Raw genomic sequence first — 72,089 nt, forward strand, 5'->3', positions numbered from 1 at the left:
TTAAAATCCGGCCGTTTGAAGTTTAATTTGGCCATTAATAGATCGTTATTACATATTATTATGACCGATTATCATTAGTTGTTAGAGAAGAATGACGTTACGAACATTATTTGGTTTAAATTGGCATTTTGGGCAGTTAATTAGGGTCGCCGGAAAATTTGTGCGCCGCGGGAGCCGTTTTAATCAAAATCCGATTGGGTTTATATATTATTATAATATATTTTAAATGAAATTTTACACTATAGCTCCCTCCAGTTTCATGTTATTTTAAAAATAGAACTTAAAGTATAGTTTACAAATTAGTCCTTGAACTTAAGCAAATGACAATACTTGAAATATATTATATACCTAGGATGCTTTCGCATTAACCCATAAAGTTTGGAAATCATTTAGACATAAACTTTAAATCTCGGAGACTTGATTATAGAACAAGATGAAAAAGAAGCGTACAAACGATATTCTTAAATCATCGGAAACATATTATTAACGGTTAATGATGAACAAGAAACGTTGAAACGACAAAACGGGTCGGTTTAACAATTTCAAATGCAATTAAAAATTAACAATGTCATATAAAACAAACTTAAGAATATTATAATATATATATATATAAACAAACCCGAAAATTCGAAATGGGTCGTGTTTGAAAAGTAATGAATGTTACAGATATTAAAATAACATAACTATATATATATATATATATATAAACGAACCCAAAAGTTCGAAATGAGTTGGGTTTTCGGGTTTGAAAGTAATGAATGTAACATGTATTAAAACAACATAACTAGAAGTTGAAAAGAAACAAGAAAAACGAAATCAGTTTTTGACAAATTTCAATCACCGATTGCATAAATGTTTCAAGATATTAATAATTTCTTAAAAATTATAAAAATCCCCATTTAACTAAATTAATATGTAAGGAACAACTTTGCTTTATAAAGTTTTCCCATATTTGGACCCGAGATATGCTAAAATAATCGATCTTCACAGAGGGTGCAAATCTGCACACTAATTTTAAAATAACTATTGCGAAGACATACGAAATAATAATAATACAAATAAATAGTCGTTAGAACCGTAACTCAATAAAGTTAATTATAGGATTTGGCCTTGCATCTTTCCAGTTTGTTATGACCAATTTTATTGCTCAACCTTTGTCAAAAGATTATGTTGTCAAATCCGGAACATTGTAAAAAACAATGTTTTTGATGCTTTGGAATGGATTTTGATAAAGAAAATTATGAACCACTTTTGGTACGATAAATGCAATATGTTTGGTCATGTATAATCAAAATTCTTATGGTTCTTGAATCTAAATTAAACAAAACAAAACTTCAACAACGTAAGAACTTGTTAAGGTGTGATAATTAAAGATCATCTTGCAACCTTATGGTCTTTGTCTCATCCACCTAACACACCATAGTGTATTGACTAGGTGTATCATAGACATGATTATTTGATGGTTTTAAAATCATTATAAAAAAAAAGAAAAATAAAAGAAAATGAAGAACAAACACATAAAACATGACTAAGGACAAAAAAAAACGAAGGACATAAATTATAAACTTATTTGGAGAAATGTTTTAGGGAGAGAAGAAGAGATAAATGAGCAAAGGAAAAAAAGATGAAAATGAGGGGGGGGCATTTATAGTTGTGATTAGAAAAGGATTAAGTAGGTAAGTTTTGGAGAGAAAGTTGTGTTTGGAATATGCTATAAAGATGCTTTCCTTTTTAATAAAAGATGTCAAATAAAATACTTATGACAAAAATTAATTTAGGATGACCATAATTATTTATGTTACATGTTAAAATATTAATCTAGACATACTCGGTTCAACGTGTCAAATTAACGATTACACTTGTAAACAATGAAATGAACATAGATTCAAATATTTGCACATATGAAAATAATGTTAATAACTTGAAATTAATTATTTATGATTCAATAATAATAACAATAATAATAATAATAATATAGTGTTGAAATCGAGGTTGTAACTTAACAAAAAAATCAATCATAATAATAACAATAGTGATAACAAATAAATAAATAAATAATCTTTCATGAAAATCAAAAATTTAAAACGGGTCGGATTTTCGGGTTTAAAAAATAGCAAATGTTACACTGATCATCGGGGTCATTTTGACTGATATTTTATTTACCTTTGATTAGTTTATTATTTATGTTGGTTAATTTGGTATTCAATCTGCCACACGGTGACTTGATTTTGCCATGGGCGTAAGAGTGTCACATGTTGGTATCAGAAACCTAAGATTCAACGAATTAGGAATTTTAAGAATTATATAACTTTACCTAAGATATGTTTAGGGATTATGGTTGTTAGGCATGACAATAATCAAGCACTATTATGGATTATAGCTAAGATGTGTTTTTTGTTTATTTTCAAAATTGACTGTGTGTTTTTTCCTTAATATGGTGTTATATTACTCAACATTGTGTTATATTTTGCTCGACATTATGTTATATTTTGCGATATATTGTGTCTCTCTTTACTTATCATTGTGTTTTTGTTTGTTTTCGTCATTGTGTCTTTTTTCTCAATATTGTGTCTTTTTCGTCTTTTTTTATGAACGAGAAAGACACGGGAAACATTTTAGTTTTTTTTTCCGTTTTTTGATTTATATTTTGAGTTATGATTTTTTAATTATTTGTTTTTTTGAATTTTTAAGGGTTTTTTTTTCAACAAATCTTTCCCGCACTTCTCATTTTTGTCTCCCTTTGTATTTTAACATTTTCCATAATTAGTGTTTTTTCTTAACAACATCTCATAACCAATTTTCCAAAAACTAATATTTATCTCAAACTAGTAATTAATACCCGCTCGTTGCGCTGGGTTTGTGTCTAGAAATTTAGACCCCATATCAAAAACCATATTTCCATGTTTGTACGACTACATTGTATGATTACCTATATTGTGTTCGCGACGCGCGTGCTTACACTTTACATACACGAAAAGCCACTGATTTGGCAGCTGATATAACATGAAATATATATAAATTTCCGTGCATATTTTATATAGTATTTTATTAGTTTTGATCGGTTTTATGTAAGATTTGTATACTACTAACATATTTGTATATTTTAGGTTCCGGGATTTGATCGTGTTGAAAACAAGCAAAAACGAGCCAAATCGAAGAATCGGGGGATCAGGAAACGAACTGGAACGCATCTGAATTGAACCGGACTAGATCAGCCCAGCTCTCACCCCCCCTAGCACGCCGCAATGCTGAGGCCAAAGAGGCAAGAGCTGGTCACGCAGCACTATGGGCTCAATGCTTAGAAATTTTCCATGAAATTTAGGTTTTTAGGCCCAGAAAACCTATATAAATACCCCAAAACTTAACCTTAAGCATAACCTGAAAGAGCCATACGAATTTGGAGTTTCCCAAGGCTTAGGATTGCTACTTTTGGTGGCTTTGAAGGTTAAGAATCATTCGGTGAAGTCCTTATTGTTTGAAGACGAAGATCACAAGTTTTAGCTTCTATTTTCTTTCGTTTTCCATTATTCTCACCATGAATTCTTTCAAGTTTATTTTGTTTGATTTTGCGATGCTTGCCTAGACTTTATAAACTACCTAGGCATATGATGAACCGATGTTGACGTTGAGATTGATTTGGGAATTAATTTAATCGTTATGGTTTTATGAACTGGTAAAAGATTTAATCATGTTTAATTGATGCATATGAATACTTAGGATTGTTTGATAAGTTTAAATATTCCGTAGTTGCCTTGATTATTGTTTGTCATATGATAGGTCACTATTAGGTCATTTACTTTGTGTTTTTGACTATTTTATGATTGATTTGCAATAAGATCATAGAAATAATATTATCAAATAAACCTAAGTGTGCTGCTAACCTAAATAGCTGTAAGGTGCTAGTTATTGATAGATCTTTGTTGATCAAGCTTGCTAGATTTAGTTCTTCGTAAGGAGTCCATCTAGGTTTGATTGGTTAATTTTTTCTATCGATCCAATTCAATATATTAAATTGCCTTTGATTTCCACGCTGTAGGGTAGGATTTCATTATAAAGAAACTAATTCATAATTAATTAGGTGATCGTAAGAAAACTTGATTTTTACAACTGGTGTGCGTTAAAACTTATTAGAAACCTATAGGTGTCTTCTTGAGAAGGGTCATAGGTCTTGTTCGGGTTTTCTTTTAAGCGTCTATTTTACGATCCCAGTTCCATAACTAAATATTTTCCCGGTTAATTAACAACTGAAACTTAGGGGATTCTAGCCTATATAGTTTCTCATTGTCATTGAATTAAAATCAACAAACTTGTCTTTCATTTAAATTACTTATCTTCCTTAATTAGTTTTAATGATAGTTTAAATTTAGTATTTTTAATTAAAACCCCCTTTAAACAAATATAAAAAAATAAGTCTTGTCTGTAGTTTATTCTAATTAGCTAGTTAATGTAATTAGAAGAGTCTCGTGGGTTCGATATCTGGACTTACTTAGCTTTAATAGAGTCGATCGGTTCACTTCCGGTTAGTAGTTTAATCGAGTTTTAGAGAGTCTAGAGTATTACCTAGTGTCTAATTTAAGTTAAATTGGTTAATAATTATTAAACTACTTTTAACACATCAGCAGCCTTCGCAGCCGTGTAATAGCCCATGATCACAACTTTCACATTCCTAACTGACATCGTCACCTGCACACCTGTGGTTTGTACACCTTGACTAAAAAAAGGATTTTTCTAGTGAAGTAGCGTAGCAAAGAAGCCCCAAATCCTTTATTTGGCCAGGAAAGACTGCACTGCTTTGGGCCTGGAAGCGAAGGGGATGAGCTCGGCTGCTTCTCCTCCAAACTTCCTTTTCTCCGTGCCCGTTCCGCATGCGCTTCGCGCGCCATTGGCGCTTTGCTCTCCTCTTATTCTTCATTGGACGGGGCTACTAATAAAATCAGACTAGGAACCAAAAACCAGACGGAATAGTAGGTATAAAGTAAATTGCCCAATGTTTCCAAATTAGTCCAACTTCGTACCTTTCCGGCATAAACCATATATCTCAAAGAGGTCGTATTTCTTTGGGTTGGTAGTAAAGGAATGCTTTCATTATCTAAAATGAAGAACATTTCCCACCAAAAGATCAGTCCAATAATACCACTCACTGGTAAATAGCGCAATACTTCTTCGTGAATCTCCGCTATTTGAATATGGAACATCATAACAACAAATAGGAATGAAACGATTCAGCCCCGAAACCAAGCCTGAAACAATCACTTGCTATCCCATTTGTGGTACTGTGCTGGCAGTCACTATCTGAATGCAGATGTTTGACCCAAATTATTGTAGATTTTTACCTACTTCTTGTTTCAGGCCTTGATTTATTCCTTGAATTTATGAGGAAAATTAGACAATTTCAATAATAAGTGTTGGAAATTTTCAGCTAATAAAAATTCATTCTTGCATACCTTTTAGTTTATATATTCCTCATCGTCACCTGCAAGTGCTTCACTAATGACCTTAAGGCTTAAGAAGCACCCTTTGCACTTAACCGAAACTCCAGATGTGACATTTTCAATTAAACTAACTTAAAAGAGCAATTCATCAATAGTAAGCTCACCATTCTGGTATACCTAAAAGTTGCAGCCCAACTCTCCCATATATACTACAACATATATAAGCATTTATATTAGTTCATAAAAATCAACAAATTAAGTAAAGAAAGTGTGATGTACCTAACAAAGGTTGCAAGTGAAGTTGTATTGACATCATCATTCTTTTATGGTTAAAAGCGAACCATTTGATAAATGTTAAGTTAGGCTTCACATGTTCACTCATATCTCTTGTATGGTTGCAGCGTAGATTGCTTCGCCGAATGGCCGAGCAACGCAAGACATAGGAACAAACCAAGAACAATATAAACTACCAGTCACGACAACCGCCACGGCCATTGCCACAGGCGGAACTCCCACGATATAATAGGTTTGAAGCCTAAATATATGATCCGCAATATTAACAATAACAATCAATGCCCTGCCAAGATACAATATACTAAGGTAATGCAATCGCTTGAGGTTGCTTTATAGCATACAAAACGGTTATCATTATAGCCTCCAAATAGGGATGACATCAACAGACATGCTTGTGCCACAATTGCATAATCCAACATATTAAAGAGGAATGTGATTTGTAAATTCAAATCTGACTTTGGTTTTAACAGTAAGAACTATAACATATGAGCTCAAGACCTATGGCTGCAATGCCATAAGTCAATAATTATCATTCCCGCATATTTAACCAAATATGAAGTAAACAACATGATAATCGCATACACAACCAAAAGACACTACCAAATTGTATCGATGTGGCGAACACAACTCACATACTCATATACACATCATTGCCTCATAGATTCAAGTAACGAAGTTGCTAACAATGGATCCTCAAGTGACCATCATAGACTCTTAACTGTTAAAAAATAGTAATATCAAGGGATCTTTTTTTATCATTTCCAATTTTGATATGTCAACAACAAGAGGATACAGCTAAGAAGGACCGTTGGAGGCAAATCAAATGATATTTCATTCCTTTTTATTTTGTATTTCCAAGTTGAGACTTCCTCTATTTATTTGTAAGTCATTTATCAATGTAATAAGACTCGATACAAGTCATACAGAAACAACTCTCTATTTTTCAATTTTAAACATTAACCTCCTGCATCACCACGTGTAAATTTATACTTGAATTCTTCTGCCAATCATGAAGGAGCCGGTATGGATCTAGATCTCATAATGAGTGAATTTGGGCAGAGTAACGAGATGGTAAGAGGAATAATCAGAACTGTTACATTAATCGTTAAGTTACAAGGTATTTATAGGGGATGACCACATTCGTTAAGTTAATACTTAATGAATGTGTCATTCGTTACATTATCACTGCTTGCATCTTCAAACTTCTCAACTGGTTCAAAAACAGCAAGGTTGGCCTGATTTCCCAACAACCTTTGAGACCAGTCTAAACCATCTGCAAGGCCCCCGACCCGGGAACCCTACTTTCTCCATGGTTAGATTTACTCATTCACATAATTCGTAAAATCAGAGTTAATTAAAACATTTCACGGAAATAAAAGTCATTCATTCATACATAACATAAACATCTTGTCTTAAAATAACATATCGTAAGTCTTAAACATAAAACATAAATGACACGGGTGTCCTCTTCATAGCGATGCCAGTCTTCCTCTTATTGCCACGTGTCCTCATCAAGCAACTTGCCTCATTCTATTTGCCTGCATGCATACTAAAAGTCAGCTACGCTGAGTGAGTTTTAGTTAATTAACATACTTTGCATTCACTTACTTACTAATACGCGTCCGAAGATATGTATTAATACTTACATGTTCCTTTATTAATCAATCATACATACATACATTCATACTTCTTATTAATCACATACCTCGGATACTATAAAGATCCGGTCCTCACTTACCTTGGATATTATAAGGGTCCAGTGCCCTACATACCTCGGAATTTATAAGGATCCGGTGTCCTTCATACCTTAGATCTCCTCAGAGTCCAGTCCCTACTTACCTTGGATATTATAAGGGTGGGTCCAGTGCCCTACATACCTTGGTTATTATTAGGGCCCGGTGCCCTCTAACATACCATACCATTCTAACTTCATTGCATTTCCTTTCTAATTCCTTCAATCATAACTAATATAACATTACATGCATACTAATTAATCAATCCATGACATTCACATTCATACACAAACATATAACTAATATACACTTACCATTTAAGTTAAGTGTATAAATCTAAACATATCGTAGTATGCACACAGCCCCGAAAACATAACACAAAAAAGGGGCTAGAACTCACCTGGATCCTGTTGCGTTCACCGTTAATAGTAATTCCCTTCCTGAGCTGTGCGCGGCTAACTGTTTAATAACGTACACACATTAATTCTCTATAATCTTTTGTCATTCATCTCTTAATTTAACGGTGTTAACTTTTAAGCTTACGAAACCGACATGTAACCTTCTTAAATTGTTCTTGTTAATTTATACTTGGCATCATCTCATTATTGAACCATCTTTATTAATTTACATTCTTATGACATTTATTACTATTGTATTTATATTTGTTATTATATTAGTTCTTTATTATTCGTTCTTATTATTATTACATACTCATTTATTTTCGTACGTCCTCCTTCGTCTTCTAGCTCATTTTACTTTCTTTACTTACAACGGACCCTTTTCGTTTAAGTGTAACCAAACGGGTCCCATAACTATTGATTTGGCATGAGGCGGGTTACGGCTTCTAGACAAGTCGGGTTACGGGTTCGGGTTTCGTTCAAATCTTCACATTACTACAATCCTTTTATTATTATTAATAATAAAGTTTTATTATTATTTACTTATTAAATTTACTTTTATTATTGTTATTATTATTATTATTTAATAAATATATATATAACCACTCACCACATTCTCCCTTCCCCACTTCCCCATTACCGTACCCCCCCCCCCTCTCACCCTCATCTTCTTCTTTCTTCTTCCTATCTCACGGCAACCCTGCCACCACCAAGTCCCAAATTTCGGCGATCCCCAGCTTCCATGGAGTACACACAGTAGTTATAGGACGGCCGAGCCTCCTTAGTCCCTTAGCATCGCATCGGGAAACGAGTTGCGGACAAGAAATCGCACGACCGGACTTTTTGCACAGCCGGGTTTCGCTTCGCACAGATGGGTTTTCGCTTCGCACAGACGGGTTTCGCTTCGCACAGCCGGTTTTCGCTTGGCTATGCGAATTCCCTAATTTCGCATGCCGTGACAGTTGATTCGCACGGAGTGCAAATAGGATTGGGTGAACAAGTTACACGGGTCGCATATGGTTTAACGGGTCTAGATCTGGTTTGGTTTGGGTTGTGCCTCGGGTTTCGTGCTTGCCTTCAAGTTGTCGGAGGCGAGTTTACCCTTGCCGGAGCTCGATTCCAGGCTCGGTGCGCCTTTGGACCTCCGAGTCCGTCTGTTCCCGTGGCTGAAGATACATACGTGTATATATATATATATCCATATATATATATATATGTATGCATACTTTTGTATCTGTATATATATATGTGTGTAAAGATATCCATATATACATCTATATATATTTTTACATCCATTTATATATGTATATTTATTTATAATTCATTATCAATTATACTTATTTCACCAAGATTCATTTTCTTAATCGGTTTGGTTTGTTTCGTGTTAAATCTTTCGAGCTCGTTTATTATCTAGAATGAGACGAGATAAGAGAAGATAAATCTTTAGATATCTACATATACCTTGAAGGTTGGATGAATTTGATCTTGGATATAGATGGAATGTTTGGTACAGATGACTTTTTGTGTGTATGGGTGCAGTGACAATGATTGGAGAATGATGAGAGAATGATGAGGAATTAGGGTTTAGGGGTTTAAATAGGCAAGCCTAAAGGCTTTTAGGCCCATAATTGTGTTCAAGTCCAATAACCTCTCTTAATATCATCCACACTCTACATATTATTTAATTAATTTAACGACTTCTCATGGCACGGTAACTAAAATAAACCGAGATACTTTATTTATTTGTTTAGCGAAACGAGGACGTTACACCATCATTTGATACAAGAGCTTGAGTGTTGTTTGACTTATTCTTGTCAGCTTCTGATGAACCCTTTTACTTTGATCACTTCCCGATGAATTCTTACTTGGAGATCTCTCAGCATTGCGTGGACCTGAATACTCTTTTCTTGGTTTATCACATTCTTTGGCAAAGTGGCCAAAGTCCCCGCAATTATAACACTTGACCTTTAGTTTATCAAAACCAACTCGCTTGTTAAGAGTAAGGCGGTCTTTTCCGGTTCTTTGCATAAACCTTTTAACCTTTCTGACAATCATTGCCATATTCCATTTGAGATCCATCAGTTCAAGGTCATCGGGATCAATCTGGTCGTAGTCTTCATCGGTCAACTCACTTGTTGCAATCTTGCTACCAGCCAGTTGTTCATATGAAGTCATGAATGCACACACACAAAAGCAAATTGTTGTTCAGCTTCTTGAAGATTTACTTTTGACAACGAACTTGAAGCATTTGCAGTTGACTCAGACTTAGCACCCGTTGCCATAAAGCATACATTAGGTGAGCTGTTTACATTAGAGGTCTCATCTTGAGCTTGAGCGAAGAAAGCATTAATTGGAACAGAACTTGAAGAATTGTTTGCTGGCATTGCTCCCCCATGAAGTGAAGGATTATGGGTTTGATTATCCTTCAATGTGTTTTGGCACTTCAACTCAAATTCACTTTCTTCTATTTTGTTAATAAATTGCACGGCAGTAAGCTCTGTATTACGAAGGAAGCCGTTCTCTTTTAACACAAACAGGAAAGTAGAATATGATGAGGGCAATGCGTTCTTCAGTGTATCAATTTTATCGGCTTCAGTTGGCTCAAGATTTACACTTGCCATTTCCTTAACAAGATGACTAAAACGATTAATCATCTCTTCCACAGTTTCATTCTTCATCAAGATAAAGTATCTAAACTGAGACTTTACAAGAGTTTTCTTACTCTCAAGCGTATTACCTAAGCTTCTTCTTTTCAGAGTATCAGAAAGAGATGCACAAATCTTTATAGTGCCGTATTGATGAAAGATCTGCTCAGGCAAAGCTATTGTAAGAGTCGAATAAGCTTTTGTCTCATTCTCAAAATCTTTCAGCTCTTGTGCTTCATAATGTTTAAATTCCTTTGGAGTCCAACCCATATTATCACTACCATCAAGAGGTTCTGCATAAACAACATCAAGATACCGTACGCTGCTTGGATGAACCGACCCCAAATGAGCACGAAACCTCGGTTCCCACCAAGCAAAATCTGAAAGTTTCAGAAGTTTAGGACACTTGTTGTGACTACCAATCTCGTTGTCCATCGTCAGCATTTGTTGCATTAAAGCATTCTGGGATGCTAATGCATAAAACGAAGCATTCTGAGAAGCCATGAGATAGCAAGTTCTGAAATTCAGGGACCAGACTCGTCAAATTTTACAACTTTTGATTACTGTTCAAACGAATCAGATCAATAACGAATATGGAGTTTAATGAGTAACGAATGGGTTGATATTCGTTATCAATTCAAGCGATCGTGAGATAACGAATGGGAAGATTGTGAAAGAGTAGCGATTGAGATTTTAACGAATGATGATGTAATAACGATTGTGGTTTAAACGAATATGGTTTAGCGAATGTGGTTTGAATAATGAATGTGGTTTCAGCGAAAGTGAAGGATTAACGAATAAGCAGTTAACGATTAGCGAACGAGCAGTTAACGGTTAACGAATCAGTCTTCATCCATTAACGAAACAAAACTTATATCTTCATACGTTCAAAAACTCAGATCTCAGTTCAAACTTGTCCGAAATCCCTATACTCTATATCAATCGACTCGTAAACACAATTCCGAATTTGAATACACTCGTCCGTATTCACAAACCACACTAGAAACTATCAATTTTCCATTACATTAAACACAAGTCCATAACACTCAATCTCCTTCAATCAAACCTCAATTCCACTTAATTCAAACTTAATTCGAGCTAAAACCTTAGTTATCTAGCTTCAATTACTTTAATCTCAGTCCAAATCAACTAGAACAGTCCAATTTCTAGAATACATGAACCTATGTTTTTATCGAAATCAAATAAAACTCGATTAAGATCAATTCATCATGAAACTAAGCTAATACATGATGAATTATACATGTTAAACAACGAACAACATCGAAGATCAGATCACTTGCTCTGATACCACTTGAAGGAGCCGGTATGGATCTAGATCTTATGATGACATCGATGAATTCGTTGTGTATGTATACGATTAAGCTTGATTACTTTAACTGTGTGTAGTGTGTGTGTGTTGAGAGTGAATTTGGGCAGAGTAACGAGATGGTAAGAGGAATAATCAGAACTGTTACATTAATCGTTAAGTTACAAGGTATTTATAGGAGATGACCACATTCTCTAAGTTAATACTTAACGAATGTGTCATTCGTTACATTAAACCACACGAATGACTAACTCCTTCGTTAATACACTTAAACCTAACGAATAGTCCTCATTCGTTATCTTATTCGTTAAATAGGGTTAACGAATGAGCTTACGTTAACAATGAATGTGTTACATTCATTACGGGGTAACGAATGTAACTTACAATAGAGCGAATGGGCAATACAACTACCAAAATTCCCTTTACATTAAAATATAATATAATAATAAACATATAAAGACCGAGACGTACAAAACATGTATCAACAAGTCACGACTTAGATCATACAATTTAGATTATTTTAATACTCGCAATTATTTCAGGAATGTAAGGATATTTCGTGGCATCTGATATCTTCTTATGACATAAAGGCATCACATTTAGTTATCCAAAATCAAAGAAAACATCAAGAGATAATGTAAAGGTACACAATCTTTTCACCAAAGTTGTCTCAAAACTAATCACTGTTACACCCCAACGCGAACCTATATATATATCATCTGCTAATACACGGCCAATTAAAGTTTGGATAAAAATCCTGTCCGCCATCATTCCATTTCGAGCACCTAAGGTGGAAATGCCGAGGCGTGATCCGATTGCTCATAGCTCGAAGATACTATCATAATATAAATGTGACAATATCTATTTAATTATTTTGTTTCAAATGTGCACACAATATTCAAATACAACAATACAATTCAAATAAATGTATACAATCATTTAAATTCAAGTTTGTCTTCAATATAACCCTAAGGTCTTTCTAATCCATACTTCAACTTCAGGCAACCTGCATATACGTAGAAAATGGAGTGTTGTTAACAAACATGTTGAGTGAGTTTATCACCAATTTTTTGACACCAAAAATAATGTAAATATAACAAATAAGCAAAACGTAATAAATGCGGTAATGAAATCAAACCACAAGCAAGTAAGTTGTCGATTAAACCATTGCCAAGCGAATCGGGCACCGGTAAATCAACGAAGAGCAAATAATAAGAATAAGACCGTTGCCAAGCGAATGAGAACCCTCTCCAAGGGGATATGTCAAGCGATTGCATACAAAGACAAATAAACACATAACAAGTAGATTTGATTAATCACACCCAATTACACGTTTGCTATTTTTGATATGTATGTATATATAGATATGTATGTATAGTATGATATACGCATATGTCTCCAAAAAGTTTGTGAAAATTGAGTAAAATAGGGGAATGATAAAACTCACCTGATCGATTAAGCCAAACGGGAATGTTTACGTCAAGAAAGTGGAAATCACACTCTTCGAGAATTATCGACAAGAATCCTAATTAAATAATATAATATTATGAACGAATGATGTAATACGTATAACGAATTTAGGATTTCGATATGATTTGAGTTACAATTATGATTGGTATATTACGGATTGAACGATTGATCTCTACAGATTATTGTTATCGTTTAATTATAAAAATCATTGTTTAACGTATAATCGAACTTACAAATAATTAGTTTGAATAAATATAAGTTGAGACCTGTTATAATAATAACCGTTTAATTATATAATTAACACAAAATTTATATTTTGGAAATTTTAACAAAATTCAATGGTAAAAGTATATTTAACACTTATAAAACGTTAAATACGTTTATTATAGTTTTTGTTTTTGAGAAGCCTTAATATTAGTGTCGGGTTTTAATAAAATAATGATGGTTTATTATTAATAAAATATACATACATACATACATATATACACACACACACACATATACGAAATTTGTAACGAGACTTGATTGACACGAAACTTTTAGCTTTATATTGAATATTTAATATTAATTTTAATATATTATAAATAATTAAAAACAAGTTAAAAACTACAAAAATAAAGCAACCCAAAAAAAAAACGGACTGGCCGGGACTCGAACCTGCGCTAGTGGCCGGTATAAGACTTGAACACACACACACACCACCCATATGCGCTGGTGTGTCAGTTGATTAAACTCTGAAAACAGTTTACTATATACATAACTTGTTTAAAACCAAATTGATTATAAACCCTAATTCATAAATCGATCAATCCATTAAACATTCATTAAATTAATGTTAGGGCTTTTGATTGTTGATGATCGACGAGCAGTATATGTATTTCAATTACCTCCAACGATGATAGGAACAGGGAGAACGATTACCCCATAGCTGCGGCAAAGACGGTATCCAAACAGTAGGGTTACGACAATTATTAACGCAATTAGGGTTAGGGGTTTTGATCCTTGGATTATATAGAAGATGCAGATGAAAGCAATTGAATTATAAATAGTCCTAAGTTATACAATCGGCCTTAGGTTAAGACGGTTATGAAACATATCAATTCATATCATATAAAATCTTATTTCCTAATTGATCTAGTCGGTTAGGCCGAGTATGGTGAGAATAATCATAAACTTGATTCAATTCCAAGTTTATGACGAGAATTGTGGCTCAAGAAATATAAACGGGTCCACGGATATGGTTAAACGGGTTAATGGGTTTGGGTAAACGGGTTCAGAATCCAATTGATTATAAAAGTATTATGCAGCAATTGCAATTTAGTCCTTGAAGAGTTAAGGTGGAAACATTATTGGTTTGAAGTTTATTTTTGGGTCAAAAAATGCATATCTTCCAAATTTTAATGTATATTTAATATATATAACAAACAAATATAAATGTTAATAAAATTTCTTGATAAACGTGATTATTTTCAAATGACAAATTTCCCGAACATAGAACGGGTCGGGTAGTAGGTATAAGGTCGTATGTGGAAAACCCGAGTTGTTACAGTCTCCCCTACTTTAGGGAATTTCGTCTTGAAATTAAGGAAAACCATAACATCATCGTTTTGAAAACAATTAAGCTTTTAACGAAAATTTCATAACATAGAACTTATAATAACCGTAGCAACGCTTCAAATAACAATCCGATATGGGCACTTATATATAGGATGTACCAGCGGCATATCCACCATGTCCTTATCATCTCATCATTCGTACCGTTACCGAAGCTACCTTAGGTTCTAAATCATGACACATAATTGTACGTATTATGATTTCCATGCGATGACTTGGATAATTATGTATGCATCCATAATTATTCTTATCGTCGGATAGTCCACATAATCCATTCCATTTGTGGGTTATAAAACGTTTTAAATAAAACTTTTAAGAGAAAACAATTGTTTTGATAATTCTAAAGATAATTTCAATAATAATTAATAAATGTTCGAGTTGAGTTAATAAAACCATGAGATTTCGAAAACCTCTTTTGCTTTTGAAAGTAAAATTTTGAAAATTGAAGAAAATAGATTTGGTGAAACAGATGTTATTGTGATAATCGAGATTAAGGAAATGAGATGGAGATACAAGATCCTAATAGTTTAACTTTGATAAAGGAATTTTATCCATTAAACGATATGCCAAAGGTTTAATTTATAACAATTCTTAAGATCGAGAGTACAAATTTATTTGGTGATACGAGTTTAGTTAGTTGAGAACTTATGAGATTTAAAGAGAAGTTAATTATAAAGCTATAGCTTTTCAAGTTTGTGACTTTGGGATTAGATTAATTCGATTAAGATATTCTTAAAATATTATAATAGTTAGTAATTAATAATTTAAATGATGATGCGAAAATATACGTTCTTTGAATTAAATTATTAATAGATTAAATTGGAAAACGGATATTCCCGAACCACCGAGATAGTACTATTCCAATTAAACCTTTAGAATTAGATAAAATATAAAGTAGGTAATTTAATTATATTAAATTGGAAATTCGTGGATTTTTCCTTCTTCATAAAATCGTTATAAATATTAAGAAGTAAATAATTTAAATTATCAATAATGGAAATTTGAATAATTAATAAATTCTAAATTAAAATGAAGCATATAATAATTTGAGATAAATGCGAGGCTAGATATGCATGAACCACCATAACTATTCTAACTACGAATTTATCATTTAAAATGTTCAAAATTTTCAAAAAAATCAAAGTAGAGAGTTGAAATATTTACGATGAATGTTCAATCAAAAGGTCAATTTAATAATAAAAGTTAAATTAATTATTCGAAACTTTTTAATTTAAAAATGAAAATTAAATTTAGAGAATACATAATTTAGTTTAATAATAATAAAATTTACAATAATTGAATTTTAATAATAAATATTTATAAAGTGGAAAATAAGTTGTGAAAACCATCATGATATTAAGGAAAACAAGAGATGATAAAATATTTATAGTTTAAACTTGAGGATAAGGATTTAAATTTACTTAGAAATTTATAGTTCGAGGATATAGATATAATTAAGAAAGTATAATTTAAATAATATTTTAACGGATATGAGTTAGTATAAGATTTCTTGTTCGGGGTATATTAGTTTTGTTGAGGTTGACGGTTGGTCGGTTAATAGCATACAGCAGCACTCTTTGATGATTCTAGTAGTCGAATGGCAATTACGGGAAACAGGTGAACGACGTTGATTACGACAATGATTCTTAGGAAAGACATTCTATGATGACTAATAATGGAAGTGTGTAAGATGACATGTGAGTTGTAGGAATGAGTTGATATGAAATAATGGGGACACGTATGTGTATGTATATGAATTAGTACTAGTGAAGACTCGAGGACGAGTCAAGAATTAAAATAATATGTATGAGTTTGAAGCATTTAAGTAAAGGAACAATGTTTTTATAAGATTTTCCAAGAATAACATTATCAAGCATATTAAACTAGTTGACCTCCCATGAGCTTTCCATGACAATTTGAATGGCCTAACTTAATAAAGCAACATAAAGTTTGTGAATTGACCTCCCATGAGCGCTCCATGGCAATTTGATAGCCCAATTTGAATAACGTGTAATAAACAATTGGGTTGCTCAGCCCATGAGCGTGTACATGGCATTTAACTGACCCAACTAATTAACGAATTATCGAATCAATGGAGTTGTTCGGACCATGAGCGTTACATGGCATTTAACCGACTCAACTAAATATCGAATCAACGAATCAAATATAAGTTGTTGGTGTATCTCGGGAACCACCCCGGACGATACTTTCCAACCTAAAAATCAAATAAAAAATGGTTTATGTAATGAATAGTTGGAGTGCCCATGCATGGATCTTTCACCCAATTAAGCATTTAAAATAATTTAAAAAATTTAATTTGGAAGTATAACCGTTTAGCCGGTTATGTTTACCACGGAACCGTTTAGCCGATTACGGGTACCACTTGAAGTTATGGTTGTATGAGATTTGTCATACCCCCATGCTTTAAGGTGAAAGAGCAAAACACGGGAATTCTTAAGGAATTTCCCACAATAAAATATAATCTACCAAAAATTAAGAGGATTTAAAAATATTTTGAAAGTTGAGGCATAACCTCAGAATTCGTGTGTGTGTGCAATAAATAAATAATATAAATACAATAAAATAGTTAATCTAAGCAAGTTGTAAACAATTTTTAAATAGCACTTAAGGCAGTTTAGATAAGCACGTATAGGGTTCCTAACATATGTCTAGGACAATTTCTAACGACCTATCTTATAACCTTCGGCTCTGATACCAATCTGTCACACCCCAACCTAAGGGAGAAATGCCGGGGCGTGATCTGATTGCTCACAGCTCGAAGATACTATCATAATATAAATGTGACAATATCTATTTAATTATTTTATTTCAATTGTGCACACAATATTCAAATACAACAATACAATTCAAATAAATGTATACAATCATTTAAATTCAAGTTTATCTTCAATATAACCCTAAGGTCTTTCTAAGTGTCCATACTTCAACTTCAAGCAACCTGCATATACGTAGAAAATGGAGTTTTGTCAACAAACATGTTGAGTGAGTTTATCACCAATTTTTGACACAAAAAGTAATGTTAATATAATAAATAAGCAAAACGTAATAAATGCGGTAATGAAATCAAATCACAAGCAAGTAAGTTGCCGATTAAACCATTGCCAAGCGAATCGGGCGCCGGTAAATCAACGATGAGCAAATAATGAGAATAAGACAGTTGCCAAACGAATCGGGAGGTGGTCAATAGAATGAGAACCCTCTCCAAGGGAATATGTCAAGCGATTGCATACAAAGATAAATAAGCACATAACTGGTAGATTTGATTAATCACACATAATTACACGTTTGCTATTTTTGATATGTATGTATATATAGATATGTATGTATAGTATGATATACGCATATGTCCCCAAAAAGTTTGTGTGAAAATTGAGTAAAATAGGGGAATGATAAAACTCACCTGATCAATTAAGCCAAACGGGAATGTTTACGTCAAGAAAGTGAAAATCACACTCTTTGAGAATTATCGACAAGAATCCTAATTAAATAATATAATATTAGGAATGAATGATGTAATACGTATAATGAATTTAGGATTTCGATATGATTTGAGTTACAATTATGATTGGTATATTACGGATTGAACGATTGATCTCTACGGATTATTGTTATTGTTTAATTATAAAAATCATTGTTTAACGTATAATCGAACTTACAAATAATTAGTTTGAATAAATATAAGTTGAGACCTGTTATAATAATAACCGTTTAATTATATAATTATCACAAAATTTATATTTTGGAAACTTTAACGAAATTCAATGGTAAAAGTATATTTAACACTTATAAAACGTTAAATACGTTTATTATAGTTTTTGTTTTTTTTTTAAATAAATAATACATACATACATACATACATATATATATATATACACACATATATAATAATAATACGTACATACATACATATATATATATACATATATATCTGTCTGATAAATATAAGTAAATTTCATAAAGATATTTTTACAACGAGAAGCCTTAATATTAGTGTCGGGTTTTAATAAAATAATGATAGTTTATTATTAACAAAATATATATATACAAACGAAACTTGTAACGAGACTTGATTGACACGAAACTTTTAGCTTTATAATGTCGGATAAATAAAATATTGTATATTGAATATTTAATATTAATGTTAATATATTATAAATAATTAAAAACAAGTTAAAAACTACAAAAATAAAGCAACCAAAAAAAACGGACTGGCCGGGACTCGAACCCGCGCCAGTGGCCGGTATAAGACTTGAACACACACACACTAGCCATATGCGCTGGTGTGTCAGTTGATTAAACTCTGAAAATAGTTTATTATATATAGAACTTGTTTAAAACCAAATTGATTATAAACCCTAATTCATAAATCGATCAATTCGTTAAACATTCGTTAAATTAATGTTAGGGCTTTTGATTGTTGATGATCGACGAGCAGTATATGTATTTCAATTACCTCCAACGATGATAGGAATAGGGAGAATGATTACCCCGCAGCTGCGGCAAAGTCGGTATCCAAACAGTTGGGTTACGGCAATTATTAACGCAATTAGGGTTAGGGGTTTTGATCCTTGGATTATATAGAAGATGCAGATGAAAGTTGTAACATCTCGGATTTTTCAAACTCGTATTTGTAAGACCCCGAATCCCGGGAATACTATAGTTGGTAATCACCTCCCCAAATTCACAAAAATTTAAACCCAATCGATTCGTTTTATTTAAAACAAGTTCAGAGTAAATAACAGCGGAAAAGTTTAAGTATTAAAAATCCCAAACACGGGTGCAAGTGTGCAAAAATCAAATGTAAATAAAATATTCTTTTTATTTGAAATCTTCATCTCATTAAAATCGTTTCAGAGTAGTAAACAGCGGAATAGATAACATCAAAATTCCCAAAACCCGGAAAGTGACCAAAATTAAAATTTAAATACTTATGGTAATAATTTAAAAGAAACAGTTTGCGTTATTAATTCTTCGACTAGATGTGCCTTCAACCGTCCGAGTAGTTTCTAGCACGTCCAAGCGGAAATCTCTAATCCTCAACCTGAAAGTCAATCTAACATACACACAAAGTCAGCTTGAGCTGAGTGAGTTCAAGTTTTCATAAACAATAATTCATACTTTATTTCAAAGCTATAGTTATAAACAATAGAGAAGGTATAAATAAAATAAATTATATATAATTCACCAAGTAATACAATCATCGTCGAACACACGTACACGGGCCTCTCCACCACGATTCAAGACTCGAGTAATATATTTGACCCGGACGCGGTAAGACCTAAGCATGTGACACGAGCCTCTCCACCACGAGTCAAACCCGAGTAATATATTTGACTCGGTCACAGCTTATACATCCGAGCACGAGATACGGGCCTCTCCACCACGGGTACAACCCGAGTAATATATTTGACCCGATCCCGGCTCACACATCCAGGCACGTGATACGGGCCTCTTCACCACGGGTACAACCCGAGTAATATATTTGACCCGATCACGGCTCAACATCCAACGGGCCTCTTCACCACGGGATTTTAAAACCCGAGTAATATATTTGACCCGCCAAAATGATGATCACGTCACACGGGCCTCTTCACCACGGGTACAACCCGAGTAATATATTTGACCCGGCCGTGAATCACCATGCACACACACAACAATAAGCCTACATACATCATTCTTAGTCACGAGAAACTAAATATCATTAAACAATCGTAGGCTATAAGGTACACATCCTCATACGTACATACATACCTCCATATATACATACATATATATATTCCTACATAAATATATATATATATATATATATATATATATATATATATCATCCCATACGGGAACTAAGTAGATAGGTCTACTCATATTCAATTACTACCAAGTCTGCTAACGTCCTCGAGTCTAGACCGTCAATAGTGTATGTAACCTTAAGGACACAAGACCATGAATGAGTCTAAAATATCCTAAGGCATATAAAATAATTCAAATATAGCTTTCAAAATGCACAATCACGAGTGAGACCATGTAAAACTATTCAAATCATTGTAACGAGTAAAATCGTTTAAAATTGTATTTCGGTGTGTATGCTAGCCCAAAATGTAAAAGAGTAAAAAGGGCATCATGAATTCACTTGAATCAACCGAACACCTGCAATGAGCTAGGAAATCCCTAAGTGCACAATTACAAGCAAGGGCTTGTAAATTATACACAACGCGTTACTAAACTAGACTGTAAGAACACTCTAGCCTAATGGGCCGTTCAAGCCCAACAACTTGGCCCAAGGCCCAACACTTTGGCCCAAGGCCCAACACTTGGCCCAAGGCCCAACGATAATCAAATCGGGTCGAATGCGCGCGAAATAAACCTTAAAACCATTTGTTAAACGAATCAGCCCCGAATGGACCAAATTCCATTTTAAATCTTTTCATTCATCAAGATTTTGTCACCCGAGTTGATAGGGTTAACGGTTCCTTTTTACAACTCTTACTTTAACGTTTAAACGAAAATTCACGCACCGCCGACTCGATTGACGAAGCACTAACCCCAACAGCCCCGTGCATCAAAAATATAATTTTCCCATAGCCCTTAAACTCCCCTAGGGCTGTACAAACTGATTCGGTCGGTCATCCGATCGTTTAACGCATCAAACTCAACAATTGCCAATCCTACACCCGATAAACCCTAGTTTTCGAACTAAAATCGATTGACCGACCTAAACACCTCCATTGGCCATGAAATTTTAGTATATTGCAAGTGACATACCTAAGAATATGACGGAGTAAGAACTTCAATTATAACAGCCCCGAAAGATGCGAGAAAGGGCAGCCACCGGTTAAGCCTAAAACGAACTTATTGATCAATACGAATATAACATGAAGATTTTAGCATGCAAAGATGTATTTTATTACATAAGAAAACCATGGAATTAAATTATTAAATTTTTACCAGTGTTACATAAATATCTTAAGTTTATAAAAATATTTTTATTATATTTTTCTATTGGACACAAAAATCATAAAAATTCTTCTAACACAGAAAGGTATGTGCAGCTATTTCATCTGCGCAACAAAATGGTTTTATTTTTATAAAATTCATTACCCAGCCAAATTAAACGATTCCAATTGGGTTTGGTTCCTAACTCAAAATATTAACTTCCAGAAGTGGAACCAACCAATTTAGACTCGTCGAAAAAAGGTTATGATGTCGGGAAGACATACCAGAATCCGTCATCCCGCATCAGCTTTGACACTCGATTTTATAAATTCATAAAAACTATTCAAATCTCGTCCAAAAATTACGTATTATACCTTTCTGGAAACTCGACTCAAAGTAGAACATCATGGAATCAAGAATCGATCAAAAAAAGTGGATTAACATCGCGTTACAGACCCTACAATAAATGTATACGAATCTGTCAGCAAGCTGTTATCATCAAAACTTAATCTTAACGACCAATAAGCGCGTTCATATGATCAATTAAGGTGTAAAAGACATGGGGAATCATAAAACCGACCTTGAATTGAAGTTTTCACGGCTGAAACTTGGCTGGGCAGAAGAAAAACGAGCAGGGGGGGTCCAGGTCCGACGGCTGCAAATAGGTTTAGGGTTAGAGTTTTCTTTTGTTTTATGATATAAAATAGTTACATCCAAGTCCCTCCAAATTGAAGTATGTAGCAACTTGGGTGGAAAGTTAAGTGAGAACGTTTACGAGGTTTGCAAGGAGCTCCCGGGAGAATGCCGGGTCAAGCCCGATAAATATACAAACTCTACAACGTGCATGCCGATAAACGAAAATGTCGGGTGTTACATACTAGTATAATACTTTAAGCCGTAAGAGGGGATGTTTTGGGAAAAAAGGATGGACAAACGGACTTTTAAAACGTATTACAAGGCTCTAAATTAGAAAGATGAAACCCCGGCTTTTTGACCAACATTTATAAACGATCGAGCCAATTAACGAAATTTACGGGCGTTACAGTATTCGCATGAAAATTATAATAAGTACAATTGTGTGTCATAATTTAGAACCTAAGGTAGCTTGGGTAACGGTACGAATGATGAGATGATAAGGACATGGTGGATACGCCGCTGGTACATCCTATATATAAGTGCCCTTATCGGATTGTCATTCGAAGCGTTGCTTTAGTTATTGGAAGTTCTATGTTATGATATTTTGTTTAAAAGTTTAATTATTTTCAAACAACAATGATGTTTTGTTTTCCTTAATTTTGGGACGAAATTCCCTAAAGTAGGGGAGACTGTAACATCTCGGATTTTTCAAACTCGTATTCGTTTGCGTATAACCCGACCTGAAAACATTTTTAGATCTTCATTGTTATTAGAAATTAAATATTTATAAGACTTTAAGTTTTTAATATTCACTTTAGGCCCTTCATACTTTAAAAGATGTCCAATTCTTAATTTATGCATAAAAGATTCATTAATTATCCCATTCTCAAACTACAAGGACTGAAAGCGTCAAAAACCAAATTCCTCCCATTTTGGCTGGAGCTCCCCGTGGTGGGATGGCCCTCCCCCACCGCAGGGCGCTATGGGCAAACTGTTCAGATCGTTTTGTTTAAAATCGTTTCCTAGTTCGTTTTTGGCCCGAAATCGCTTTTTTTGGACGAAATCGGGGTTTTAAGCCCCAAGAAAACTAACCTAGCTTAGAAACATGTCCATATACATTACCCCTTGTTCAAGAACGAAATTTACAGATTATAATGTTGATTTGATCATTAAAGGCCCATCTGGTTCTAAAACGAGTAAATTATCATATTTAGTTCGTTTTAGTGAATCCTATATAAACATATCATATATTCTCTACCACAAATCATCCCTAAACCCTAAATCACCTACTCCAGCCGTCCTCCATCTGTTCATTGATTTCCCCACTGTTCTTCAGCCCCAACTAAAACGAGTTGAATATGATTTCATGCGAGATGCAAAGAAGGTTAGTTGCCATTTTTACGTTACTTTATTAATTACTTTATGTTTTATGTTGCCATTCATATAGCACATTAACTTATGTTTAATGATTCTTTATGGGCTTAAAAAATCTAGAAAAAAAAAACGTGTTGAAAAACAAACTGTCATATAAATTGATACTATATTTCTGAATAATGTTATTTTTTTAAAACTTTTTAGGATAAGGTATTTTAATTTAACATATTTAAAGATAATTGAATTTAAATTCAAATTTCCTATCTTTTTTCTCTGGAAGTTACAGTTCCTTTTTTCATAGAATACCATTTATCTGGAACAAATTGTAGAATATCGGATCCATTCCACATTGCATTTACACAATCTGCTTATCATTTCTTTCATCCATCGACAAATACCAGGTAACTTTTTAGGGGTAATTTGCTTATTACTTTACCAATTCTAATTGGTTTTAGATACTTAATTTTTTCAGTAAAATGTTTTCTTTTTTTTTTTCCCCTTCATATCAACACCAACAGAATGGATGATGAAGTTCATGTTACCATGCTCAACAAACTTGACGTGTCAACAGATGTTTTCAATGTGAAGGTGCGTATTATACGGCTGTGGAAGTACATGAACTATAACCAACAAGGTAAAGTTTACTCTGTTGAGATGGTTTTAATGGACGAAGAGGTAATTTAATATGTATTGTTTAAAGACACATTTTGAAAACTTGCTGTTTATATTTAATATTAACATCAATTTTTTATGTTTAAAATTAAAGGGAAACAAGATGCTGGGAAGCATCATAAACGAACATTGGCAAAACTTTAAAAGTTTGGTTGAACTTAACTCTACTATTTTAATTACTAATGTGTTTCTTGCTGAAAATCGTGCTAGCAACAAGTTTATGGGGAATCCTAACAAAGTGTCTTTTAATCATGACACTAACATCATTGAAGAACGATTTTGTGGGAGAACCATATGGTTTTACTTTTGCAAGTTTTGAAGACATGAACAACAATTTGTTTCCACAATTTCATACCGTTGGTTAGTCAAATTTGTTTATTATTTATAAACATATTTTTACAGTCAAAATATGTACTTTAATATCTACTATCTATACAGATATCATTGGTCTCATCACCCGCTGGGATAAGCCCACGACTTTTCCCGGTAAAGGAGGGAATCCTACAACTAAAATTACCGTCCATCTTGAAGATTTGAAGTTAGTTTCCTTTTTTTTTAAAAAAATTTTCTTATTTATTTAAATAACTTTATTTATTTATATGTTATAATCTAAATGATGTGCAGCGCTAATGAAATCAATGTCACATTCTTTGGGGATTATGCTAATCAGATGAAAGATTATATTTTAACTAATCCAGACAAAACAAATGTTGTCATTATCTTGCAATTTGGTAGATTCAAATTCTGGCAAGGTATGCTGTTTATTAATATCATTTCATTTCATTTAATTTCGTTATTTTTTTTCTAACGTAAATAGTTTAACGTTTGTAGATAAACCATGGGCTTCAAACAACTATGTTTATTCCAAACTTTTCATCGATGAAAACATTGAAGATATAATTTCATTTAAGCAAAGGTTTGTTCGTATATAAATTTAATATTTTTAATACATATTATATTTTAAGTTTATGCTTAGTACTAAATCTGTCTAATTGTTCTTTATAATATGTTTAGGCTTAATCACAAAACAAATGGACAAAAAGCTTCAAGTCAGAGGTCGATTTCCTCATCTGTCAATTGCTCTATTCAAGATGATTTCCTTATCAAGACTGAATTCAATAACATTGCAAAAGTCCACGTTAAAACGGTTTAGTATTATTTTTATTATGTCTATTATTATTATTAATATTATTATTATGTCTATTATTATTATTATTATTATTACTTTTAAAAAAACAATACATAATGCTGCATAACTACAATATTATTTTTTTTATTATTACAGGTTAGATCACTTGTCATTCTTGGTACCATTAAGTATGTACCACCAACTCAACAATGGTACTGCTTATCGTGCAACACATGTCCAAAAGGGGTTAAAAAGGGCGATACAAAATGCAGCAATGATAGATGCAAAGATAAAGATTTCTCTCCAATCAATAGGTATCATCATTCGCAAACATTTATTATACCCATTAGTCTTGATCATTAATAAACATCAAGATTTTGACATTACATTTTAATTTTGAAGGTTTAGAATACTTATACGAGTACAAGATCCTACTGGCATCATTGATTTGACATTATGGGATAAGGAAGCAGTTAAAATTTTGAAAGTTACTGCTGATGATTTGATAGACAGATTTATAAAGGTATAATTAAAATAACCAAAACACTCATTCTTCAAAAAATAAGTGTGTTATCTTTTTACTTATTAATTGTTTTTGTTGAAGGGTGTTGAATCGAAACCATTTCCTGGTGTTTTGAACACTTTATTGGGGAAGAAGTACGCTTTCAAGATTGATATCAAGAAAGACAAGATAAGTGTTTTGGTATAGCCAAATATACTGATCATCATCATCATCATCGTACTCAGTATATCCCACCAATAGCAATGCTATGGTAGGGTCTGAGGAGGGTAAGATGTAGACAGCCTTACCTCTATCCCATAGGGATAGAGAGGCTGCTTCCGGTGAGACCCCCGGCTCGATAGTAGTTTTGAATCAAGCCTTGGACATAAGACACATAACACTCAATCATCGGGACACCGGCTGATTGGTGCATGTGCCCTTGTCTTTCGGCTATCAACGCCACCACATGATACCTGATTAACCTTCCGCCACTTTTAACGTTATTTTCACGTGATTAGTAAAATAACGTCAAAATTAGTGCAATTTCATTCTTATGATGATGAGAATATAATTTCCGCTCTAGAGAATAAGTTCAACCTAGACCAGGTAAATTTCATTCTTATGTCAATAATTTAATTTAATATTTCTAATTAAATAACCAGTTATTTTTTTCTAAACAGAATGACTTGTCAGACCCCATGCAACTGACGACAGGAGATACCATTTCTCAAGATACCGTTAATATGAAGGTCCCCTTTCAATGTTTGGACATATTATTTGAATATTTATTCCTTAAGAATTTTCATTAACAACTTCCCTGAACTATTTTCTTATCTAAGGACTCTCTATCGGTCACCGGTGATAATACAACACCCGTGTCAGGTGGCAACAATGCTGTTGTGCCCTCAAGTAATCTAAAGCGTAATTTGGTTGATGTGTATGACAATGATGAGGTGGAACCAAGCAATTCAGGAACAAAACTACTACCAAAGTCTTTGAAAGGCGATAAAGATTTGGTAAGCTTGGAATTCCATTGATTCCAAAAATTGAAAAATAACTGGTGGGTTATGCTGTTAAGATAGTTATGTTGCTTTGGATGTTTGGTATGATGGTTTTTGTATGACAATTATCATTTCGTTTTTGATTTTGGATGTTTGGTATGATGGTTTTTAAGACAATTACAATTTGGTTTTTGGATGTTTGTCGATTTCCTGTTTTTTAAATTTCGTATGATTATAGTTTATGCATCTAAAGATGCTTTTTCTTTTGCCACTTGGTCTGTTATACTTGTGATAAACATGTTTTGACTATATTTTGCTGTTAAGTCTTCCTTTCATACCATTTAACTATCTGCATCCGGAAACATGTTTAACCTATGTCACCCATGAAACAATTTAACTATCTGTAACGGTGCAAATGATTTTTTTTATTTTTCTTTTCTGTTTTCTTAATGACAGTTTAAAAAATCTTAAGTAGTATCAGTTTTATTTGATGTTTTGTCCTTCTAGGCTGCTCTTTTAACTTTAGTTTCAACTAAGTTTTTATGTTGTTTATTAATTTTCTTTTCTGTTTTCTTAATGATAGTTTAAAGAATCTTAAGTAGTTTCAGTTGTATTTGATGTTTTGTCCTTCTAGGCTGCTCTATTAATTTTAGATTCAACTTAGGTTTTCTTTTTTTTTTTTTTTTTAACTACGAATTCAACCCTTCTGCACTATTCCTATGCTGTTGTTTCCAGCTTCCAACGTTTAAATTCGGTGAATTAACATATGTTATTACTGATTCTCATTTGTTGATTGTTGCAATAGATGTAATATTGATATATGCAAGGGTAATTTAGCAAACTGTTGGTATATCCGCTTTTATAATTTTTCATAGCAAGGCCATTTTGGTCATTGGGCTCTATGATAAAATTTTGTTTTGAGAAGACAAACTTTAAGGATAAGAGTATTTAGTTGGATTCAGAAGTGGATGAATTTTATCTTAATACCAGCATTTTGGTTAATCATGATTTTCAGATCATGTTGACTTTTTGCTGGTCAAACATGACATTGTTTCCATTCAAAAGATTTGGATTTATTCTGACAATAATTGAAGAATCTAGCGGATCAGTTGTATTGTTGATTGTTACAATAGATGTAATATTGATATATACAAGGGTAATTTAGTCATTTGGTACACAAGTCAAAGTTTAAGTATAAATTGAAGTTAACAAAAGAATCTGCAAAATGTTATGACTAAACAATATGGAAAGTATGTTATTCGGACGAAGATGGTCATTTTTTTACCATAAAGGCTATGTTTAATTTCTTACAGTCAAAATTGAGCTGAGATATATGAGTTGGTCCCGTCTTATTCGATTATTAAACTGAGTTTGGTACTAGGTCTATTTTTTTCGGGATGAACAGTGATATACCAAATGACTGGTCTAGGGCGGAGTAAACTGTGATGGGCTTAGAAGCCTGCAACATAATATCAGCAATTAAAAATGTATTAATATATTGCCATAATAAATAAATTTTATATGAAAACATAATATTAATATCATTAAGAACCTTTTGCTTGTCCTGCAACATAAATACTTATATATGTTATGTATTATTTATTATTCATTAAAAGACTGCGTCATCATTAAGAAATGTTGGACTATGAACCATAAAAACTTATATATATTATGCAAGTTTATTATTCATTGTTTTATTCGTAAACTTTTAATTTAATTTTTTTTGTACCCGGTTCGTACCCGTACCCAACCCGCAGGTACGACACGGTATTGGGTTTCTCCCTAGACCTGTACCCGGACCTGACCAGACTATGACCCGCCGGAATCGGTTCCACCTTTACCTGTTCAAAACCCGACCCGAAACTACCCGAAACCCGCAAAAAATCCTATCGAATACCTAACTATACGCGGACACAATTCGTACCCGATTGGTTTTGTCTTTTGTTGACTAAACCTGAACTGGTTCCTAACCGCTTCCGATTCCTGAAAATGCCATTTTTTACACCTCTACAGTACACCAAACCGGCCTATTTTAAAAAATTAAAATATATGTTTGAACAAGTTATATAATTAAGATAGGTTAAATCTTATCATTTACAATTATGATAAACATTAAAAAATTCAGAATTTACATAATACAATAAACAATCGTATCAAAGTTTGTTACATCAACATAAGGAACAATTTATGCTTCCTATATGTTTTTCAAAAAATATAAATAAAACAAAAAGAAATAATGCCTTCACAATATACGCTATGTTTTTCAAATTTTGAGTAACCCGCTGATCATAATTTAAACGCTAATAATTTTCTCTTTGATGGCTTTTAGAAACAAATCTTATATCAAAAGTGTTTGCAGCCAATTAAATGATCGGTTGTGTTGAATTACCATATTTTGTTTGCTGGATATTCTAATTGACTCCTTTTAAGGTGTTGGTATTCATTGTATTAATTGCTATTCTGCGTGCAAGAGGTTTCTCAATCAGGTTTGATTATGTTTCTTTTCAATTATGTTGCATAACATTTACTTGCTAAATACATATTTAAATCATTTATATATGTTCTGAATACAACATTGTTTACATGTTTTCCTTTTAGATATCAATGGACATAAGTTATTGTAAAGAAATGCGAAAAAGAAGAAAATTTCTTAACGATAAAAAATAGAACAGGGTCACTACACCAGAAAATGCTTCTCATTCAACTTTGCATACAACACAACAACAATTAGCTGTAAGTTTTTAATAACTAATGAGAGTTTAGAATTCTATTTCTTTTACTTTGAAAGTATTGCCTTACAATATTCATTGACTTTCATAGTATTGCCTTATAATATATAATAGCAACAATGCTATATACTTATGTTTATATTTCAGATGATCGAGAAAATCAATGCAGTTTAATATTATCAAATTCAAAGATGCATGTTCAGTTTCATAAAGAAAATGCCAACTCACGTGAATGTTTAACACAACTTCAAAAAAATTGCACTTCAGCTCATCCCATTATAAAAATTTCAAGTCCACTAAGTAACATCACCAATGGTAAGATTCTATTAATTTCTTAAATATTTTACATAATTAAACAAATTTTGACTGATTGACATATTTCACTTTTCTTATTAGATTCCTAATTCAGCTAATATTATTTGTAGTTACTCACAATAACAACATTACACCACCAATCGCAACAGCAAGAATACCAATAGCTTCATTGTTTTCTAATGTCGAGACATCATCGAGTACATCCGTATTCACTACAAACTGCTCTTTTACGAAAATACCTACTGGAAAACGAAAGCTAACAAGGAATACAATAAGCACAACCGACATACCTAGCTTTGATTTGACAGAAGAAGAGTTTGTTGATCAAGAATTTGTTAATATTTTCAAAGGAATCTCAAAAGGTTTTATATGAATTCAAATACCCAATCTATTTCATTATATTCAAGTCATCCCTTAATACTAATTGTATAAAAATATTATATATAACATTTTTATGATTTAAACAGATTACTTGGATCATGGTGATCAAAATGTTATTTGTGAGATGTGTCATGCAAAACTGTGGAAAGACGAAGCCAGAAGGGGACGTAGACCAAGTGGTAACAATGTTTTTTTCATTTGTTGTTCCTACGGGAAGGTTCAACTTCCAAAATTAAAGAAACCACCACCGGATTATATTAGTCTTTTTAGTGAATCTGATGCTAAGAGCAAATTCTTCTTGAAGAATATTCGTCGCTACAATTCAATGTTCTCCTTTACATCTATGGGTGGTAAAATTGACAAGTCAATTAATAAAGGTAACGCTCCATTTATTTTCAGACTGAGCGGTCAAAATTATCATAGCATTGGAAGTCTTCTACCAGCAACCGGTTCCAAACCAAAGTTTGCTCAACTATACATATATGATACGGATAATGAAGTCTCTAATCGACAAAGCATTTTTGAGTATGTATTCGAACAACACTTTCATTTATTTATCAAAATTTATAATACATTATCAGTTTTCACAATTTGATATTACATATCATGTTTAATCATTATTATTCTTAATTGTTACAGTCAATCCGCTAATGACAACTCATCAACTTCAAATGTGCTTGATGTTCAAATTATAAATCAATTAAAGCACATGCTAGATACGCATAATGAGTTGGTTAAATGTTATCGAATGGTAAGAGATTGTTTTTCTGAAAATCCAACTGTTGACTTGAAGCTACGACTTATTGGTAAAAGGGAAAACGATGCAAGGACTTATAACTTACCAAGTGCTTCAGAAGTTGCTGCTTTGATTGTTGGAGACATTGGTGATTGTATAGATAATCGTGACATAATTGTACAAACTCAAGAAGGTTATCTACAAACGATGAGCGAACTTCATCCTTCATACCTTGGGCTTCAATATCCATTGATACATATATATGGCGAAGATAATTATACAGTTAACATTCTTCACCGGGGTGTTGATGAAGATTCTGATGCAAAGCGGAAAACAACAACGATGAGAAAATATTTTGCTTACCGAATTCAAGATAGGGATAATGAATTTTCTACTGCTCTAAATTGAAGGAGGTTGTTTCAACAACAATTAGTTGATGGTTATACAATGATCGAAAGTGAGCGGCTCTATTACATTTGAAGAGAGCAGAAGTTTCTAAGATGTGAGACATTTGAGAAACTAAGAAATATTAAAAACAAAGGAAATAAAGATGTTTCAAATGTTGGAAAACGTGTTATATTACCATCATCTTTTACTGGTGGTAGTCGATACATGACGCAGAACTATTTAGACGTAATGTCTCTCTGTAAGTGGTTTGGATACCCTGATTTTTTCATAACTTTTACATGTAATCCAAATTGGCCAGAAGTGAAAAGGTTTCTTAAAGACGCTGAAGTCCGAAGACAAGCCTGATATATTATGTAGATTGTTTAAAATCAAGTTAGATGCACTGATTAAAGACTTGAAAGAAAAGGAATTGCTCGGAAAAGTTCAAGCAGCTCCGTTATATTTTTTATTACAATATTTTCATTGTCACACACACACACACACACAGATATATATATATATGTGTGTGTGTGTGTGTATGTGTGTGTGTGTGTGTGTGTGTCAGGCCAACCCAATAGTATTACTAGCTAATAACCCTTAAAATGTTTATTGTTACCGGTCTTCAAACCCAAATAAATCAGTACATTTTAATCTTTTATACCCATTAGATTAATAAAAGATAAGGCCCCAAATTTTCCTATCGCTTTAGGCCCCCAAAATTGTTGGACCTGCCTTGGTGTGTGTGCACGTGCGCGTGTGTTAATGTTATATTATATTTATATATTTATTTAACAATAAACATACTTATTTTCTCCTAATTTATATGTAGTTTATACGGTGGAGTTTCAAAAAAGAGGGTTGCCTCATGTGCATATATGCTTATTTATGCATCCAGATAATAAGTTTCCGACAGTTGAACATATTGACCCACTTATTTGTGCTGAGATTCCGGAAAAAAATGAAGACCCTGAATTGTATACACTTGTAAGCGATTTTATGATCCATGGTCCATGTGGTGCTGATAATATGAAATGTTCCAGTATGGTCAATAAAAGGTGCTCAAAAAAGTTTCCAAAGAAGTTTCGTAATGAAACTTGTGTTGATACAAAGGGTTTTCCACAATACAGAAGAAGAGATTCTGGAAATTTTGTTGCCAAGTCTGATGTAAAGTTGGATAACCGAAGTGTTGTTCCTTACAACCAAAAGCTTTTAAGAAAATATCAGGGACATATTAATGTGGAATGGTGCAATCAGAGTGGATCAATTAAGTATTTGTTTAAATATATTAACAAGGGTCCGGACCAAACAACAGTTACCGATGTAAAAAATAGTAGCGAAGATGATCAAGATGAAGGAGTGGATGAAATAAAAGAGTACTATGATTGTAGATATCTTTCAGCATGTGAAGCGGCATGGAGGATTTTTTCATATGATATTCATTACAGATACCCTCCCGTTATGAGACTCCCTTTCCATCTTCCTGATAAGCAACAAGTTTTTTATGGTCCAGATGTTGATGTTGAAGATGTCCTTGATAAAGATATTGTGGCTTCCACAATGTTCACATCTTGGATGGAGTGTAATCAAATTTATGATGAGGCAAAAGAACTTAATTATATTGAATTTCTTTCAAAATTTGTATGGAAGAAAGAAGGCAAATGTTGGGAACGAAGAAAACTTGGGTTTTCAATTGGCAGAATTCATTCAGTGTCTCCAGCACTCGGTGAAGCATATTTTCTAAGAATTCTACTAAACAAAGTCAAAGGTCCAACCTCATTTGAGGACATCCGCACGGTAAATGGCATGGTATTCCCTACGTTTAGAGATGCTTGCTATGAACATGGCCTATTAGATGATGACATGGAGTATATTGAAGCAATTAAAGAAGCAAGTAATTCCGGTTCCGGTGGTTATCTAAGAAATTTGTTTGCCACGATGTTAACGTCTCACTGTCTATCCAGACCCGATTTTGTTTGGGAAAAAGTTGGGAAATTTTGTCTAATGGTATTCTTTACAATCAGCAACGTGCTTTAAAGTCTACAGGTTAGTTAGTTTGTTAAACAAAATAATTTATTTGCATTTTTATATAATAGAATTTATAGATATATTTAATACTAAAGATAGAAATTTGTGGTTTTCTTCTACAGATTTATCACTTACTGAAGAACAAATAAAGAACTTGACATTGTATGAGATTGAAAAGTTATTACTACGAAATGCTTCAACGCTACGAAACTTTGAAACCATGCCTTTCCCTGATGACATTCCGTATCTACATCTAACAATCTTTTGATCAATGAAGAGCTTAATTATGAATCGCAAGATCTTTAAAACGAGTATGATAATCTTTTTGTTTCATTGACTGAAGAACAAAGATGTATTTTTTCTTGAAATCACGAAAGCAGTTGAGATAAATAAAGGAGGTGTTTTTTTTGTTTATGGTTATGGTGGAACTGGTAAAACATTTCTATGGATGATCTTATCTGCAAGCATAAGATCCAAAGGTCAGATTGTGTTAAATGTTGCTTCTAGCGGAATTGCATCTTTGTTATTGACACGAGGTAGAACGGCACACTCCAGATTTCATATTCCGATAAACCTGAACGAAGACTCCAATTGTACTATAAAGCCAGGCATCGATGATGCCCAACTTGTAAGTGAAGCCAAATTAATAATATGGGATGAGGCACCAATGATTCATAAACATGCATTTGAAGCACTAGATAGGACTTTGAAAGACGTACTGAATTATGATACATTGGCGTTTGGTGGAAAAGTAATTGTTTTTGGAGGTGATTTCAGGCAAATTTTACCAATTGTTCAAAACGGAAGTAGACAAGACATAGTTAATTCTTCCTTAAGTTCGTCTTACTTATGGTCAGAATGCAAAGTTTTAAGACTAACAAAAAATATGAGGTTGAATGTAGTTGGTGATTCCACTAATATGGAACAAACCAAGTTGTTTGCTCAATGGCTACTGGATTTAGGTGAAGGAAAAGTTGGTGGAACCAATGATGGGGAAGCAATTATTGAAATACCTGATGATCTTCTCATTAATGATTCATTGGATCCTGTTTCTGAACTAATTAACTTTGTTTACCCTTCTATTCTATCAAACTATATGCAACCAAATTTCTTTGAAGAGAGAGCACTACTTGCACCTACTAATGAAGTTGTTCAAGAGATCAATGATCGGTTGCTATCAATGTTTCTAGGTGATGAAAAGGAATATTTAAGTTTAGATAGTATATGCCAGGAGGAGTATCTTAATGAAAATTTTGATGAATCATTGTACTCAAAAGATATTCTAAACGGCCTAAAAATATCTGGTTTGCCGAATCATAAATTGGTGTTAAAGGTTGGGGTTTCGGTTATGCTTTTAAGAAATCTTGATCAGAAAGGTGGGTTATGCAATGGAACTACACTTCAAGTAACGTCACTAGGAAATCGTGTTATAAAAGCTCAAATTATATCTGGAACTAACATTGGGGAGCCAGTTTTTATACACAGGACGTCACTCACACCTACTGACAAAAAAATTCCTTTTAAGTTTCAACAAAGACAACTTTCACTGGCCGTATATTTTGCAATGACTATAAATAAGAGTCAAGGACAGTCACTATCCAGAGTGGGTTTGTTTTTGAAGGAGCCAGTTTTTTCACATGGGCAGCTATACGTAGCATTATCTCGAGTGAAAAGTAGAGATGGACTTAAACTATTAATCTTTGACAAGGACGGTAATGTTACCAATACAACTAAAAATGTGGTATACAAGGAGGTATTTAGAGAGTTGTGAATACAGTTAAAATTGCTTTTGCTTAATGTAATTTGATTCCTGTATTAACTATGGTTTGCAATTTATTTTATGAAACACTGCGGTTGTTATAATGGTATCATATTTAAGCTTACACATTTAAATATTGTGTATATAGCGTGGGCGTTAAAATTGCCTTCATGTGCCCGTTAACGTGGGCGTTTTGGTCCAAGAGGTGTTGACCTAGAACACCTCTTGGTAATATAATATGATTTTCTTCGCTTCATTTTGTTTTTTAGGATCACCAGCAGTAGTAAGATGTCACAGCAAAAATTCCCCTTTCTACCAGGTAGGTAATATTTCAGAACATGCTTCTATCAACATTAATTTTAAACAAATTACTCAATGTTATCATTACCTATGATGCGTTTTATATTGTAAAGTAGGTTGCCATATTAAGATTGCTTTCTGTCTTAGCTTGAAATGGTTTCTATGTATATTTTAGTGATTTTTTAAACTCAACAGGGAGGTGGTCTTAAAAGCATTCACATTGTCTTTTTTACGTTCCAATTCTAATAGTTGAACGAGCAACAAGATATAAAATACATTTTGTGAAAACTAATGATCTGTACTTTTTTTTATTAAGGCTCTTGGTGTTTATTAACCGGTAATTCCCGCAATCCCTGACCTTCATCAAAGATGGACCACCTGAGTACATTCATTTGGATAATGGTAACACACTAAGGGAGGTGCTTAACACGAAATTGAAAGAATTCATTTTAAAAACAACAGGTTTTTCATCCATACAGTCCGGTAAGGTTTTAATCGGTTCATGTTCATTTGTATATATTTTAACTTTGATTTCGCTGTTTATTTTTCATATACAGGTTATTGTTGTGTAGTTATGGCTTCCATTTTACTTTAACATTTAAAGAGTCATTGGTGCTACAGGTTGTGGGTATGAAGATAAAACAAACTGGGGAAGTGAGGTTAGTTTTGGTTTCCATTTTTTAACATTTTGGATAGGTTTAAATTTTATACAGTATTGTTAATTAGATCCAAACAATAGAAAAAAAAGTCAAATCTATAGTTTCAACCAAGACAAAATATTGCATGTTGCACCACTTTAATGCCTCGACCAAATTATTAAACCTTTAATGGTTATTTATAGGATACATGCTTTTGCGGTTAATTTGTTTGATGTATGCTGTTTTAATTTAGATTTTATCATATGATTTGATGTTTTTTATGTGTTTGCATTTTGCGGGATAGAAAATGACAGAAACACTTACTCATGCTTAGTATACCAGCGAGCTTTAATAATTTATAATCTGTTAATTGCTTAGAATTAACAATTTCCTTTACTGTTTTTTATCCAAGTATTCTATATCATTCACCAGTGATAATATAACACCGGTGTCATGCATTGAGACAACCACAAGGTGTGGTTAGATTCTATCAACTCCCAAACAACAGTTTTAAATGGGAGTACAACTTTAAACCTTTTTAATCTACTTTTGTTTGCAGTTGTTCAGCAAGTCAAACCATCTGTTTTGTGAAGTGCGCTATCCAAAGAGTAAGCCTAAATCGCAGCTGCTTACGGTTCAGATGACAAAGTGCCAAAAGCGTTTGGCTGCATAATTGGGCACTTTTTCAAGCACATGGCTGAAATCAGTTTTAATGCAATTTGGATGTCAAATTTAGAGATTTTCAATTTTAATTTTCATTACATAAAAAATTATATTGTGAATAGTAGCTCCTTTTGTATTCAGAAACTAAATCATAATAATGAGGTTTGAGCTCTAAAAGTCAAATTAATGCATCCCTTACATTTGATGATTCGAATGACCAAATTGGCTTGGGCTATTATGAATCAAAATGGCCCGGGCCTTAATTCTACATATACAAGTACTCGGGCTTTAAACATTAAAATGACCAGAATGCCCTTGCTGAATAATATTAAAAGGCCTAGGTTTAATTGCCAAATGTATGCATAAAATTGGAGTTCAGTTGCATATCGTAACAACTCACTTTTCAATTGCTAAATGAATATGGGAAAAAATGCTTATAAGTGCTTATAAGTGTTGGGGTCGCATTAAATAAGTATGTAAATGACAATTGCCTTGTAGCCTACACAGGTAACAAAGTGACTAATTAGTAAAATGTGTATCAATGAATCAAACCATAAAAAATTTTCTCAATTAAACTTTTCAACTCGCCCATTTTCTCAATTAGTAAAATCTCATTTTCTAAACTATTATTCAAATTTATTTTTTCTTACCCGTGTATTACACAGGTCACTAACCTAGTGCAGGTATAAAGCTGAGTCATCACCACGTGTAAGTGCCTAACTATCAAAGAAAGCGTACAATTGAAAACCAACAACGATAATAAGACAGGTGTGATGATGAATTAACCAGGTGTCTATCCCAGTGTACATCCCTTAAACCTTAAAAGAATGTTATAACATTGTGTACAACAGATTAAGCTTAGAGTACAACATCTCAATGCCAACTCCTCCCACTTTTGTTATTATATAAATCTCAATAAACATCACCAAAGCCATTAATTTCGGTGAGCAACAAAGCCATGGTATTCATTAAATCGAGCACACTATTCTTCATCTCAACTTTTAGCGATACTGGATCCATAGTTTGAGAAACCAGTTTGAACACATGGATAATGGCGTTGGGTGGTGGTGGTAGCAGGTGTGGTTGCAGGTAGGGGTGTTCAAAAAAATCCGAATCCGAATTATCCGGAAATTCGGATATCCGAAGTTTATTGTTCGGATTTGAATAGTGATTTTGAAAAATTTCGGATAGTTCTGATATCCGAACTATCTGAAATATTTTTTAATTATTATATAATAAATATTATTTATAAATTTCAGATAATTTTCGGATATTTCAGATAATTTTTCGGATATTTTTGATAATTTTCGGATATTTCGGATGCTTCAGATAATTTTTTGGATATCCAAAATATTTTTAAAAATAATTCTTTACATTTTTTGTAATAGTTATCTTTTTTCCAGATTTCCGAAAATCCGGTTCACTATCCAATCAGATATCCGAAATTTCGGATTCGGATAGGGAAATCTACTGCCCGAAAGATCCAAAATATCCGACTTTGAACACTCCTAGTTGCAGGTGGTTAGTGAAAATAATGGTGGGAGGTTAGTGGTGTGTTGGGTAATGTGTAGCGAACTTTTGTTTAAGAAGATAACCAGAGAAGAGATAGTCAATGGTGGTGGGCCCAATATTATCAATGCCATCGTTCACATCATCAAAAACTAACAAAGTTAGAACCCGTTAGAAAAAGACTCGATGGAGAAAAATAGGTTAAAAGTTGATACTATCGAAAATTATTTGTTAAGTTGGGCTTAGCACTGACCAATGAGTCAAAGTTAGAATTATTAAAATCCAATATTACTAAAAGAACATAAAATAAAAAAAACACCACTAAAATGATGATACAAAAAATAGCGACCAATAATAATAATAATAATAAATGTTATGATCAAATATAAATCATTCTTAACATGAAAACAGTGAGAACAAATTTGTTGTTATTATTAGGTTTGTTTTTATAAGTGTTTGCTGCTTTTTTTTGTTCGTATTTGCTGATTTGTGATTATAAGACGTTATAAGTATTTGCTGATTTACATTTTGTTGTTATTATTAGGTTTTTTTTTTCTGCTGTTATTATTTTGTTATTAATTTTGTTTCTTTTGTTGTTATTATTAGGGGTTTTTCTTTGTTATTATATAACATTATTTATATAGATTAGTATTGTAGATGAGTATTGTTTCTTACAGTCTTTTTTGCGGTTGATTTGTATTGTTTTCCACCTTCTCATTGGTTATGATTATTTTTTCCCAATAATAATAATAATAATAATAATAGCATGGGTGGATGCAATTGCGAAGTGTAACCCCAGGGAAAGGAAAGATCCGAAATCAGCAGATGTCGTCGCAAATTATGGCCGACGACGACGACGACTCTTTTGGTGAATTCACATTCGCCCCATCTAGTATCCCACCCACCGCCGTTAACTCCTCTCAGATTCCAACCGACGACGATTTCAGTTCTTTTCAAAATAACACAACCGCCGTCAAATCTCCACCGTCACAGCCACAGTGGCAGAAGATTAACGGAGCTTTGCCGCTATCATTATTCGGAGATGAGGAGGAAGAGGACACCGATCAGAAACCCATACTAATAGAACAACATGATGATGATGATGATGATAAACTACAATCGAAGAATTTTGTACCTAATAATAACACACATCTAGGGATCAATGACCTAATTGCGGATCTATACGGTCCCACACAACAGGCTGATAATGCCAATGAATTGGACTTCGGTGCCCTAAATCCAACCGTATCCACGATTTCGAAATCGAATTCGTTTACCTTCAATACAACAGTTGTTGAGAATCAAGGATCTGATGATGATGATGAAGGCGGTTGGGAATTCATTGATGCTTTTGCTACTACTAATAATAATCACAAGGATCATAAGGTATGTAATTTTGACTTCAATTTAGGCCTGCAAACCCAATTCCGAGCTTGTGAGCGGCTTGGCTCGTTTCATTCCCTGCTTTTGGTGTAGTTAAGTCTAGGTTCTAGAAGCTTACTTGAATCTGCTCTATGTTTTAGGAACATTCTGAGAAGAATGTGGCTTCACCGGTTCCACAAGGCGGCTCACATGAGCCTATTGATCTATTTGCAGCATCAAACAATGCCTTTTTTGTTGAATCTCGTGTAACCGACAACAGTGTGCCGAGTACAGACTTTCAAAACGGTTTTTTTGCAGACTTGGAACCGGATTCCAAAAGTAACATAAACGAGTCAAGTTCAAATCCAGTTGGTGAGAATGATGATCTTGATGATACATTTGGGGAATTTGAAACTGCATTTGTGGATCACTCATCAGTGAAGAAGGTAAATATCGCGTTTTTTGTACTTTCATCATCGCCGGGCTTGGAATAGTGTAACTAAACCCTAATACTGACTAGTAAATAACTATATATAACACAGTTATCACTTCAAAATATGTGGAACAATGTTCTACTTTGGGTTCAACACGCTATTGTACCCTTGATATACAAGTTTGACCAACTGTAAATTGCGGCTGATTTAAACATGCAGGAATTACCTGAAGAAAGGTTTGACCCATTGGGTTCGCATAACAAATCCCATGAATCAGTTGATCTATTTTCATTTTCTAACGAAGCTTTTAACGGGTCAAACATGGTGAACGACGGGTTTGACTTCAGTCAAAGTCAAACCCCAGTGGTTGAAAATGGTTTTGCATCAGATCCATTCTCTCAAACCGAGTTGAAGGAAAATAAAGATAAAAACTTTGGGATATTTGAGACAGCATTTCAAGAATCTGGTTCAAAGCCGGAGGTTAATTAAAGTTTTTTTTTCTTTTTTTGTTTCATACCATTATATGATTATGTTTGTATTTAGTTTGTTTTATTGTTGATTGTTGTAGGAATTTGAGGCAAGTAAAAAGAGTTTTAAAGAGCCGGTGCCACTTTCCATATTTGGCATTGAAGAGGATCTGGAAGTTGATAATTCGTTGAATCTTGATAATGAATTGTTTAAATCATCAACCGTTGGGAAGCATACACGAAATCTGAGCTCAAATTTGTCAATTAATGATATTTTATCAGATTTGTATAGCCAAGCACAGCCAATCAGTTCTCATGTAGGCGATGTAGCGGATGATAATTTTAATAATGATGATTATAATTATGACACTGATGATGATTTTATTGATGGTTCATGGGAATTCAAGGATGCTTCTTTTCAATCAGAAGCTAGAAACCAGAATTTGACTTTTGAAAAGAAAGTTAATAATTGCATGAATCTTTATTCCAACTTAAAAGATGACGTATGTGTTGTTGCAAGTAGACATCTTCAAAGTTTAAAGGTTGGTGAAGAACTGAAAGTGGCAGCCCTAGATAAAGAAATTCAGGTTTAAATTTCTTTCTGATTGCATTTTTCTGTTTTGAAGTTAGATTTTATATGAGTGAATTTGTTGATTGGCAATACTATATTATTATAATAATCTCGGCGTATTATTATAGGAGGCCTTGGAGAAGATTCAGCAAAAAGATGATGATTCAGAAAGAATGATTTCTCTTAATAAATATATTGAAAGTTTCCAAGAGCTGGACTTTCAAATACTGGATTCAGAATATGACATATCAAGAAGATTATTATTAGTATGTTCTTTGCTCTACAGTTTAGTGAATTCATTGTGGTAATTTATATTAGAACAAAAATACACTTTTCGTCCTTAAACTAAGGGAATAATAGAAATAATCCTTTATGTTTACATTTTGTCGTAGCTTACCGTTTACGTCATTTCCACTAACTGTCGTTAATTTTTACCGTTAAGTCCAGTCATGTGCAACTACATGAGGGCGTTTTTGTCTATTAGTCAACAAAATAAAAGGCTAAAATAAAGATTCACGCTCGTTAGTGCTAAATGATGAAACTGCCTCATGTGCGAGACACATGATAACTTTTTTCGTTAAGTCCTGTAATGTGCCTTGCTCATGAGGGCACTTTTTTCATTTTGCCTTAAACAGTCAACAAATTAAAAAATAAATCTGGTTAGTGCAAAATGATGAGAATGCTTTCATATGCAAGGCGTGTGATAATCTTTTTCTGCTAAGTTCAGTCATGTGCCTTGCCCACGAGGGTACTCTTGTCATTTTGACTTGACTATTGAACAAATAAAAAAACTTAGCTTAAGATTAACGCCTGTTAGCGCAAAATGACAAAAATGTTCTCATGTACAAGCCCCATGACTGGACTTAAACAGAAAAAAATTAACTCCTGTTACTCGAAAGAACGTAAACTATGACACAATGTAAACATAAAGGATAATTTATGTTATTTTCTTAGTTTAAGGACGAAAATGTGAGATTTGCTATATACTTAAAAGGACGAGAAGTTTAATTTGGTGTTTTTATTAATTGGGATGAAGGGATTACAATCTAACTTCCATCTTCTGATCAGGCAGAATCTGATTTGCCGACAGCTGTTGATCTCATCAACCACTTTACAACCGTACTAAAGATTCTAAAACTAGCTTCAAAGCGTGAAGCAGCTGATTATGTCTCCCAATGGTTTAAGGTGCTTTCAGTGTGTTCTCAAGAACTGAAACATGCCACCTGGATTTGGAAGCAATCATTAGAAAAGAATATTCATAATGAAATACTCTCTGAACAACAAGGTACTATGCAATAACGATAATAATAATAATGGTTATGTTACTTTATAAGTTTGATTTTCAAGATTAAATGCCTTTAACTTCTAAAATCTGATGCATTTGTTGCAAATATCTTGCTATTGGTAGGCTTGTAAGCGAACCGAACTGATACGAAAGGAGCATGCTCGTTTTTGTTGTTTTAACTTTAACCGAACAAACACATAGAACACGACAATAAATATGGACGAGGGATTCTTGTTCTTGTTCGTTTGTTAAGAAAATGAACATGTTCGTGTTCGTTTATGTTCGTCCATTGTTTGTATAATAAGCGGTTTACAAACGTAAACGAATGGACATAGATGAATGAACATAACTTAGCTAAAACCAATAAAGTAATGTGAAGAACAATGTGCTGGACCTAAAAAGTTATTAAAACTTGACTAGGCTGAAACAGGCCAAAAACTTTTAAATGAATATATTAACGAACGAACTTAAACAATCGTAAACTGCCAAACATAAACAAATTTAAATGAATGAACGTTAACATACGTGCACGAACATAAACGAAAGAACGAGACATGTGTTCATGTTCGTTTGTTTACTAAATAACGGACATAAATGAACTTACCGCGAACTGCTCATGGGCAGTTCACTGAACGTTCAGTTCGTTTACAGGCCTAATTGGCATCACTTGTTATTAGAGTTCAGTCTTAATGTAATATTATATAATGCTTAATGCTTCCATTTTTCAATAATTATCACATGTCTAATTGCCATTTTTTTTTTCAGGTAGACAGTTTGTCATTGCCATTGGGGAGATTTATAGAGTTGTAATGATTCTAGAAGCATCAGTTAAATTATACAAACCTTGGATTCTGCTAAGCGGTGCAGATTTAAAGGGAATTTATGGTCTTCTACAAGAATGTCATTCTCTTTGGTCAACTTCAGGGCTTGAAAGGTCAACCCCTGCTGATTATTTGTTACAGTCCATCAAGCATATTCAAAACCTCGATGAAATTGCAATTGCAAATCAAATTATTTCTCAAGATGAACCTCAATGTGGGTTATCACTTTTATCACCGACAATGGTGCCAGGTGTGCTTACTGTTAACATATTCTTCAATATTGTTATAATAAATGATCATATAAAATTGTTAATGTGGGACGCACATTTACCATTTTGACCTAAAACATATCTTTCTTTTTTTTTTCTCTTTTTTCTGGATTTAGCCAATGAGGCTTGTAAATGGAATGAACGAACGGGAACGAGGTATGCTCATCTTCGTTCGTTTAACTTTTATCCGGACAAATGGCTGAACAAGAAAGAATTAAACAAATGAGGTTTTCTTGTTCGTGTTTGCTCGTTAAGAAAATGGGTGTGTTCATGTTTGTTCATGTTCGTTTGTTAACGGTAACACTATTAACTAACGAACATGAATGAAGTGTGGGCATCAACTCACTCATTTTCTTAACGAACAAACGCGAACAACAAAATTTCATTCGTTTGACTGTTCCTGTTTGACAGTTTGTTCAACTAAAGTTAAACGAACGAATAAGAGCATGCGTCGTTTGTGGTCGCTGACCTTCACATACCATTTGTTTATAAACGAGCGGTTCACGGCTGTAAACGAACACAAAAAAACGAACACGGATGGATAAACATGAATGAGCGGACATCAATTAAAAGTATAAGTGAACTCAAATATGATGAACCTAAAAAATTAATAAAATAAGACTAAATTGTAAGATGTGGTATTTTAATTTCATAAAACTAGTCTAAAGTGTAGCAGGTCTAAATCTTTTAAATAGATATGCAAACAAATGTAACCGAATGAACTTACACAAAGAAAATAAATGAACATAAACAAACAACTATGAACGAGCATAAATGAATGAATGAGACATGTGTCCATGTTCGTGTGTTTAACTAAATGAACAAAAACATGAGTTTTTTTTACCAAAATGGGGGTTGAGGAAAAACTATTTACCAAAATGGGTGATTTGAAAAGTATTTACCAAAATTGTTTTTTTTTTAAGTCACCTCTTCTCACTCCTAATCTTATTGGTTAAAAATAATTTCTATTGAAGTTTTCTATTTAAAAACATCAAAAAATAAATTCAAAAAATAATAAAACTTATATTTTTTTTTCATCTCGTTTTCTTTATATGTATTCCAAAAACATAGACCAAAAATAGTGTTTTGAAAACTAATTTTAAAATTTATATTTTTGTTTATTTAACAAAACCGAGTTAAAACAAAAGCTTTATATCGGCTAAATACCATTTAATAGGGATAATACCAATAAACCTTATTTATTTTTAGTTCTAATCACCTTTATTGGCCTTATGCAGAAATGAAAATGGTTACATGGAATGAAGATAAATATTTTGTCACACTTGCAAATTTATGGGCAAATCTGATCAGCACTGATCCCCCAAAGTCATCTATCCTTGTTGGCTGACATACAAGAGTGCCCTTGTTTTTGACAGAAATTGCGTGTATGCCCTGTGCATTTTTTGCAGAAAGGTTTACTTAATCGGCATGCGATAGCCTTCTTCCAACATGATTAAGGTATGTAGAGGACGTTTGTTATATAAGGGTAATTTGGTAATTAGTGCAGTCATTGTTTGATAAGTTTGCAGCTTGTTGTGGACTACAGTTTATAGGAGCAGTTATTGAAACATTTATATAAAGTTTTTCTTTTTGTGATTTGTTTGGAAACATTTTTATTGAATAAGTTATGAAAGAAGGTAATAATTAGCTCATAAAAAAGACATGGCCAAAGTGTGATTCATGATGTTCTTTTTCATGTAAAAGGTTTTTAAACTCCGCCTTAAAACTTTATATGACCCTTGAATGCAGTGGCAAGATTGGCGCCCACCTTTGTTTTAGGCGGGGTGGTGTTCATGGTGCCATCCTGCCTATGTGGCGAGGATGGCGCCCTATAACACTCTACAAAAACACATGGTCTAAATGTAGTGGCAAAGAATTGATGATAAGAGCAGAGGAAAGTCACTTAGTGATCAAGGTGATGGTTAGGTATGCCGAGCCAATGAGTGCGCGATATGTTAAACCACCAATTCCATCTTGAAGTTTCAAACAAGCTAGTTCTCAACGTTCCCGCTATGCGGAGGTGTTATTTCCTTTTCCGCAAGCACGACCCATAAGATCCTTCTTGGCTTCAATTTCCTGCAAGTGCTAAGTATGTGAAGGGTTTCGCCTTGACACTGTACCCGCACTTGTCTTATGGTTTTTTACTTCCCAAGGTAAGGGGGTATATTCTCTCTTATTTTTGAGTCTTTTTGAATCTTTTTGAAATTCGAAGAGTTGGTGAAAGGATAAGAACAGTCCAAACTGTTGAAGGGACGTTAGCGTCTTCCGACGGTTTCTTCTGACAGTTTCAGGACATGCAGGAAGTTATGGCGACGTGACATTATATGGTCATTTCAGACGCTTTTTCAGGCGCGTGGGCGCGAGTTTTCGGGCGCGTGGGCGCGAATTTTACGGCACGCGTCCTTACGGCACGCGTCCTGTCGACAGCTGTTGCCAGCTTGCTTTTCACGTGTCATCTTCTCATTGCTCCTGCGCTTTCCTCTCTCCTCCGCATTAAATTCATCGCATTCATTGCGATGAGTATATAAAGGGAGGAGAGGATGCATCTCAACTCACACTTTCACTTCCTTCTTCTTCTAAGCGATTTCCGGCGAATACTCTTAACTTTTGTCGAGCATTCTCCTGAAATCGTTCTTCTTTCCATCCCCAACATGTCTTCCCTTCACGATCCAGAAGTCACCGCCGAAGAGTCCGACGTGTATATCGAGAACCCAACGTCCACTTCTGACAAGGACGATAAGAGTACTGCTGGCGAGTGCCAGTGTGCTCTTTCCGTCGACCTTTATCAGTACATCGTCAAGAAGTTCATGCTCGAGCCTTTCGAGCCTGAGTTTCCTGAGCCTCACCAGACGGTATACGATGCCCCCAAGAGCAAGATAGGGGTGTATGCTGCATTCTTCATCTATGGGAATCTCAGGTTCCCATTGACAAAGTTTGTGTACCGTGTTTTGGAGAAACACGATGTACACTTGACGGAGGTACACCCAATGGCGATCGCCAAGATCCGCCATTTTGAATGGGTGTGCCTCATTCTGGGTGTGGAGCCCCGCGTCGATCGCCTGATGACCTTCTACTTTTGGAGGTGCATCCAAGGCTAGTACACCTTGGTCACTCGGATCAAGGGTTTGAAGATCTGTGCTACCGAGCGCAGTCTTCGGTGTTGGAAGCGGGAGTTCTTCTATATCTCTGCCCGTGTCGTCCCTATTGCGATGACATTCAAGAACGGGAGAGCACTCCCCAACCTTCACGCCTCCAACTACCAGGAGGCGGAATGGTTTACCAAGATCTCCCGGATCCAGACTCCGGTTTACCGATTTGCGGAGTCTGGGATGGTGATGCTCGGTATGAGCCGGGTGTGGAAAGGTGCTGGGGCAGAGGCGCCACAGATTCCCATCGTCCTCGAATACGGTTTGAACTCTATCCCTTACGGTATGCTTCATATTATTTGCTAATTTAGGGTTTTTGTTCTAACAATTTCTTTCTTTTCATTTTCAGAGGGAAACAACTTGCAGTCGCTTTTGCAACCGCGTGAGAGCGGTGGTCCCGCTCGGCTGGGTACTCGTGCTCTTGATGAGAACGAGTTGCCCATCCTGGAGCAAACGGCGGATCGGTTTGTGGAGGTCTACCCGCCAGGCCACGAGATTCTGAGCGCCACGCGGCCAGGTAAGGGTTTCTTTAACCCCCGCCCTCTCCATGCTCAAACCTCTGCTGGAATTCCTCTAATTTTGTCATCTTCTGATGAGGAATCCGCAGATGGTCCTTTCTTCGTGAGGAAGAAGAAGGCTGCTGGCGCGAAGGGCAAGTCGAAGGTTGCCTCCACTGCCGATCAGGGGAACCGGTCTGACTCGGAGACCGAGAGCGAGGAGGCAGTGGGGAACCCTGGTGATGGTGAGACCACTGTTCCGGAGGTTGAGACATCTGTCACCTCCGGGCAGCCAAGTACGACGACGGTGACCGGCATGAAGAGGCCGGCTCCATCGGGTTCGTCCCCGCCTGTCAGAACCTTCAAGCTCAAGAAAACTCGTAAGTATAAATTATATTCAGCTTAACTGCATATCTTTCCGCCATCATACTTATATATCTTGTCTTCGTGCAGGCGTGGATGCAACCGCATTCCAGAGTGGAGCGGGAATGAGCATCTCTGGACCCATGACGGTAGGTTTGGTCAACCTACCCGAGGCGATGACCCAGGCGGCTGCGCCTGTTTGCAGCATTGGTTCAGTTGCTCATCCCGTTGAGGCAACTGTTCCAACTGTAACATCATCTCCGCCGGCTGTCAGTGCCATCTTCACGGAATCCTTCACTGAGCCGGCGGTGGTTTTTCCTGCGGGTTCTTCCGCAGCGACGGCCACGGTTGTGAGTTCACCTCCAGTGAGTTCACCTCCGTTGTTTCTACCGCAGGGGCCTCTACAATGCCTCCTCCGGCGCCGGTGACTACGGCCGGTCCCTCAGGTACGTTCAGGGTTGGGGCTTCTAGCCCATCTTTGCCTCCTTCCCATCTCCTTGACCTTTTGGATGGATATCCTTTGGGTTCAGGTGATGGGTTTGGTGCCTATCGACCTGTTGTCGACCCTACAGGTGCGTAGGGATATTTTGGCCTTATCCCTTTTATCATCTTTTTTTTTAACTGTTTTTTTTATTGCAGTTCGTGATTCCAACGAGGTGTACGCTCCTCGGTGGAGTATCCGTTGGGGAACGACCCTCCGGACTGCTGCGGATTGTGTCGAATGGGCACGCCACGCCGCCCCAAGTGGTGCGTTGGGGGAAGCCATGTCTAGCTACCAGGAGGGTAGGCTGACGAATGAGCTTCGGATTCTCCTTGCCCGGATGCAGCCGCGCGTCGAGTTGCTTTGTCGTGAAAACGACAAGTTAAAGACAGCGCGTAGCCAGGAAGTGGCTCAGGCGCGGGCTATCCGGGAGGAGAACAGGAGACTTGCCGCCATTGCTGCGGAGAAGGAAAAGGCCTTCAAGGCCCTCGAGGTTGAAGTTCAGGCCCGGCTCGAGGCCCGTTACAAGGCTACCCAAGCTGTTAACGAACAGCTTAGGTTGGCTAAGGAGACTGCACGGAACGCAACCGAAAGGGCCACCAAGGCTGAAGCTGTTGCTGTGCCTCTACGCACTGAAGTTGAAGAACTTAAGGCCAGATTAGAGAAGCTCCAGCAGGCTCATGATGCCTTGGCCATGGAAGACGCCAAGAAGCTCCAAGAGATCTTGGACCAGAGGGGCATGCTTGACCACACTGAGCGTAAGCTGAAGGGCGTTGAAGAGGCTGCAGCTAAAGATGTGTTGCTTGCCAACCTTACTAAAAACGAAGCCGAACGCGCCCGTGATGAAGCTCAAGCTGCCCTCCAGGAGGCTCTGGTCACCAAGGAGTGGCTTCTACGAGAAGCGTTGTCGCAGGTATTCGTAGTTCCGTAGTTTCTTCACGCTTTTCTTTATACTTAGAAAAGTTTTTAATATATATTTTTATTTTGTAGGTTGTGCATCGGGTTCTCACGAATACATCCTATGACGATGCTATGAGCGCAGCCCTCAACGCTTCTCATGAGGATGGGGAAAAGGCTGGGTTCCTGCTTGGTCTAGAGTTTGTTGAACAAGGCATCCCGCCTTCCAACTTCCCTCTTTATGACGTGGATACTGAAGCTGCTTATGACCAAGCAGTGAATCAGTATGCTGCCTTCCCGCATCCGGTGGTGGGGAAGGTAAACGAGATTGCTGCTGCTGATGATGGGCTAGCTATTCTCAAGGCTTTCCTTGAACCGCTACACTCAACTGATGGTGCGGGTTCAAGCGGGAGTGGTCCTGAAGCTTGATCCTTTAAATCCCTTCCCACTGTTAGAATAGATTTATATTTTTGTATGCGGGTATATGCCCAGCAATTCTTGTAATATTTGAATTTTGATGGAATATAAATTATTTGTTAATGCCTTGCCTTGTAAACCTTATATGTTTTGTTTCACGCATATTTTAGTTTAACTTAGCAATTTCTTGAGTACTTTGGATAAGTTAACCTTTCAACGTGGCAGATAATAGGTTAAAGTTTTGCTTCCTCTTTCGTGATTGTGCGGGTAAGACCGTCACTTTCACTTAGTAGGATGGCTAAACTTTACCTATATCTGACCTGCGTGAAGGTTTTCCTCATCTTTTCCTTAGAAATTTTTACCGTTTTTATGCTTATGCGGGTTTTGCCGCCTTTCACACGCAACGACTTACTTCTTTTCACACTTATTTATGCGGTGAATACCGGCATATCAGTGTGGAAAGTTCATAAGTATAAAGGTAAGGCTATCAACACAATGTGATAGAGAATCATTTCCATTAGAAGTGGCTCTAGGCCTTTTCTTTACAAGTTTGGAATTGATCTACATGTAACATTTGCGTAATTGAGCTCCATTCCATGTTCTTGGGATGGGGGTGCCATTGAGCCTTTCGAGCCGGTATGCGCCCTTTCCCAAAACTTCTTTGATAACGTATGGTCCTTCCCAGACCGGGGCCAGCTTTCCTGGGCGCTCTTGGTTCGAAGCCTCGTTGTTACGCAATATGTAGTCTCCTACATTGAAGTTGCAGAGTTTTACCCGCGTGTTGTAGTATTTTTGCATTTGTCGCTTGTAATTCTCTTCACGCGCTGCGGCTAAGTCTCTGCGTTCTTCGGTTAGCATAAGGTCTAACCGTCTTTCTGCATCATTGTCTTCTGGCTGAGTCAAGACCCTTGGTGAGGGTAGACCAATTTCGACCGGGACCATGGCTTCAGTGCCATAAGTGAGGCTGAACGGGGTTTCTCCCGTACTTGCCTTTTTCAGCGTTCTGTTTGCCCAAAGGACGTGTGGAACTTCGTCCACCCAGCCGGATCTGTGTTCCAAGAGTCTTTTCTTTATGCCGTCAACGATGCTCTTATTTGCTCTTTCCACCTCACCATTACCCTGCGGGTGCGCCATTGAGGTAAAGGTGTGGGTGATTTGAAGTTCTTCCAGCCACTTTTGTAGCTTCTTGTCAGCAAAGTTGGTGCCGTTATCGCTCACCAAATTCTGTGGAAGTCCAAAACGACAAATAATAAATTCCCAAATAAATTTTTTGATATGTTTTGCGGTTGTTTGGGCTAAGGGTTTTGCTTCTATCCACTTGGTGAAGTAGTCGATGGCTACCACTAGAAACTGAACATTCCCTGCTGCTGTGGGAAATGGGTCTGTCACATCGATGGCCCACTTCTGAAATGGCCATGAAGAGGTGACTGGAACAAGTTCATTCTTCGGGCGATGCGTGTTGGGTGCGTAGAGTTGGCAAGACCTACATTTTCTGATGTATGCCAGCGCATCCGTATGCATCCCCGGCCAAAAGTATCCCGCGTTGTTTAGCTTAGCTACAACAGCGCGTGGACCTGCGTGTACTCCACAGATGCCCTCGTGCACTTCCCTTAGGAGGTAGCCAGCATCTTGGTTGTCCACGCATCTTAGGAGTGGGCCAAGAAAATTACGTCTGTAAAGGATGTCATCGATGAGTTGATAGTTCAGTGCTTTACAGCGTATTTTTCTTGCCTGTGTTTTTGACTCTGGTAGTATACCCGCCGCAAGGTAATTTATTATTGGTGTCATCCACGTTTCTGTGCCGGTTTGGATGACACAGATTTCCTTGTGCGGGACTGATGGTGCTCCAAGGAGTTCAATGCGGATGTCCTTCCCAAGTGGGTGAAGGCTAATGATGCAAGCTTGCTTAACGCATCCGCAGATTTGTTTTCGCTACGCTTGACGTGTATGACTTTACAATCGTTAAAATCGCGCATAAGGGTTTTTGCTTGTGCGAGGTACAGGGCCATTGTGTCGTTCACGGCCGTGTACGTCCCGTTTATTTGGTTGGCTACTAACATGGAATCCACGTGGGCTTCCAAGTTTTTCACTCCCATCTTACGCGCAATTCTCAGCCCGGCCAAGAATGCTTCATACTCCGCTTCGTTATTCGTACTTGGAAAATCCAGTCGAATAGCGTAAGTGTATTCTTGGCCTGTTGGGTTGGTTAGTTTCAACCCTGCGCCTGAACCCTCGTTGTTGGCTGCTCCATCAGTGTAGAGTCGCCAGACATCATCGATGTCCTGTGATGGAGAGGGTTGAGCCTCCTCCTGGCACTCTTTCTCCCGCGAAGCGGGGACTTCTACAATAAAGTCGGCCAAGACCTGGCCTTTTATGGCTGGTCTTGGCTTGTACTTTATCACGTATTCTCCCAATTCTATTGCCCATTTGGCTAGGCGTCCTGACAATTCGGGTTTGCCTAGAACGTTTGCAAGTTTGAAGTTGGTGAGAATGGTGATTGGGTGACCTTGGAAATATCGTCTTAGCCTGCGTGAAGCCTATACAAGTGCTAAGACTAATTTTTCCAGGGTAGAGTACCGGGTTTCTACGTCTGTTAGGACACGGCTAACATAGTAGTTTGGCATCTGGATGCCTTTTCGCTCTACTAGCAGGACTGCCCCGGTTGCTCTATCTGTGGCGGAAAGGTATATGATTAATTCCTCCCCCGCTTCTGGTGCTGTGAGCGTTGGGAGTTCGATCAAGCGTGACCGAATTTCCTGAAAAGCTGCTTCCGCTTCTGGTGTCCAGCGGAAGTGCGTTTTCTTTAAACAGTTTCTCAATGTTGACACGAATGGGAACGACCTATCCGCATGGTTTGCCAAAAAGCGGTTAAGTGCGACCAGTCGTCCATTCAGTGTCTGAGCTTGCTTGATGGTAGTAGGTGATTCCATTTTGATAATGGCTTCGATCTTTTCAGGGTTCGCTCTGAAGCCATCTTTAGTAACAATGACTCCTAAGAACTTCCCTTCTTCCATCCCAAAGAAACACTTGCTCGGATTGAGCTTCATGTTTATCTTTCTGAGCGTGTTGAAAGTTTCTTCGATGTCTTTCAACATCGCTTCTGGCTCAGGGCTTTTGATGACCAAGTCATCCATGTAGACTTCCAAGTTCCTCCCAATTTGGGCATGAAACTCTTTGTCCATCAGGCGTTGGTATGTGGACCCGGCATTCTTAAGTCCGAATGGCATCATTTGATAACAAAATGTGCCATCGGGCGTCCGAAATGCGGTTTTGTCCTGATCGTCAACGGCCATGTGGATTTGATGGTACCCCTTATACGCATCAAGGAAGCATTTAAGGCGAAACGGTGCTAACGAATCTACCTTAAGGTCAATTTCGGGTAACGGGTAACAATCTTTGGGGCATGCTTTGTTTAAGTCTTTGAAATCTATGCACATGCGCCATTGTTTGTTAGATTTCGGTACCATGACGAGATTTGCAACCCATGTTTGATATCTGCTAACGCGTACGATGCCCGCGTCAAGGAGTTCCTTGACTTGGGTTCTACACGCGTTAGCTTGTTCCGCCCCCATTACTCTGCGCTTTTGTATGACTGGCGTAAAAGCCGGGTCACACTTGAGCTTATACTCTGCCTTACTTCGAGGTACACCAGTCATGTCAGCTGGTGTCCATGCGAAGATGTCAGCGTTTTTCTGTAGTAAGCGTTTGAGTAAGGTGCGTGTAGGATCGGTGATTGTGGGACCAATGGTAACAGTCTGGTCAGGGTATTTGCCATTGAAGGCCCATTCTTCTGGTTCAGTGATGGTTGGTTTGGCCATCTTTGGTTTGGGTTTAGATGAGACAGATGCGATGCATACCTGGGGAATACCGGTGATCATCGCTACACCCTCAGCTGTTGGCCACCCCATCATGCCGTGGACTGAAGACACCACGGCGTTGAATCTTGCCATCCCGTCTCTCCCGAAGAGAATGTCGTATGTGTGGTGTGGCTTCCTCATTATGACGAAGTCCACGTCTTCTGTGCGGGAATGTTTCCCGTCCGTGAGAGTGACGGGGAAAGATAGGATACCCAGGGGGGTGTTTGTGCTGCCATCGAACCCTTCCATCGAGGCGTAGACCGTTTCCAGGCGTTCTTTGTCTTCATCGTCTAGCTTGTCGAAGAACTGCCTGTACATAACCGTTGACGAGGCGCCGTTATCAGCAAGGGTGCGGGAAGTGATGTAGTGCCCCAGCTGGCTTTTGATGACTATAGGGCCTTCTTTGTTGGGCCCTCCTGGCACTCGCGGGAATGGCACTTCAGCTTCCTTCCACGCACATGGTTCTGTCGTTCGTCGTTTCTTTCTTCTGACGTTACCATGAACCATGTGGATGCTGATGTCAACAGGCTTTCGTCCGTTGCCCTTGTACCGATTATCATTCCTTCCTCCATTCTTGCCGCCATTGCTGATGTCAACAGGTTTTGGTTAATAGGAGACTTGCCGCCATTCCTTCCTCCATTCTTGCCGCCATTCCTTCTCCGCAGCAATGGCGGCAAGTCTCCTGTTCTTGCCGCCATTCCTTCCTCCCTTATTTATTTATTGTTAAAATAAATAATATATTCACCTGCAAATCAAATAATTTCTATATACTGATTCTTATTTGAAATTGAACCTACTCCATTTGAGAGGTGTATAAATGTATAATGATTAGATAGATTAGGAGGTGTTTGGCTGTGCATTTCAGGCTTATAATCACATTAATAAACATATATACATCATTTTCTTCGACGTTTATGTAATTAGTGTTAACGATAATAAAAAGTTTATAGAATTATATCCAACTGCCGTCTCACACATCTTTTATTCCATTGATAATTAATTCTTATTCGATATGCCATAATCACTTTCAAAACACACGTCCAAACACTATTTAAACCGAACAGTAATAACCCAAAACATAAATGAAGAAACATCAATTGTATATCAATTGGGCAATTGGATATCATTAATAAATATGCAACAGTTGTTCAACAATCAAAGAGTTGAATACCAAAATTCATATGCAAGTTCATAGGAATTTGAGATCAATACATTGAGAATTTGGCTTTGGTTTTCTCAAATACTTGTTCAGCAATCTTGGCTTCATTACCATCTGCTTTCTTAATCTCCAAGTTAGCCTTCTGATAAACACCGGTACCCCTCAATGCATCTGCTATAAAATCATCAAATCCGATTGCAATCGCTGCTTCGGCTTTAGCACCATATACCAACCTCTGCAAGCAAAAAAATAACACTAACAAAAATAAATTTTGTAGAACAAATGTGCACGACTCAGCATGATTCGCGTTTAGTTGGTGGGTTGATTTTTTAACTGAATATGACATGTATATTTATTATTTATTCGTGTGACCTAACACGACCCCTTTGACACATTTATCTAAACGATTCAAACGTGTTGGCAGGTTGTAATCAAGTTGTAAACGTGTAACAGGTTGGTACTAGGCGGGTTGTAATAAATGTGGTAAACAGGTTAGAACAGTCGTAAACAGATTAACCCGAACACGACCCATTTATTAAACAGGTAATATGACATGGATTGTTTTCATTCAGGCCGTGCCATAAATTGCCAACCGTAAGACAGGCTGTAACTATATGTGATAGAACGGTTATAAACAGAACCTTAATTCGTGAAAGATGGATGGCACCAAAGCACATAGGGCATGGCTCACAAGAGGCGTATATTTCACAGTCAGAAAGCTCGATTCGGCTGAGTTTTTTGCACGCCTGAGATGAAGCACAACAATTCAAACTTAACTTCAAAAATAAAAATGAAAGGGAATATACTCGAAACAATTTTAATATATAAGTTAAGAGGCTATGTATAACCTCTCTAATTGCGGTGACCTCTGCATGTGCAGTGGGGTCCGTGTGGTTCAGAACCATGTTGTGACAACTCACAACAACTTCATCGTTCTGAACCACAACAGCACCAAAGGGGCCCCCATCTCCATTTTCCACGCCCTTATACGCTTCTTCAACGGCTCGTGTTAGAAACTTATGGTCTATATCTTGGACCACTACACGATCATAATCAAATCATCAGTTGATTGCTATATGTTAATTACTGTACAATAAGTTTATATTTGTAAAATTTTCAAACTTAAATTTAATTTTATATATGCATAGTAGGAAAAAACATAATAAACATGATCATAATGCAATCAAGTAAATAAATTGATGAAATAAATTGAAATCCTAAGATTACCTTGGGGATAACCCGCAAAGGAAGAAGCAACAGCAATAGTTCCATTTCCATCCTTAGTTTTGAAAACTAATCAACAACAACATACAAAGTTAGTTTAATTAAAATGTTGACCATTCAAAAGTCAAAATTGATATGGGTTTTCAACAAGATCCACCATTCAAAAGTCAAGGCTGATCTGGGTTTGCAATTACAAAGTCACATTGCAGGTAAACTTATTGATAAAATTGTTATAATAAAAACATACATGAATTCAACTGAAGTATGAGCATATTATTACTCTATGCATGATGAATCAATCAAATCAATTAAATTGACAGATAAATTGGGGGTTATGATCGGAAGACTGACCGTTTGTGTCTTCCATGCTGAATTGAAGAAGATGAGTTGGCTGGCGTAAATAAATGGGTTTGATTGGATCCAAGAGTAAAAAGATAACGAACGATACGTACATGTGAGTTGGCGTGAATGGGTTTGGTTGGCTATATATACATCACAAAACACACAGAATATACAGGGATATATATCGTTAAAAACATAAATGGAAAATCTTCTAAATAAATAAACAAATATTTTCATGTCATATCCTTATTATATATTATCTTTTCTAAATAAATAGTCCATTTAATATGGTGTAGCGGTAGAAAGTTTGGGTTTCTTAATGAAGACTTAAGTTTAATTCTCACTTACAATATTTTGGAGGGATATTGGTGGCTCAATGAAGGAACACTCTTTATGATTTTCAGTTCGATCCTAAGGATATCTGGGTTATACCACCAGTGAGCCTTCAGACGATGGATTTTTCCCAAAACTGGAAATAACTTGGAGCCACTTAAGAGCTTCGTACGGTTGGGTTGGGCCAGCTGACGGTGGTCTTTTGCCAATAGGTCACCCTGTAAAAAGTACCTAGGCATTCTATGTTTGTTGGCCGTTAAAAAAGAAAATCTTTGTTTCTTTCACTAAATTTGATTGATAAATATACACGTGTGAAACGAGGTTATATTTAGCTGTCGGCTAGGATTTGTCCAACCCACACTCATCTCAAGCACAACCATTTATAGAAAATGGTAATTTGATGCATTTGAGGTGCAATAATTAAGACATAAGAACATTCTTATCCTAACCTCTATCTTTAAACCTAAAATTATACTAAAACTCATTTATTTTTTTTCTTTATTTTAATTAAATAATACTTTTTTTGTCTTTTATCATTATATTTTCTCTTTCCTTCACTCACAACCACTTTCAAAATATATTAAAAAATTATAGGGGATGAACAGTAACTTTTCAAACATATAGAAAAATCACTAACTTTTCTAAAATATAAAAACTCTTCACTCACAACACTCTGAATCATTCTCTAAATTATAAAAACATCCCTCACATGTTATGAGAGGTTGGATAAGAAGTATGACAATATGATGGGTTTTTGGATGATAGGCAGTCCAGAACAACTGATTTTAGCATCTCCTGATTCATTTATTTTTATTTTTTTATTATTATTTTTTTAATGAAGTCAAAGAACACTAACAGTTCCATACGCTTTAAAAGATTTTTATTTATGCACCAAACCAACACTTTTCATGTGGGGATTAAAATAGATTTTTAATCTTTTTTTTAGAACGACCAACTAAGTAACGTCGGGTACTTTATACGCGGTCCCTATTGGCTAAAGGTAGCCCGCCAGCCACGAGTCCGGACAGACGGAGCCCCTAGCGGTCCACCTATTGAGGGATTCCCCGGATAAAACCCGACCCCCACGCCCGCCAAACGGCACGACAGCGAGGAGCCGGTAAAACCGGGTGAAATCAGGACTCGGAACCCTGGCAAGCCAGAGTCATCCCTCATATATCCCATATAAATTGGTGATAGTGAGGTTTAAACCCCATACCTCTCACTAGTAAAGTGAGTACTCTTCCATTGAGCCACAACCAATCTAAAGCATAATATGTTCAAATTATTATATACAATAACATATTTAATTCTCATTTAAAACAAAAATAGAAACATCATTATAAAAAAACATGTAAATGGTAGTTAACAATTAGAGGTAGAGGTGCACAAATCGGTACTAGAAAAACCCGGGTTCGGGTATGATTGGGTATTAGAAATTCGGATATTGATAATACATGGGTTGGGTTCGGCCCCGGATATTGGCTTGAAAAACCATACCCTATGTACCGGGTCTGGGTCGGGTGTTGAACTGGGTATTTGGATACCCTATTTCCGGGTATTGAAAAAAATCCCATTTCCGGATATTTGAATACCGTATTTCCGGGTATTAAAAAGACCTTTTTTCTGCAGCTTTCTTCTGTCAGCGGGTCTGCTTTGTTTTTTTATCCTAACTCTACTTTTTTGCATACAAACTTCATAGTTCATTCAAATATATATAAACAACTAAACAAAGATATAAAAAACATATGTTTTTTGTGGTTTCAATTGTTGTTTTATATATCAAAAGGTGTTGTTCTAAACAAGTATTTATATCAATATGTGCTACAAAAAAAGATCCGTTGGATAATGGCTATAGATTTGTGGGCAGCCACACAGCCACGGCCAAGTGCTTCACACACACAATTGCACAAACATTAATATCCGGGTATGCAAAAAACCCGGGTTTCGGGTATAACTAGAACCGGGTTTCTTTCGGGTATTCTTGGGTTTAGATCGGGTACGGGTTCGGGTATTATAAACTCGGGTTTAAAGAAACCCGATTTCGAGTTTTTTTGGTCTGGTTCCGCGTTCAGGTTTTTTTTTTCACCTCTAATTAGAGGTAAGTGCAATTTGCAACCGTGTGATCAACAACAAACGCAGGATTATAATGATTTTTTCACACGAATTCTATTAGATGTCTAATGTTTGGGTAACAACTGAGCTCAAATTATGCGGACTTGCGGATATTTGGGAGCCATACTAAAAAAAAAATTCCCTCCTGCATTTTACTATTGAACACAGGAATGCAAAATATCCACCACGCAAATGCTCTAGATGAAGCTTTCTTATTTGTGACTTTGAACAGAATAAAAAACACATTTGTAATTTGAGTAAATTACACCTTTTGTTCTTAAACTAAAGAAATTAATGTTGTTTTTTCAATATTTTATATTTTTATTTTGTTGTGTAAAATGACTATATTACCCTCATATGCAAAGATTTGATAGAGAAATTTAATGCCCGTTAGTCAAAAGGACACAATCTTTTACAAAACGTAAACCTGAATCGGCTTTCTTGTAATTTATTTAGCTTAGGAACGAAAAATGTAATTTCTATATAAGGACGAAAGCTATATCCTGCTATTATAATGTGGGTTTGGATATTGTAGAAAACGAGTGTTGGGTAGGAATGGTAGGAAATAGTCTCAACCATGTTTTAGTAGATCCAAAGGATGAGATTGTTCCAACCAATACAAAATGTTTTTTAATATCCAAACGGTTGTAAAAGGGCAAAACCGTAAAAACGTGTTGGTCTTAAGAAGTGTATGGCTTAAAATGTGGCTGGTCAATGGCCATCAACGATAGTCATACTTACCGGAACGTTACCGCTGAGATCACTCCGCCTCATAGGAACAAAATTGGAGATAAAAATGAGACAATTAAAGATCGTCGACGGGATTTGCACAAGTAAGTGTGTCGTATTTCTTTCGATTTCAGCTAAAAAAACCCTAGTGTTTTTGGTATGCATAAATTGCTGATAATTGTTGGGTTTTCTACTTGTTATTGTGTGATTGTGATGGTAATTAGTGTGGCCGTTGTGTGTTTTTTCATGTTAGTCGATGTGTAGAACCAGTCCTGTATGTGTTGTTTTGTTGGTGTTGGTTGGTGTATTTGTGGGTGTGCATGTGCGTTGTTAGAAGTGTTGATGGGTGTGAATGTGCTTTGGGCGGGTGGTGTTGTATCTGTTTTTTGTTTGTAGGATGGTGTGTGTGGTTAGGTAGTGTGTGTTGTGAAGTTGATGTTGGATGGTGTTTAGGATAGGATAGCCAAGAACTTCTGTTTGTGGGTTTGGTGTTGCTTTTGTTGTAGATTGTGGTGTGTATCGTGTGTGGTGATGTATGTGGGTTGTGACCGGTTTTTGGTAAGATAGTTGTAGGTTGAGTTTGTTGTGTGCTGCTGTGGGTGTGTTCGGTTGCGCGAATGTGTGCATATGAACTTGTGCTGGTAATAAGCATGGGTCAAATGTAGCTGAAGGCGTGTTGTTGTTAGTTGTCTGTTGATTGTGGTTTTGTGTGGCTGTTGGATTTCGTGTGTTGTTTTTTTTTTCTTGTCGCCGGTTGTTTTTGTAGATTTGTGGTAGGCTGTGTTGCTTATTTCCTCTGCCGGGAATATGATGTTGTATGACTTGTAAAACTCACAAAATTTTGGTTCAAATTTGACAAGTTTATAAAGTTAAAGGACTAAAAATACTTTTAAGATAACCGATGGGAACAAATGATATAAAAGGAAACAAGAATATATTATGTTAAGAAATAAGGAAAAACTCCATCCCACATGAAAAGTGGGAAAGATATAGAAGCACTTTATAAGGAAGGAGTTTTCATGGTAATGTTCTTATGTGGCTAACCACTCTCACTAGTCCTAGCGGAGGGTGCGAAGCACCTGACGCGCACGCGCACAGACTTGGGCGATGGGCGTAATGTGACGTTTTGATGGCACACTTTGCACTTCGCACGCTCGCATTGCCACGATCCGCATAAGGGCCGCTTTAGTATTTTTGAACTATGATCAAGATGTGACAAGCTACCAAAGACCAGGGACTGAAAATGAAAATTTAGCACCCTCGCGATACGCAAAAGCAACTTCACGATACGCGAAGATGCATGAAGTAACTTCATCCGGTGCTAACGTGGCAGGTCTAGTGGTTGACTCAGAAAAGCTATGAAGCAACTACGCGATACGCGAAGACGCACAGATTCTAGCTATAAATAGGCAGCCATGGGGATGAAGTCTCCATCACATCACACTCACATCACACACACTTTACCTCGGTTTTTGTGTCAAAATCCCGTCATTCCCGATACGCTCGTTGTCTAGAAGTACGTGCAAGTAGGAGCGTTACCCACGTGAAGTTTAAGCATTTCATAGATAAGCCATACATGGTAGGGGTTCTGCCCGATTATTTTATTATATGACTTAGACCCTAGTCGAGGGTATAGTCTATACCTTGATCAGTTAATAAGTGAAATTTCATAAGATAAGGTTATGAATAAAATATTATTCTTTATTATAAAAATATTTCTTATGAATGAAGAAATGGGATATATGTATGTTTCTTCATGATAAAGAAACGTAGTATATAAATGTTTTATAAATGAAATAAATATCAAGGTAAAGGTTATGCAAATAGACTTAAGGTCTAAAGCTAGATCATAGATCTAGTTATTTATAGAATGTTATTTTCGTATTATAGGTCCGAGATAAAGATCAGACATTTGTTGGCGAGAAATCTTGAAATCAACAAAAGGTGAATACGTCCAAACCTTTTAATAATGTGACATGTTTTATGATGTGAATATATCTATGTACTGTCTTTTTGAAAAGATATTTACTCTTATAAACTATGGACTGTTATCCATATGTAAAGAGTTATGAAAGTATTTGCATAAGGGTTGGTTCAAATCCTCTAAAACGTTTTGATGCAAGGTAGTACTAAATACTTAGGCTAAAATACACACGTGTTTGGATCCTTACATATATGTACTGTAGTGGGCACACTACAGACATACTGACCATGAGGCAAGTGACTGTCTCTAGGGTGAGTGAAGTCCGATTATGTGGTTTGTGCGTATGTTTAGTTCCGATGAGATGGGATTGAGACGCACTGAGTCGTTGAACACTATTGGTGTTGTGTCATTACGAATTGTGAAAGTGTTTTATTGAGTTAGCGTATTCACCAGCATATAGCTGACGTATTTTCAAACTGTTTTCAGGTAACCAAGAATAAGATATAGAGAAGAATATGCCAGTGGAGATAGAGGATCATTAGGCATAGAATGCAGCTGATGGCTCAGCTAATTTTGTAATGAAGCATATATATTAAACTTGTTTTTTTTAAACAAGTAATTTTGTAAAACATACAAGGGTGTTTAATTCCCTTTGTAATGAAAGTAAATATTTTTAAATTGACATTTTCCGCTGCAAACTTTGATAAATTGACAAAAGTGGTACCAACTGTGAGTCACACGCCTAGGCCCGAAGGCGGGGTGTGACAGGTTGGTATTAGAGCCATCGGTTTTAGCGAATTAAGTATTTGTTAAAAGTACTTAGGCTTTAACCAATTTAAGTATATGAAAGTACGGATAAGATATATGCCTTCGGTGAATTCTTAGAAATAGTAGCTAATAGTTACCTCCTATTTCTAGTCTATAGCTTGTCGAAAAGAGGAAATTCGAACGTTGAAGTCAATAGTGGACCCTCAAGGAATACGAGAGGGAGACTAAAGAAAAATATTGAAAATCAAGAAGTGAATGCTACCCCTCCCGCTGATGATCAATTCGTGAGAAAAGAAGATACGCAAGAACAAATTGCAAGAGAAATTGCCGAAGCTTTTCCAGCTATGCTCGAAACTATGAGGAAGAAAGAAACATCGAGCAATGAGAAATCTAACAAGTCCAAGAAAGAAGAAGAAGAAGAAGTACGTATCAGCTCCAATGCTGATAGTGATTTTGAAGAGAAGGAAGTCAAGAAACAAAAGGCTTAGAAAGGTTGTAGCTACAAGACATATCAGACGTTTAAGCCCAAAGAATTCTATGGAAGCGATGGTGTTATTGCTGCATTAGGATGGCTTGAAGAAATAGAAGCCATTAATGTCATTAGTAAGTGTTCTGAGGAAGAAGCAATTCAGTATTCCTCCCAATTGTTCAAAGGCGAAGCTCTACAATGGTGGAATACCTTCATACAAGCCAATGGTAGATTAAACATGTACAAGCTGAGTTGGGAAGAATTTAAGGAGCTCGTAATCAGGAAGTTTTGCCCGATGAATGAGAAGGATGAAATTCAAATCAAATTCTTTAATCATAAAGTCGTTGGGACAAATCTTAAAGACTACAATACTAAGTTCTTGGAGTATTGTAGGATAATACCACATTTGGTAACCCCGGAAAATAACAAGGTCACTCGTTATATCTGGGGTTTGCCAAAGGAGATTAGAGATATGGTTAGATCGTCTCTACCTCGAACTATCGATTCAGCCATGGAGTTGGCTGGATACATGATGAATGGATTAATCAGAACTCGTGAAGAAGAAAAAAAAGAGGGTGTGTTCAAGAAGGAAGTTGTTTTTAAGAGGAATGAAAGGGATAACAAGAAACAATATCGTGGAGAGAGAAAGAACTCCCAGCTACTAGTTCCATTATGTAAGATATGCAACCGAAAACACTTTGTAAGGTGCAGGTTCAATCAATCACTTACCTGTACTAATTGTAAACAAGTGGGTCATGCAACAAATGATTGCTGGAAGAATATGATTGCCTGTTATGGTTGTGGTGAGACTGGACATTTCCAAAATGAATGTCCAAAGAAAAAGAATGGAGGAGAAGGTGCAAGTGGTAGTGGCACCAAGAATGAATGAAGAAAGGGAAATGCACGTGTTTTTGTGCTCAACACCGAGAAGGCAGCTGGAATGCCGGACGTCATAACCGGTACGTTTCTCGTCAATAATGTCTATGCTAGGGTTTTGTTCGATTCGGGTGCAAACCAAAGTTTTATAGATAATAAATTTTGTAGTATATTAAATGAACCCTTAGTTAAGTTAGACAAATCCCTCGTAGTTGAAACGACCGACAATAATCAAGTTAGAATATCTGAAGTCTTAAATAAGGGAAAAATTAAAATTAATAGGACATGTCATACCTGTCCAGTTGTTACCCATGACATAATATTGTCTTAGGAATGGATTGGTTATCCGATAATCAAGCCCGTATCTTATGTGAAAAGAAAGCAATCGAAATTCGTGCAAATGGGAAGACAATTCAAATTGCTGGAGACAAAGATGCAGGTCATGTTAGCTTAATCTCAATAATTAAAGCTAATAAATGTCTACGTAAGGGATGCCTAGCATTCATGGTGTATGTGACAGAACAACCTAAAGAGAAGAAATTAGAAGACGTGCCAATTGTTTCAGAATTTCCTGATGTTTTCCCAGAAGAATTACCGGGAATACCTCCGGTGCATGATGTTGAATTTAGAATAGATTTAGTACATGGAACCGCTCCAATAGCCAAATCCCCGTATAGACTAGTACCAACAGAGATGAAAGAATTAAAGAAATTGTTAGATGAACTGTTAGAGAAAGGATTTATAAGACCGAGTTCTTCACCTTGGGGAGCTCCGATCTTATTTGTGAAAAAGAAAGACGGTTCAATGAGAATGTGCATCGATTATCGTGAGCTGAACAAAGTAACCACCAAGAATAAATATCCACTTCCAAGAATCGATGATTTGTTTGATCAGCTACAAGGAGCAAGTTACTTTTCGAAGATTGATTTACGTTCAGGTTATCATCAGTTGAAAGTCCAAGAAGAAGATATTCCAAAGACCGCATTTAGAACCAGATATGGACATTTTGAATTCATGGTTATGCCATTTGGACTTACAAATGCTTCTGCAGCATTCATGGATATGATGAACAGAATTTGTAAGCCTTATTTAGATAAATTCGTAATCATATTCATCGACAATATACTTATTTATTCTAAATCGGAAGATCATAAGGTTCATTTGAGAATCTTGCTTGAATTACTTCGAAACGAGAAATTGTATGCTAAATTTTCTAAGTGTGAATTCTGGCTTCATGAAGTACAATTTCTTGGTCATGTTATCAATGCAAACGGAATTCAAGTAGATCCCGCTAAGATTGAAGTGATAGCTAAATGGGAAATTCCTAAATCGCCAACCGAAGTTCAAAGTTTCTTAGGATTGGCCAGATATTATAGAAGATTCATTGAGAATTTCTCCCGTATAGCAGTTCCCTTAACCTCTCTAACTCGAAAGAACGTTAAGTATGAATGGGGAACCAAACAACAAGAAGCATTTGACTTACTCAAACAAAAGCTTACTAATGCACCTATACTGGCCTTGCCAGAAGGTACAGAAGACTTTGTTGTATTTAGTGACGCATCTCATTCAGGTATGGGTTGTGTACTAATGCAAAGAAACAAAGTTATATCTTATGCTTCTCGTCAATTGAAAGTACATGAAAATAATTATACAACTCATGATCTAGAGTTGGGTGCCATAATTTTTGCTTTAAAGTTATGGAGACACTATTTATATGGAGTTAAGTTTATCGTGTACACTGATCATAAGAGTTTAAAGCATATCTTTGATCAAAAGGAACTTAACATGCGACAAAAAAGATGGATGGAAACCTTAAATGATTATGATTGTGAAATCATCTATCATGAAGGAAAAGCAAATGTAGTAGCTGACACATTGAGTCGCAAAGAACATGAAAAACCAAGAGGGTTAAAGCCTTAAGATTGGAATTACAAATAGATTTAACTGAACAAATCAAGGAGGCTCAAAAGAAAGAAATAGAAGAAAACCAAATCTCCGAAGAAAAGCGTAATGGGACAATCGACTCTTTAGTCAAAGGAGATGACGATATACTCAACTTGGAAACAGAATACGGGTATCGAAGATTAATGATTTACGTGAAAGGATTATGAGTGAAGCTCATCGATCTAAGTATATGATGCATCCTGGTAGTGATAAAATGTATCAGAATCTTAAGCCTAACTATTGGTGGAACGAGATGAAAAAGGATATTGTTCTGTACATAGCCAAATGTTTAGCATGTTTGCAAGTTAAGGCTGAGCATCAGAAACCTTCAGGTTTGCTTCAACAACCTGAACTACCTGTTTGGAAATGGGAGATGATAACAACGGATTTCATTACGAAACTCCCTAAGACTTCCCGTCAGCATAATGCTATTTGGGTCGTTATTGATAGGTTAACTAAGTCTGCTCATTTCATACCTATCAATGAATCCTACTCTATGGATAGATTGGCACAATTATACATAAACAATATTGTATCATTGCATGATGTGCCATTGTCTGTTATATCTGATCGAGACAGTAGATTTACTTCTCACTTTTGGAAAAGTTTCCAACAAGCGTTAGGAACTCAACTGAATCTTAGCACTGCTTACCATCCTCAAACTGATGGACAAAGTGAAAGAAAAATTCAAACGCTTGAAGATATGCTCCGAGCTTGTGTGATTGATCTAGGAGGAAGTTGGGATGATCATCTTCCTTTGATGGAATTCTCGTACAATAATAGTTATCACACGAGTATTCAGGCTGCACCATTTGAAGCATTGTATGGAAGGAAATGTAGAACGCCGATGTGCTGGTCTGAAACTTGAGATAATCAAATATCTGGACCGGAGACAGTCCAAGAAATCACAGATAAGATATTACAAATCCGTGAACGACTTAAAACGGCTAGAGATCGACAAAAGAATTATGCGGATGTTCGCCGTAAGCCGTTGGAATGTCAAGTAGGCAATAAAGTTTTGTTAAAGGTTTCACCATGGAAAGGTGTTGTGCGATTCGGCAAGAAAGGAAAATTAAGTCCTCGTGTTGTTGGACCGTTTGAAGTGTTAGAACGAATCGGTACTGTTACTTATCGCTTACGACTACCAGAAGAGATGAAAGGAATACATGATGTATTTCATGTTTCTAACTTACGAAAGTGTCTAGCTGACGAAACTTTAGCTATGCCTTTAAAGGATGTTGAAATCAACGAAAATTTAAAATTTGTAGAACAACATCTACAAGTTGAAGATTTCCAAGTTAAGAGACTTAAACGACGAGTGGAACTCCCGACAAGGACCAGAATTTACTTGGGAGTTAGAATCGGAAATGAGAAAGAAGTATCCACATTTGTTCTAGCGAATCTCGAGGACGAGATTCATTTCAAGGTGGGGAGGATGTAACACCCACAAAATTTTGGTTCAAATTTGACAAGTTTATAAAGTTAAAGGAATAAATATACTTTTAAGATAACCAATGGGAACAAATGAGATAAAAGGAAACAAGAATATATTATGTTAAGAAATAAGGAAAAACTCCATCCCACATAGAAAGTAGGAAAGAAATGGAAGCATTTTATAAGGAAGGAGTTTTGCATGGTAATGTTCTTAAGTGGCTAACCACTCTCAATAGTCCTAGCGGAGGGTGCGAAGCACCCGACGCGCACGCGCACGGACTTGGACTCGGACGATGGGCGTAATGTGACGTTTTGATGGCGCACTTTGCACTTCGCATCACCGCGAGCCGCATAAGGGCCGCTTTAGTATTTTTGAACTATGATCAAGATGTGACAAGATACAAAAGACCAGAGATTGAAAATGAAAATTAAGCAACTTCACGATACGTGAAGATGCATGAAGTAACTTCATCTGGTGCTAACACGTGGCAGGTCTAGTGGTTGACTCAGAAAAGCTATGAAGCAACTTCACGATACGCGAAGATGCACAGATTCTGGCTATAAATAGGCAGCCATGGGGATGAAGTCTCCATCACATCACACTCACATCACACACACTTTACCTCGGTTTTCGTGCCAAAATCCCCTCATTCCCGATACGCTCGTTGTCTAGAAGTACGTGCAAGTAGGAGCGTTGCCCACGTGAAGTTTAAGCATTTCATAGATAAGCCATACAAGGTAGGGGTTCTGCCCGATTATTTTATTATATATGGCTTAGACCCTAGTCGAGGGTATAGTCTATACCTTGATCAGTTAATAAGTGAAATGTAGCTTTCATAAGATAAGGTTATGAATAAAATATTATTCTTTATTATAAAAATATTTCTTATGAATGAAGAAATGGGATATATGTACGTTTCTTCATGATAAAGGAACGTAGTATATAAATGTTTTATAAATGAAATAAATATCAAGGTAAAGGTTATGCAAATTGTAACACCCCGGCTAAAGCGGAAACGCCTAAGTGTGACGTACAGATTGCTCAAACACACGTGACACTATTAGGTGACCATAATAACATTATTTCATTTAAATCATCATGTAACACAAGCTTATCAAATAATACAAGTTGTAATAAATAAATAAACAAAATGATAAGTTGTTCTTTGAATATCCTATAAGCATGCTATGTGTCTTCTAACTTTCATCCTTGTATCTTTACACCTGTAACATATGTATAAAATAAAGTCATCTATGAACATAGCTGGTGAGAATCCCACAATTTGATATAATACGTAAAAATCATACAATTCCATGAAACTTATGAAATGAGCACATAAGGGTTCTTTACACTCGATGCAATGGACCTGAGTGTAAAGAACATACGAAGGTCCTTTCCAGTTGGGGCTACTAACATACTTGGATATGAGGTCCCTTTTCCACTCGATACAAATGGACCTGAGTGCAAAGGGGGGCGTATGATCATACTTATTGAGGCAACCACTGAGCAAGTAATTCTGAGCAAGTAATCAAGTAAACACACAAGTCCATGTAATGAATTGTAGTTTTGTATATGACTCAATAAGTCATTGAGTACATAGGATACATATGCTACCCCTAAAAAGTAAAATCGTTAAAAAGGGGGTGTGAGAAACTCACCTCGAGATCGAAGATAAACTTGTAATAAAAGCCGAAATCATAATAATGAAACCGAAGCAACCGAAAGTGCGTTAAAGAATCCGAAGCGATTGAACTTCTCAAACTATAATTAAAATGCAAAGAAAATCAAGAATAGCTACCGGGATTTAGTGAACTTTCATTTTAGATATGTTGCACTATTTTAATATGTATTAATATTATTTTAAATTTTAACGGTTTACATAACTTTAATATTATAATTTTAATGCCAATGAGAGAGTTACGATATTTCATTGTATGGATTTTAAATAGAGATTTTACCTCGAATAATTATAACTATGTTATGGGATTATTATGAATTAGATAATTAACGAAATATAAACTAATAAATTTTATTATGATATTTTATGTTTTAACGGAATTTTAGCGGTCAACTAATATTTTAATAACGTTTGGCTAATAACCTAGCATTGATATGGGTAATAAGATATTTGCATTAAAGTCTTGCTAGTTAAAGCTAGTTTTAAACGAATTATGAATTACAAGTTGAATAATAAAGCATTAACGTATGAATTAAAATTAGCGGTTTAACGAGTTTGAAAATTGGTTTCGTATGGAAACAAAAGTGAAATATAATTTATAAAAAAAATTATGTAAGTTAAAAATTATTTATATTGGATTTATTATGATTTCTAATTAATTTATTAAATATTAATTAGTTTTAATTAATTAAGATAAAGTTAAATTAAAATTAAGAAAATATCATAAAAATAAATGAGCTGACCCGGGTTTGAACCCGGTCTCTCATCCCGAACACACATACCCCAACCAGTTGGTCTAGGAAGACCATTTGAAAGTATTACAGAACGAAAAATATAAATGCATAAGCAGATGTTCATCTTCTTCACTTGGAAAACCCTAGGTTTCTAATCCGTTAATTTATTCAATGTTAGATAAAATTAGGTTGGGGGTTTCATTCAACATTGAAAAAGGATCATAATACACATTATAATTACCTGGTATGGTTTCTTTTTGTCGACGAACAACGCTTGCCAGAAAACGAGACTTGATGGAGAATTACGGGTTTAGGAAGTGTATTAGATGAAAAGAATGATTGGGATGAGTTTAGTCGTTGCTTAGGGTCATATTTATAAGTCCAATTGGAGCGTAATAGGATTAATTGGTGTAATTTGCGTTTGGACGTTTCCGGCGAGTTTCGCGGATCAATTTAATAATATTAGGCCGTTAAAACGCAATTAAACTGTTGATTGAAGTTAGTTATTTGTGTCCCAGTCCGTTATACTAATTAAGAGGGTCAAACGGCGAGTTTTTGGGTTGTTTACACGTCGTCGGAGCCGCGCCGGAGTTTATACCGATATTACGGGATTAAGGGGCGGCTGGGTTGGGCTTTTGAATAAATTAATATAATTTAAATACTATTTTCATTATGCCCCCCTTAACTTTTAAAGAATCTTTAAATCAAAAGTAAAGTATATTTATATTAATGACCTTGAACTTTGAGAAGGTTATAATTAATGGAGTAAGTTGTGTTACTTGGATATTTAGATATTATACCCGTATAGTTCGGGTATCATTTAAGTATTAATTTCCGAAGTTTTATTAGTTGATCGAAAATTAGAAAAAAATGAATGAGTAATGAACTCGAATCCTCGGGAATATTTTATTAATGATAAATAATAAATGAAATACATCGAACGACAAAACGGGTCAACTACAAATCCAATTACAAAAAACAATTGACAATTGTTAGAAGAGTACGTACAACGAAAATTAATTAATATATATATATATAAACAAAACCGAAAATTTTAAAATGGGTCGGGTTTTCGGGTTTAAAAAGTTACGAATGTTACACAAATAAACTTAAGGTCTAAAGCTAGATCATAGATCTAGTTAATTATAGAATGTTATTTTCGTACTATAGGTCTGAGATAAAGATCATACATGTGTTGGTGAGTAATCTTGAAATCAACAAAAGGTGAATACGTCCAAACCTTTTTATAATGTGAAATGTTTTATGATGTGAATACATCTATGTACTGTGCTTTTGAAAAGATATTTACTCTTATAAATTATGGACTGTTATCCATATGTAAAGAGTTATGAAAGTATTTGCATGAGGGTTGGTTCAAATCCGCTAAAACGTTTTGATGCAAGTTAGTACTAAACACTCAGGCTAAAATACACATGTGTCTGGATCCTTACATATATGTACTGTAGTGGGCACACTACAGACATGCTGACCATGAGGCAAGTGACTGTCTCTAGGGCGAGTGAAGTCCGATTATGTGGTTTGTGCGTATGTTTAGTTCCGATGAGATGGGATTGAGACCCACTGAGTCGTTGAACACTATTGGTGTTGTGTCATTACGAATTGTGAAAGTGTTTTATTGAGTCAGCGTATTCACCAGCATATAGCTGACGTATTTTCAAACTGTTTTCAGGTAACCAAGAATAAGATATAGAGAAGGATATGCCAGTGGAGATAGAGGATCACTAGTCATAGAATGCAACTGGTGGCTCAGCTAATTTTGTAATGAAGCATATATATTAAACTTGTTTTTTTTAACAAGTAATTTTGTAAAACATACAAGGGTGTTTAATTCCCTTTGTAATGAAAGTAAATATTTTTAAATTGACGTTTTCCGCTGCAAACTTTGATAAATTGACAAAAGTGGTACCAACTGTGACTCACACGCATAGGCCCGAAGGAGGGGTGTGACATGCCCCGGTCTTTAAACTTTGTGCGGCACTTAAAAGAAAACGCGATAGGATGGTGTGAATGACATCCTTTAGCAAATGCAAAAACACGGCCTCAAATCCAATTGACTTGACAAGCGAAACCGAAGGTATTTAGTGTTTACTATAACGTATGTGTAGTTGCAACAAACAATTTGTTTTTGAGATAATTTGTTGATATTCTATGATTTAAGGTGGACAAGATGCAAGAAATGAATCTGTAATAAAAAGGAAGGAGCAAGTGGTTAATAGCACACTCGTTCAGCAATCTGAAGAATAGTCAATCCAAAAAGATGTAGAAACTGGAGAATTAAATCAACACAAGACGAGATTGTGTTAAACCAGCACATTCATTAACAACACGATGTACATGAGATTGAAGAATAACACCTTGAATGTTGAACGAATGATGAACAATAACAAAGATGTAGATGCTTTGATTTTTGATACTGTTGTTTAATTGGTGCATGAAAATAAGAATTAACAACAATAAATTCAGTTAAATAGAAATAGAAACGGATCAATTAAGTCTTCCATGTAAATAGGATATTGGATAAGAATTACCATAATACCCTTTTAAGTTAATTTCTTAACTGAATTATTATTGGTTCCTATCATTCTCACAAAAAATATGTTTTCTATTTGATCCTACCTCATTATAATGTTGTTTTATTCAAATGAATTTCGGGTCAATTTATGGACCAAACCAACACTTTTCACGTGAGATTAAAAGTAGATTTTTAATCTAAAGCATAGTCGGTTCCAATCATTATTATATACAATAAAATATTGAATTCTCAATGAAAGCAAATATAGAAACATCATTATCAAAAACATATCAATGGTAGCTAACAATAGAGAACACCTTTTTAAAAATAAAACTTAAGAAC

The 72,089-nt window shown here is 35.6% G+C and overlaps 3 protein-coding genes and 1 long non-coding RNA gene across 5 annotated transcripts; 3 read left to right on the forward strand and 1 right to left on the reverse strand.

Annotated features, from left to right (window-relative positions):
- The first annotated feature begins 25,366 nt into the window (after window positions 1-25,366).
- LOC143541314 (uncharacterized) lies at window positions 25,367-26,193 on the forward strand. 2 transcript variants are annotated; one of them, XR_013136740.1, is made up of 4 exons: window positions 25,367-25,462; window positions 25,603-25,693; window positions 25,832-25,989; window positions 26,078-26,193. It is a non-coding gene; the product is annotated as an uncharacterized LOC143541314 (long non-coding RNA). The 2 variants fall into 2 exon arrangements; XR_013136739.1 differs by lacking the exon at window positions 25,367-25,462 and having other exon boundaries at window positions 25,586-25,693.
- A 4,534-nt stretch (window positions 26,194-30,727) lies between these two features.
- LOC143541329 (uncharacterized) lies at window positions 30,728-37,121 on the forward strand. Its single transcript, XM_077034178.1, has 5 exons — window positions 30,728-31,128; window positions 31,243-31,532; window positions 32,556-33,730; window positions 34,095-35,504; window positions 37,008-37,121. Exons 1-5 carry the CDS (start codon window positions 30,728-30,730, stop codon window positions 37,119-37,121), a joined length of 3,390 nt encoding a protein of 1,129 aa, XP_076890293.1.
- A 2,339-nt stretch (window positions 37,122-39,460) lies between these two features.
- Window positions 39,461-45,481, forward strand: LOC143541330 (uncharacterized). Its single transcript, XM_077034179.1, has 8 exons — window positions 39,461-40,006; window positions 40,144-40,428; window positions 40,636-40,896; window positions 40,985-41,470; window positions 41,583-41,720; window positions 42,523-42,739; window positions 43,505-43,810; window positions 45,068-45,481. Exons 1-8 carry the CDS (start codon window positions 39,461-39,463, stop codon window positions 45,175-45,177), a joined length of 2,349 nt encoding a protein of 782 aa, XP_076890294.1. The 3' UTR covers window positions 45,178-45,481.
- Window positions 45,482-54,541: 9,060 nt separating this feature from the next.
- On the reverse strand, window positions 54,542-55,683 carry LOC143541315 (guanosine deaminase). The gene is made up of 3 exons (XM_077034169.1): window positions 55,495-55,683; window positions 55,288-55,392; window positions 54,542-54,881 (listed from the first exon to the last, which is right to left on the reverse strand). The coding sequence occupies exons 1-3, from the start codon at window positions 55,549-55,551 to the stop codon at window positions 54,693-54,695; spliced, it is 351 nt and encodes a 116-aa protein (XP_076890284.1). The 5' UTR covers window positions 55,552-55,683; the 3' UTR covers window positions 54,542-54,692.
- Between the last annotated feature and the right edge of the window lie 16,406 nt (window positions 55,684-72,089).

The sequence above is a fragment of the Bidens hawaiensis genome, unplaced genomic scaffold, assembly GCF_021521415.1.
Source record: "Bidens hawaiensis isolate Kalapana, Puna unplaced genomic scaffold, B.hawaiensis_p1.1 tig00012550_1, whole genome shotgun sequence".
NCBI classification, from domain to species: domain Eukaryota; kingdom Viridiplantae; phylum Streptophyta; class Magnoliopsida; order Asterales; family Asteraceae; genus Bidens; species Bidens hawaiensis.

Excerpts from the sequence above, each read along its gene's own strand:
- LOC143541330 (XM_077034179.1), top strand. The coding sequence starts at position 39,461 with ATGGCCGACGACGACGACGACTCTTTTGGTGAATTCACATTCGCCCCA. Across the intron at positions 41,721-42,522 it reads TATCAAGAAGATTATTATTA|GCAGAATCTGATTTGCCGAC; the intron begins GTATGTTCTTTG and ends TCTTCTGATCAG. Across the intron at positions 42,740-43,504 it reads AATACTCTCTGAACAACAAG|GTAGACAGTTTGTCATTGCC; the intron begins GTACTATGCAAT and ends TTTTTTTTTCAG.
- LOC143541315 (XM_077034169.1), bottom strand. The coding sequence starts at position 55,551 with ATGGTTCTGAACCACACGGACCCCACTGCACATGCAGAGGTCACCGCA. Across the intron at positions 55,393-55,494 it reads AGGTCACCGCAATTAGAGAG|GCGTGCAAAAAACTCAGCCG; the intron begins GTTATACATAGC and ends GCTTCATCTCAG. Across the intron at positions 54,882-55,287 it reads TCCATCTTTCACGAATTAAG|AGGTTGGTATATGGTGCTAA; the intron begins GTTCTGTTTATA and ends TTTTGCTTGCAG.
- LOC143541329 (XM_077034178.1), top strand. The coding sequence starts at position 30,728 with ATGTGTCATGCAAAACTGTGGAAAGACGAAGCCAGAAGGGGACGTAGA. Across the intron at positions 31,129-31,242 it reads AATCGACAAAGCATTTTTGA|TCAATCCGCTAATGACAACT; the intron begins GTATGTATTCGA and ends TAATTGTTACAG. Across the intron at positions 33,731-34,094 it reads TTGGGAAATTTTGTCTAATG|AACAAAGATGTATTTTTTCT; the intron begins GTATTCTTTACA and ends CATTGACTGAAG.